The sequence below is a fragment of the Carassius carassius genome, chromosome 8 (assembly GCF_963082965.1).
Source record: "Carassius carassius chromosome 8, fCarCar2.1, whole genome shotgun sequence".
In the NCBI taxonomy this organism is placed as follows: Eukaryota; Metazoa; Chordata; class Actinopteri; order Cypriniformes; family Cyprinidae; genus Carassius; species Carassius carassius.
Window position 1 is genome coordinate 34,011,510 of NC_081762.1, and position 71,018 is coordinate 34,082,527.

At 44.0% G+C, this 71,018-nt stretch overlaps 21 non-coding genes across 21 annotated transcripts; all 21 read left to right on the forward strand.

The window, feature by feature from the left end:
* Positions 1-10,168: 10,168 nt before the first annotated feature.
* trnai-aau (transfer RNA isoleucine (anticodon AAU)) lies at positions 10,169-10,242 on the forward strand. Its single transcript has one exon. It is a non-coding gene; the product is annotated as a tRNA-Ile (tRNA).
* Positions 10,243-16,893: 6,651 nt separating this feature from the next.
* Positions 16,894-16,965, forward strand: trnaq-cug (transfer RNA glutamine (anticodon CUG)). Its single transcript has one exon. It is a non-coding gene; the product is annotated as a tRNA-Gln (tRNA).
* Positions 16,966-17,946: 981 nt separating this feature from the next.
* Positions 17,947-18,018, forward strand: trnap-ugg (transfer RNA proline (anticodon UGG)). Its single transcript has one exon. It is a non-coding gene; the product is annotated as a tRNA-Pro (tRNA).
* Positions 18,019-18,665: 647 nt separating this feature from the next.
* trnaq-uug (transfer RNA glutamine (anticodon UUG)) lies at positions 18,666-18,737 on the forward strand. The gene has a single exon. It is a non-coding gene; the product is annotated as a tRNA-Gln (tRNA).
* Positions 18,738-23,818: 5,081 nt separating this feature from the next.
* trnai-aau (transfer RNA isoleucine (anticodon AAU)) lies at positions 23,819-23,892 on the forward strand. Its single transcript has one exon. It is a non-coding gene; the product is annotated as a tRNA-Ile (tRNA).
* Positions 23,893-24,341: 449 nt separating this feature from the next.
* On the forward strand, positions 24,342-24,413 carry trnaq-cug (transfer RNA glutamine (anticodon CUG)). The gene has a single exon. It is a non-coding gene; the product is annotated as a tRNA-Gln (tRNA).
* An 11,476-nt stretch (positions 24,414-35,889) lies between these two features.
* trnaf-gaa (transfer RNA phenylalanine (anticodon GAA)) lies at positions 35,890-35,962 on the forward strand. The gene has a single exon. It is a non-coding gene; the product is annotated as a tRNA-Phe (tRNA).
* Positions 35,963-36,254: 292 nt separating this feature from the next.
* trnaq-cug (transfer RNA glutamine (anticodon CUG)) lies at positions 36,255-36,326 on the forward strand. Its single transcript has one exon. It is a non-coding gene; the product is annotated as a tRNA-Gln (tRNA).
* A 1,650-nt stretch (positions 36,327-37,976) lies between these two features.
* trnaq-uug (transfer RNA glutamine (anticodon UUG)) lies at positions 37,977-38,048 on the forward strand. Its single transcript has one exon. It is a non-coding gene; the product is annotated as a tRNA-Gln (tRNA).
* A 1,870-nt stretch (positions 38,049-39,918) lies between these two features.
* Positions 39,919-39,990, forward strand: trnap-ugg (transfer RNA proline (anticodon UGG)). The gene has a single exon. It is a non-coding gene; the product is annotated as a tRNA-Pro (tRNA).
* Positions 39,991-40,630: 640 nt separating this feature from the next.
* trnaq-cug (transfer RNA glutamine (anticodon CUG)) lies at positions 40,631-40,702 on the forward strand. The gene has a single exon. It is a non-coding gene; the product is annotated as a tRNA-Gln (tRNA).
* A 3,002-nt stretch (positions 40,703-43,704) lies between these two features.
* Positions 43,705-43,776, forward strand: trnap-ugg (transfer RNA proline (anticodon UGG)). The gene has a single exon. It is a non-coding gene; the product is annotated as a tRNA-Pro (tRNA).
* Positions 43,777-43,864: 88 nt separating this feature from the next.
* Positions 43,865-43,938, forward strand: trnai-aau (transfer RNA isoleucine (anticodon AAU)). Its single transcript has one exon. It is a non-coding gene; the product is annotated as a tRNA-Ile (tRNA).
* Positions 43,939-44,044: 106 nt separating this feature from the next.
* trnaf-gaa (transfer RNA phenylalanine (anticodon GAA)) lies at positions 44,045-44,117 on the forward strand. Its single transcript has one exon. It is a non-coding gene; the product is annotated as a tRNA-Phe (tRNA).
* Positions 44,118-44,252: 135 nt separating this feature from the next.
* Positions 44,253-44,324, forward strand: trnaq-uug (transfer RNA glutamine (anticodon UUG)). Its single transcript has one exon. It is a non-coding gene; the product is annotated as a tRNA-Gln (tRNA).
* Positions 44,325-44,418: 94 nt separating this feature from the next.
* Positions 44,419-44,490, forward strand: trnaq-cug (transfer RNA glutamine (anticodon CUG)). The gene has a single exon. It is a non-coding gene; the product is annotated as a tRNA-Gln (tRNA).
* A 14,029-nt stretch (positions 44,491-58,519) lies between these two features.
* trnai-aau (transfer RNA isoleucine (anticodon AAU)) lies at positions 58,520-58,593 on the forward strand. Its single transcript has one exon. It is a non-coding gene; the product is annotated as a tRNA-Ile (tRNA).
* Positions 58,594-68,930: 10,337 nt separating this feature from the next.
* Positions 68,931-69,002, forward strand: trnap-ugg (transfer RNA proline (anticodon UGG)). The gene has a single exon. It is a non-coding gene; the product is annotated as a tRNA-Pro (tRNA).
* Positions 69,003-69,278: 276 nt separating this feature from the next.
* Positions 69,279-69,351, forward strand: trnaf-gaa (transfer RNA phenylalanine (anticodon GAA)). The gene has a single exon. It is a non-coding gene; the product is annotated as a tRNA-Phe (tRNA).
* A 134-nt stretch (positions 69,352-69,485) lies between these two features.
* trnaq-uug (transfer RNA glutamine (anticodon UUG)) lies at positions 69,486-69,557 on the forward strand. Its single transcript has one exon. It is a non-coding gene; the product is annotated as a tRNA-Gln (tRNA).
* A 94-nt stretch (positions 69,558-69,651) lies between these two features.
* On the forward strand, positions 69,652-69,723 carry trnaq-cug (transfer RNA glutamine (anticodon CUG)). Its single transcript has one exon. It is a non-coding gene; the product is annotated as a tRNA-Gln (tRNA).
* The last annotated feature ends 1,295 nt before the right edge of the window (positions 69,724-71,018 follow it).

Genomic DNA, 71,018 nt, shown 5'->3' on the forward strand with positions numbered 1-71,018 from the left:
ATGGTTTATCTTTTATAAACCAATCAAGTTACGACTTCTATCTTTTGAAAACCAATCACGTTACGACTTATATCTTTTAAACCCCAATCACGTTTCGACTTCTATCTTTTGGAAACCAATCACGTTGCGATCTCTATTTTTCCGCGGCCAATGAAATGGCAAGGTCTATTTCTCATACACCAATCACGCACGTTCCGTCTTCCACCTTTAAAAAAACCCAATCACGTTGCGATTTCTATTTTTGCTCGTCCAATTATATGGCAAACCAATCACCGCACACGGTCAATTTTTGTCATCTTTCCGCCAATTGCATATAATCTCCGCTCAGGTAAAGTTATGTTATTTACATTCCGCTCATGTATGTTATTTATATCTTGATAATGAAATGTTTTAGGATTTTTGTACCTTACGAATAGCAAGATTGGCCATGTAAATTAGCCTATGATTACCGCTTGATAGACTACGTAATGTCAACTGTCACTGATGTGTAAATACTATTACGGCCGGAGCTAACTGTAAATATGTCGAATTTAACCGATTTACAAGTTTTCTCTCTGAAAAAAAAATGCTTTTTATTTAATCTGATTGTCATAAGGTTCCATAACTTTGTCCACATGCGGCATTTCAACACACAAAATAAATTTGGATAATGTTGGTGTTTTGTTTTTACACATATGTTATATGTTTATACATATGTTATGACCAGTCAAAAGAAGTGAATGGTTAAGTTTATACATTCAGGTTCATGCCCTTATCACATGGACACAGTTGAAAGAGCACAATATGTTTAATCTGAGTATTTGTTTTAGTCAAATTAATCCATAATGCTCTATATTTATTTATTTATTATTTTATACTCAAAAACGAGTTGTATGAGCCTAGGTCATTGAGACATACAGCCATAATAGAAAGATCTATCACAACATGTTAAGACTCTATATATAAATTGTTCTTATACTTTTGTTCTTGTTATAATTTTTTAATATGTATTTTTTGTATATTTGTACATACATACATACATACATACATACATACATATATATATATATATATATATATATATATATATATATATATATATATATATATGTATATATGTATATATGTATGTATATAATAAAAAAAAAATGTTATATAATTGTTTTGACATGATATATATGACTGAATTGTGCAATTGAAATGTTTCCTCTTGGCATGAATATAGCCCCTGCTGCTGACATGGCATTAAATGATAAATAAATAAATCACAACATGTTATATGTAAGATAATATATGTATTATAATGGATTTATAATCTGCTATAATATGGCGGTCGTTTTGGACCAGGAACACAAAACTACCTATCATGAAATGAACACAACAGGAGGGTAAATGCTGTGTTTCCAGGCTACAATGGCAGTTAGTGTAACGTGTTATGTAGTGTTTCAGGCAACGACATGGCTTCAGCTAAGTCTCACAAAGGCATGAGTAATGCTGAATGGCTTGCGCATCTGGAGACTTTTGCCCAAACAGGAGTTTGGCCATCTACGCAGGGGAATAGACCTTCTCCCCGACAAAAAAGATGGCATGAGTTGTATCAGAAGGTAAGTTATGGAGCTAGATTCATGGGGAAACTAACAAACTTTTTTGATAATACATTGTGGTATTTTCATTTATGTGTATGGATAAGTAATTACTTACCATGTAAATACAATGTTATATTGATATAATTATGATGACTTATGGCTGTTTTGAGATCCAGTGTCAGAGGTATAATTTATGTTCACAGATAGAAAAGTGCCCTCTGCAAATGAGGGGACAGACCACTCTTCTGAAGGAAGCTCAGACATGTATTTGTGGATTTCACAAGGTAACTTCAATTAGCCTGGTTCAAGTTGCATAAATAGATAGATGTGTTTGCCACATCAATATTTCTTTATATCTAAAATCACATTAGGAAGACTGTTTTGTACTTTATGCATGTGTCACAGGTTCATCCACCAGTAACAGTGGAAGCATCACAGAGCACCCCGGCCCAAAGCACACCCTCTGTCAGTGATGTGTCATGTCCTGCATGTCCTTAATAGATTAATCATAATGTTTGACTCCACAGATGTTAGAGCACTCCAGTTCAGCTGCAGTTTCATGTCCACCCTCTGATCCTCATCCTTCGCCATCCCCCAAACCTCATCAGCCTGTCATCCAGTCCTCCTCTTCCTTCTTCCTTCCTCCACCTCAGAGTTCACAACGCATCAAAGAAACAGCAACGCCATCAACTGTTTCTGAGAATACTGTTGTGAGGAGCCCAGTAAGATCTCATTCAAAATATATAGATGTCTTCATCATTTAATGCTCTCTTAGCTTTTATTTAAACCAGTGTTTTTGATAATATCAGCAGGTCTCATCTCAGCCAGAAGATCTCCCCCTTCTGTGACCACAGACAATGCCACAGCAAGACCAGAAGTGGGTGTCGGAAACACTTTTTAGGGTTGGTGCAAAGGGAAAGCTGGAGCTGCGTGAAAACCTACAGTTGTGGTATCACCCCCCACCACCAGCCCTGTTGTACCACCAAGCTCCAATACCTGATAGGTTTTTTTCACAGCGTCTCTTGCTCTGGATGCCATATAAGCTGTGGAAGGTGCGGCTCCAGTGTACTAACCCTGCCTGTGCCACGCAACAACTGTGTGGTGGTGGACTGCACAGGAGGGTACGACAGGTGTTAGACATTGACAGATACTACAGAGACCCTGATCTGCACCAGGTGTAGAACCAGCTACCTGTCCTGGAGTCATGCTGTGCTGCAGCAGTTGGACCTGGCCCATCGATCTGAATTCAGGGTCATCCTCACACGCAAGTTATTATTTTGCAGTCATTTTCACTTATGTGCTACCTTTTTTGATAAATATTTCCTACAATAATTAGATACCTTACAATAAGATACTTAAATGTATACTTTTTTCCAAGGTATGCCTGTGACATTCAGGTTCTTCGCTTGCTGCGTGAGAGGGGCATGGCGAATGGCCCAGTGAGGATCATCGGCCAGCTGAGAGAGAACCACAGTGAGGAGTGGTTGAAATGTGCGCTTCGGTACACATCAGAGTGTGTGGCCTTTTTTGATAATCGTGGCCTGCATCCTGTGCACTTCCAGGAGCCACCACCACTTGCTTCAGTACCCAGCTACAAATGGCTCCTCACTGTATACAGTCAGGACATTCTCAACAGGCTCCATCACATAAAGTCCAGCATAACATCCACATATGGATCAAATTTAAAAATGGATTCAACTAAGAAGGTCAGATAAGCTGCTTACTTGACTGTACCCTTATCTATAATGTATTTTTAGACCAAGAGAGCTTTATTTTTTTCAGTGTAACTGATTTGGATGCCTGTTGTATTATTTGCTATGCTTATTGTTTCTTTCAGAACACCAAGAAGTTGAGCGGGCCTGCGAAAGGCACAGCACAGTGGCTTACCTCAGTGGGCAATGAGATAGGTCAGGTGCTGATGAGTGTCCTGACTGCGAATGAAGGGGCTGGGTTAGACCTCATGGCTGCAGGGCTCATGGAGCGATACCGGAGTGCTGGTGTTGATCCTCCCACTGTCATTTATGTGGACTGTGATTGTTGCAAGACAGTGGGAGAGACTAAATTGAAGAGGCGGTTCAGTGGCTGGCCCAATGTCATTGTCCGCCTAGACATTTGGCATTTTATGCGACGTCTGGCAGTAGGGTGCACCACTGACGCCCACCAGTTGTACCCTACTTTTATGGCTAGGCTGTCATCCTGTATTTTTGAGTGGGATGCAGGGGATCTAACTCTGCTGAGACGGGCCAAAAGGGAGCAACTCATCCAACAGGGCTGGCCTACACTGACGGAGGCAGAACTGGAACATCATTTAACTAAAGCTGAGCTGCTCCAGCACTGCAGGAGGAGAACACGAGGAGAAGAAACCACTATCCGCCTCCTTGATATGCTCATCAGAGAGCTCATGGGTGGCAAGGGGAATGATGCTCTTGGTGTTTCACTACTTGTGAGAATGCAGCACATCTGGAATGTCCAGAGGCGGCATGTCACCTGTATCCAAGATACTCCAAATGTGCCGCTCTATTCTGAAACTGGAACTACAAACAAGGGTGGGGTGGTTCTAAAAACCTATCGTTGTGCCAGAGGCTCCACATCCCTGCAATCATTTCACTGCCACCTAAGCAGATTTATTCCAGGTTTGTCATGTCAGAATATACCACATATTGCCACTAATTCCTGTTTATCAAGATATTTGCAGATTAAATTTTCTGTTTTGTATTTTCTCAAAGCAATATTTGGCTTTCTATTTCTTTTTCTAGGGAACAGCGCAAACAGCCTGAACTTCCAGATTTATCTCCTGGAAGGTTTATTACGCTGGAATCAGGACCGGGCTGAAGCTGCTGTTGCAGATGAAGGTTCAACTCTGCGCTCTTACACAGGGGAGCTGGTTTACTCTGTCAATGAGAACTACAATAAGTTGTATGGCAGGAAATTGGTCCCAAGCTTCACTCGAACTGCAGTATACACAGGTAAAAATATTTTGATAAATGCAGCTCATGATGTAGCATGTTTTTGTTAAAATTACAATTGCTTTTGGACAATAATAATGTAATTTTGACATATCAGAGAAAAATTATACTACCAGAATATTTGTACATTATTCTGTGTTCTAGGAATCAGGGCAGAAAATAAAATACGTAGTAGAATATAGAGTAATCCTGTCTTTTTATGATACCCTCTGAATTAGATATATATTGTTCATACAGAAGTGGACAACAAAATATTTACTGCATTTCTGAATAAACCTTTCTGCATAATTTCCATTAAAAACGTTTCCTGTTACAAATATTTCCTCAGGAGAGCTCATTGGAGTACAGTACTTGTTGAGGCAGAATAGTCAGCCCCTGGAGGACATGTGCCCTACCTCTGAGAGGACCTCTCATTTGCTGGAGGAGATAGATGTGGAGGAGCAAGTGGAAAGGGATGAGGGTTTCATTGATTTCTTTGGAGAGGAAGCCACAGTGGCAAATCTTGTGGCATCAGATGACTTAGTCCTTTCAGGTCCACCAGTTCTACCAGCTGCACCAGTTCCCAGTGTCCAGGCTCCTTCAGCTGCACCAGTGCCCAATGTAGCTGCACCTGTGCCCAGTGTCCAGACTCCACCAGTGCCCAGTGTCCAGGCTCCTTCAGCTGCACCAGTGCCCAGTGTAGCTGCACCACTGTCCAGTGTCCAGGCTCCTTCAGCTGCACCAGTGCCCAATGTAGCTGCACCTGTGCCCAGTGTCCAGACTCCACCAGTGCCCAGTGTCCAGGGTCCTTCAGCTGCACCAGTGCCCAGTGTAGCTGCACCAGTGCCCAGTGTCCTGGCTCCACCACTGCTCAGAGTCCGGGCTCCTTCAGCTGCACCAGTGCCCAGTGTCCTGGCTCCACCACTGCTCAGAGTCCGGGCTCCTTCAGCTGCACCAGTGCCCAGTGTCCAGACTACACCACTGCTCAGAGTCCGGGCTCCTTCAGCTGCACCAGTGCCCAGTGTCCTGGCTCCACCACTGCTCAGAGTCCGGGCTCCTTCAGCTGCACCAGTGCCCAGTGTCCAGACTCCACCACTGCTCAGTGTCCAGGCTCCTTTAGATACACCAGTGCCCTCAGCAATGGTAAAATTTCCTTTTCTATACGAATTGTGACTCATTTAGTTATTTGCCATTAAGCAGTAAACTTACTTAACAGCATGTAAATACCTTACCAACAGTTATATATTTCCAGGCTGTTGACGAGCACTGCATTCCTGGAATGGACCGGGTGGATGCGTTGGCAGAGTGTCTGGTGGAGCTGCGCACACAGACAAGCCTCACACTTACCAACCAACAAGTTGCTACCATTGTGGGTTTGTGGCAGAACCTTAACAAATTTGATAAAGACAGGGTAGTGTATGCTGCTCGTCATCAAGACAGGCTACTCACAGGACGTTTTAGGTCCCCAAAAAAGAAAGCTGTCTTCACTCCTGGTGTCGAAAGCACAAAAAGGTGTGTTTTGGGTTCTAGCGGCTCTCCAGCACAGTGGCCTAATTGCTGTCGCCTTGTCGAAATGATTTTCATAAGGTTATGTAACATCCACCGAAGCCCCAAGAAACAGCGGACAGAATCCCTGTCTAGATGGGATCTCATTCTTCGTGATTACAGATGAATTCAGCAGCTAATCCTGAGCAATGGAACGGTGATGAGTGACACAACCCTTCAGCTAGTTGAGGTAAATCAGAGGACTCTTACGACGTGGCACAATAACCGTTTAAAGGGTCAGGAGGTCTCCTTGCCGTTGCAAGGGCTGGACCTTCCAGAGGCACGTCCAGTGGCTTTGGATGCTTTGCCTCCAGCACGAGTACAGCCTGTTGTGCCTCCACAATATAGCCACCAGTTGCATACCTACCAGATGCCACCAGACACAGCTGGACAGGCAAAGACAAAGTTTAGAAAGATTGCACCCTCAGCTACCTGTACATCTGCCACAGCAACTTCAATCTGGCCATCAGCCGTACACCCTCAGCGTTCAGCCACGTCCAGCCAGTTAAGGACAATTTGTCCCAGGCCGACTGCACCACACCCATTGGTTCCTGACACACCCACTGCCCTGTTGTGTCTCAGATGTTTCTGGTGCCCTGCCCAGCCCCATTTTCCACCATTAACCCTGGAGCAATTACCTCTGACCCACCTGCAAATGACACAGCCACTCCAACCAAACGGTCATACAATCGTACTGTAAAAGCAAATTCGTGCAGAAAGTGTGGCCAATTTCGTACTCAAGAAACTGGCCATAGCCAGTACAAAGGCAAAATATATTGCCCTAATAAAGAAACAATTACGAAGGAGCAGTGGTTACAGATTATGAGAAGATAACTCATTTATTTATGTGTGAAACATTCATTTTGTTCTCTTGGTTGGATCTGTTTTTTTTTTGTTCTGTTTTTTATCTTCCAGCCATATTTAATGTTAAAGAATTATACTGTGCACTTTTTTTATCTTGTATTATTATTATTATTATTATTATAAACATGTGGGCATGTATATGAATACACTATAATACATATGGAAATATATAATAGATATTAAATAAAGTTAAACTATTATATTATTATTATTATTATAGAAAGGTTTATGTGTAAAGGAAGCAGTATAAAGTAAAATACCAAAATGTGTATATTTTGATGTATATATTTATTAGGGATGGACCGAAATGAAAATTCTTGGCCGAAACCGAAAAAGAGAAAACCAAGGCCGAAACCGAAACACCGAAAGAAATTATGCCAATTATTAGTACCATTGCATTTATTGCTATGACTGTGTACTAACTGTACTAAAATTAAGACATTGCAATTGCATAAATTAATATTAAAGTTTCAAATATAATTACAATTACATAAATTATTTAAAAAAAAACATAAAAATACATAATTACAAATTATGCAAATAATTATTAAGCACATTGGAACAATGCACAGTATTAAAATAAAATTCAAACTAAAAATTTATCCCACTCATGTGTATATTAAATAATAATGTACAGGCCTACTGGCCTGCAGAAAGGTTTTAAAGTTAACTGTTCTCTCATAAAAACAAAGTGCATTTAGGTGAAGTGCATTTGAAATTTTTCTCTGTAGCACTAGAAAGTGCATTACTTCTCCAGTATAGGCAAGACTGTTATCACTTCTGGGGATGGGGACTTCAGACAGATAACCATCTAGCTGTTGAGCAGTTGAGCTTGTCATCTACCTGACATTTGAGAAATATTTGAGAGAGTGTATTTAAATAGGGCCAGGGCATTTGAGAAACCTGACATTTGAGAAATATTTGAGAGAGTGTATTTAAATAGGGCCAGGGCATAAATAAACATTTTTATCAAATTAAAGCAAAAATCTAGCAGAAAATCTAGCAGAAAAAGAGCCCAAAGAGCCCTTGCAATCAGTGTCCAAACCGAACCCGCTATGCTGAACACATTCAAATAAATTGCAGGTGGGATTTTTTTAGAAAAGTCCCAGGGGCCCGAATTTCGTAACGGTGGCTCTTTGGGGCCCCTGGATTGTGCAGTCAAAAACGCGGGGCCCTAGTGCGATGCACTTTTTTTCCTTTAGTACTACGACTTCGTGCTTCAGGGCCCTGGGTGAGGGGCCCCTGAGATGCCAGAATCTCAAATCTGGGGGCCCTACGACCTATCGTCTCCGAACTGTGGACGTCCCACCTCCTATCAAAACACGTAACGCTTTTGTGGACGTGGGGTCCCTTCTGTCACCGTTTGACCCCTAAAGAAGGTCGTAGGGCCACCAGACTTCTGTGGCCGGTCGAGGGGATCCCCTCGAGACACATATCCAAAATTCGGCCCGATCGGACCCTTGGGAGTCGTGTCCACGAATCAGCTAGGCCGAACGCATGGGAATAAATGGCAGGTGGGATTTTTTTAGAAACTTCCCAGGGGCCCGAAATTTGGAACGGTGGCTCCTGAGGGGCCCTAGAGCGTGCTGTCAAAAGCGCGAATAACTAGTGCGATGTACTTTTTTTCCTTGGTTCCTAGGGCTACGTACTTTGGGGCCCTGAGTGAGGGGCCCTTGAGATGCCAGAATCTCAAATCTGGGGGCCCTACGACCTACTGTCTCGGAACAGTGGACATCCCACCTTCAATCAAAACGCGTACCTGTTTGGTGGACGTGGGCTCCCTTCTCTGACCCTTTGACCCCTCAAGGAGATCGTAGGGCCACCAGACATCTATGCCTGTTTGAGGGGATCCCCCCGAGACACATATCCAAATTTCGGCCCGATCGGACCATTGCGAACCGTGTCCACGAACCCGCTTTTTTAGAAAAGTCCAAAGGACCCAAAATTCAGTTTGGTGGGTCAAGGGGCCGCCTCGAGTGAGCTGCCAATAGCCCGCGGCCCTAGGGACCTTGCAAGTCATGTCCACGAAACCGCTATTCTAATACTGCAGAATATGCATAGAAAAAAAGTTGGATTTTGTGTTGCATGTCCACCAGCAATTTATTTGATGGGATATGTGTCCACTTGCAGTTTATTAAATAGCATTCCTATATGAATATATGGAAAGTGGGATATGTGTCCACTTGCTGTTTATTAAATAGAAATTCTCTTATTGTTAATGAAAACACCTCTACTGTACTCAGCATGCTCAGCAGAGTCCATTCATGCAGGTTTTATCACATAATACTGTAAAATATGCATAAAAATTAAAAAAATTTAAAAAAAAATTAATGAAAAAATGTTGGATTTTGGTTAATTTCCTCTCTGAAGCCACCTCCCCCAAGTCGATAGACCCCCGGGGGCCAGAGATACCGACCCGCAAATGCAAAAAGTCCCAAAATTTGACCGGTCATAACTCACTCAAAAAGAGGGGAAAAAACACCAATCTCTGGTCAAAATTAGACCTTGGGGCCCTCTATCCGACGACACGAGCCCACTGTCCCTATGACCCCGAGGGTCCGAGTTACGGCCCCCCAAAATGTGGAATTTGAACCGGTATAACTCAGGAACCGGACCACCCAGGAACTCGTGGGTGGTTGCATACGGTAGGCCTCTCGACCCTCTAGGGATCCCCCGAATTTAAGCCCAGGGTCCACCGCTTCGCGGAGATATTAGCAAAAAAATAGTACCATCCACCCCCCTCGCACTGTACTCAGGGCACTCAGAGGAATCCATGTTTGTAAGTTTTATCCCATAATACTGTAGACATATGCATAGAAAAACTTTGGATTTTGGTTAATTTCACCACATGTGAAAATAGTAAGACCTCCAGAAGACCTACCGAACACCGTTTCAGCTGTCCTCCCTAACATCCCTCTACATGTTACATACAGCCCCATTTTTAGGTCAATTAAGAGGCCAACTTGCATTCGTTAGCCTTTCACACTGTCTCAAGGTCTTTGATTGCTTCCACCTTAGTTCATCTTCCTTCTTTTGTTGATGCTGGAATAGCTCTTTTTTCTTGGCCTTGGGCAAGAAGGCTCGTTGGTCTAGGGGTTTGATTCTCGCTTTGGGTGCGAGAGGTCCCGGGTTTAAGTCTCGGACGAGCCCTTGTTCAGGTTAAAACGTGAAGCTTTGTTGTCTCATTGCGTTCACAAACATTATGGCAGGTTTTTTTTTTCAATCAGGCAGACACAGATGGCTAAGCCAGGCCGGTTAGCTCAGCTGGTTAGAGCGTGGTGCTAATAACGCCACGGTCGCGGGTTCGATCTCCGTACTGGCCAGCTGTTTTTATTGTCTGGGGGCTCATCTCTGCTCTGCTCTTCAGCTCCGACAAAGAGTAGGGTGATCTCACTGAAATCCCTGCTTGCTAAGCAGAGGTTTGTTGTGGCCGAAATGGGGTACCTGACAACCACAAGTCTCTAAAATTAATCCAATAGTATGCCGACTTCTATCTTTTAAAAACCAATCACGTTACGACTTCTATCTTTTATAAACCAATCAAGTTACGACTTCTATCTTTTGAAAACCAATCACGTTACGACTTCTATCTTTTAAAACCCAATCACGTTTCGACTTCTATCTTTTAGAAACCAATCACGTTGCGATCTCTACATTTTTCCGTGTCCAATGAAATGGCAATGTCTATTTATCATACACCAATCACGCACGTTCTGTCTTCCACCTTTTAAAAAACCAATCACGTTGCGATCTCTATTTTTGCTCGTCCAATTATATGGCAAACCAATCACCGCACACGGTCAATTTTTGTCATCTTTCCGCCAATTACATATAATCTCCGCTCAGGTAACGTTATGTTATTTACATTCCGCTCATGTATGTTATTTATATCTTGATAATGAAATGTTTTAGGATTTTTGTACCTTACGAATAGCAAGATTGGCCATGTAAATTAGCCTATGATTACCGCTTGATAGACTACGTAACGTCAACTGTCACTGATGTGTAAATACTACGGCCGGAGCTAACTGTAAATATGTCGAATTTAACCGATTTACAAGTTTTCTCTCTGAAAAAAAAAAAGCTTTTTATTTAATCTGATTGTCATAAGGTTCCATAACTTTGTCCACATGCGGCATTTCAACACACAAAATAAATTTGGATAATGTTGGTGTTTTGTTTAAAGGTCCTATGACATGAAAATTTCACTTTCTGAGGTTTTTTAACATTAATATGAGTTCCCCTAGCCTGTATATGGTCCCCAAGTTTCTAGAAATTTTAATCGGTGTAAATTGAGATTTTGCTATCTTTCTCTGCCTTTGAGAAAATGGAACCTCAAATGGTCTGATCTTGAATCTCCTCTTTGGGACGTTGCAAGGAGAATTGTTACCTCCCCTTTCTCTGCTTTGCCCGCCCAAATATTTACATATAATTCAGTCGCAATGTCAGCACAGGCGTTACAAACAGACTTTTATGATATGGATTCGACAGCACCGCCACAAACAGTGAGTAACAGTGTTCATTAATGCCTGATCTGTGATCAGTGATTTCTGATGTGTAGCTAATTATTCAAGTTCACACAGACTTTCTTCCTAAATCGTTTAATACTGTTTATGCATCAGTGAATCAAGCCAGTGACTAAACGATCAACTTCACATTGTTTCTCTTAGTAGCATGAAACAAATCTGTTATTTAAATTGTGATTTAACTACAGAGAGCGATCAAAAAACGCTCCCTTTTTTTCGGAGCTGTCACACATCGCGAGGATATCTGCACACTTGCCTAAACTGCCGTTACAATGAATGACGCTGTTATGCTGCACAACAAAGCTCTTACTGTATTCATGTGTTTGCTGTTAGTTGTGGTGAAAGCATTTTGTGAGAGAAAACGTGTTGCAATAATGACGAGATGACTGCATTCACGCGATAAACAGACTCTGTCTACTCAATGCTCATCACTGCAGCCTTTCACGTGATGGGAAAAGATCGAAAAAATAATTATATAATCAACAAATCCATGATTCGTTAATCTCGACAGCTGTAATAGTATATATATTTGAGAGGGGTTCCACATGTAATACGCATTTCAAATGCAAAGATGTCAGCCAATCACAACAGTTGTCGTTTACTCGGAGTCTCACAGCAGACACGCCCCTTCAAACAGAGCATTCAAGCCAGAGGGCAAATAACAGGATATAAAAATGCTTTTTATTTCTAAATTTTAAATGTAAAATTCATACTAACAATATAAGTACACCTAAGGAAACATTAAAAAGCATTTAAACAAAAGGAAATAATCCATGTCATGGGACCTTACACATATGTTATATGTTTATACATATGTTATGACCAGTCAAAAGAAGTGAATGGATAAGTTTATACATTCAGGTTCATGCCCTTATCACATTGACACAGTTGAAAGAGCACAATATGTTTAATCTGAGTATTTGTTTTAGTCAAATTAATCCATAATGCTCTATTTTATTTATTTATTTATTTATTTATACTCAAAAACGAGTTGTATGAGCCTAGGTCATTGAGACATACAGCCATAATAGAAAGATCTATCACAACATGTTAAGACTCTATATATAAATTGTTCTTATACTTTTGTTCTTGTTATAATTTTTTAATATGCATTTTTTGTATATTTGTACATACATACATACATACATACATACATACATATATATATATATATATATATATATATATATATATATATATATATATATATATATATATGTATATATATATATATATATATATATATATATATATATATATATATATATATATATATATGTATATAATTTAAAAAAAAAGTTATATAATTGTTTTGACATGATATATATGACTGAATTGTGCAATTGAAATGTTTCCTCTTGGCATGAATATAGCCCCTGCTGCTGACATGGCATTAAATGATAAATAAATAAATCACAACATGTTATATGTAAGATAATATATGTATTATAATGGATTTATAATCTGCTATAATATGGCAGTCGTTTTGGACCAGGAACACAAAACTACCTATCATGAAATGAACACAACATGAGGGTAAATGCTGTGTTTCCAGGCTACAATGGCTGTTAGTGTAACGTGTTATGTAGTGTTTCAGGCAACGACATGGCTTCAGCTAAGTCTCACAAAGGCATGAGTAATGCTGAATGGCTTGCGCGTATGGAGACTTTTGCCCAAACAGGAGTTTGGCCATCTACGCAGGGGAATAGACCTTCTCCCCGACAAAAAAGATGGCATGAGTTGTATCAGAAGGTAAGTTATGCAGCTAGATTCATGGGCAAACTAACAAATGTTTTTGATAATACATTGTGGTATTTTTATTTATGTGTATGGATAAGTAATTACTTACCATGTAAGTACAATGTTATATTGATATAATTATGATGACTTATGGCTGTTTTGAGATCCAGTCTCAGAGGTATAATTCATGTTCACAGATAGAAAAGTGCCCTCTGCAAATGAGGGGACAGACCACTCTTCTGAAGGAAGCTCAGACATGTATTTGTGGATTTCACAAGGTAACTTCAATTAGCCTGGTTCAAGTTGCATAAATAGATAGATGTGTTTGCCACATCAATATTTCTTTATATCTAAAATCACATTAGGAAGACTGTTTTGTACTTTATGCATGTGTCACAGGTTCATCCACCAGTCACAGTGGAAGCATCACAGAGCACCCCGACCCAAAGCACACCCTCTGTCAGTGATGTGTCATGTCCTGCAAAGAGAGCTAAACTAACATTGTCAATGGTAAGCAGACCATACTATTGCATGCATCACTGCAGATATTGATACATCTCAACCTTTAACTATAGTGTTAGGGTTTTGTTATCACTAACCATGACAAATCTTTTCAGTTTGAAAAGTCAAGGTTAATATTAAAAGACATCAAGACTTTTATAAAGACATCATGACTTTATTACTATGTAATTTTAATTTATTAAAAACATGGCAATCCCCTTAATAGATTAATCATAATGTTTGACTCCACAGATGTTAGAGCACTCCAGTTCAGCTGCAGTTTCATGTCCACCCTCTGATCCTCATCCTTCTCCATCCCCCAAACCTCATCAGTCCTCCTCTTCCTTCTTCCTTCCTCCACCTCAGAGTTCACAACGCATTAAAGAAACAGCAACGCCATCAACTGTTTCTGAGAATACTGTTGTGAGGAGCCCAGTAAGATCTCATTCAAAATATATAGATGTCTTCATCATTTAATGCTCTCTTAGCTTTTATTTAAACCAGTGTTTTTGATAATATCAGCAGGTCTCATCTCAGCCAGAAGATCTCCCCCTTCTGTGGCCACAGACAATGCCACAGCAAGACCAGAAGTGGGTGTCGGAAGCAATTTTTAGGGTTGGTGCAAAGGGAAAGCTGGAGCTGCGTGAAAACCTACTGTTGTGGTATCACCCCCACCACCAGCCCTGTTGTACCACCAAGCTCCAACACCTGATAGGTTTTTTCACAGCGTCTCTTGCTCTGGATGCCATATAAGCTGTGGAAGGTGCGGCTCCAGTGTACTAACCCTGCCTGTGCCACGCAACAGCTGTGTGGTGGTGGACTGCACAGGAGGGTACGACAGGTGTTAGACATTGACAGATACTGCAACCTGATCTGCACCAGGTGTAGAACCAGCTACCTGTCCTGGAGTCATGCTGTGCTGCAGCAGTTGGACCTGGCCCATCGATCTGAATTCAGGGTCATCCTCACACGCAAGTAATTATTTTGCAGTCATTTTCACTTATGTGCTACCTTTTTTGATAAATATTTCCTACAATAATTAGATACCTTACAATAAGATACTTAAATGAATACTTTTTTCCAAGGTATGCCTGTGATATTCGGGTTCTTCGCTTGCTGCGTGAGAGGGGCATGGGGAATGGCCCAGTGAGGATCATCGGCCAGCTGAGAGAGAACCACAGTGAGGAGTGGTTAAAACGTGCGCTTCGGTACACATCAGAGTGTGTGGCCTTTTTTGATAATCGTGGCCTGCATCCGGTGCACTTCCAGGAGCCACCACCACTTGCTTCAGTACCCAGCTACAAATGGCTCCTCACTGTATACAGTCAGGACATTCTCAACAGGCTCGATCACATAAAGGCCAGCATAACATCCACGTATGCAAGAGTACAGCCTGTTGTGCCTCCACAATATAGCCACCAGTTGCATACCTACCAGATGCCACCAGACACGGCTGGACAGGCAAAGACCAAGTTTAGAAAGATTGCACCCTCAGCTACCTGTACATCTGCCACAGCAACTTCAATCTGGCCATCAGCCGTACACCCTCAGCGTTCAGCCACGTCCAGCCAGTTAAGGACAATTTGTCCCAGGCCGACAGCACCACACCCATTGGTTCCTGACACACCCACTGCCCCTGTTGTGTCTCAGATGTTTCTGGTGCCCTGCCCAGCCCCATTTTCCACCATTAACCCTGGAGCAATTACCTCTGACCCACCTGCAAATGACACAGCCACTCCAACCAAACGGTCATACAATCGTACTGTAAAAGCAAATTCGTGCAGAAAGTGTGGACAATTTCGTACTCAAGAAACTGGCCATAGCCAGTACAAAGGCAAAATATATTGCCCTAATAAAGAAACAATTACGAAGGAGCAGTGGTTACAGATTATGAGAAGATAACTCATTTATTTATGTGTGATACATTCATTTTGTTCTCTTGGTTGGATCTGTTTTTTTTTTGTTGTTTTTTATCTTCCAGCCATATTTAATGTTAAAGAATTATAATGTGCACTTTTTTTTATCTTGTATTATTATTATTATTATTATTATTATAAACATGTGGGCATGTATATGAATACACTGTAATACATATGGAAATATATAATACATATTAAATAAAGGTAAACTATTATATTATTATTATTATTATTATTATTATAGAAAGGTTTATGTGTAATGGAAGCAGTATAAAGTTAAATACCAAAATGTGTATATTTTGATGTATATATTTATATATTTTTTGTAATCATTTTATATAGACTCTGCACATAAAATACTTAATTTTATATTGATTTAAGTACTTTTACTACATTTTTCTAAATATGTATATAGTTAATAAATATATTTCTTGTATTGTTGTTGTATTTATTTGTTTTATTGAATGTAATGACATTCAGTTTACAGTTGCATTCAGTGTCACGTGTAGCTTTGCAAGTAATATGATACAATAAAGTGTGAATGCCATAATAAGGAGGTTATTTTGTCCCTACTGCCACAGGAAATGATTGTCTTAATAAATGCACTTGGACAAATGATAATGATAATGAGAATAAAATAAAAATCATTCTTAGAAACTTGGAACATTAAATCAAAAACATAACTTTCAAAATCAATCTTAGAAACGAAACAATAATTAAATTCAAATACATTACTTTTAAAATCAAACTTGGAACATTAAATCAAAAACATAACACTTTCAAAATCAATCTTAGAAACGAAACAATAATTAAATTCAAATACATTACTTTTAAAATCAAACTTGGAAACGAAACAATCGATTCACGAGTTTTAACAAATACGCATAACCTTATGTGACAGTGTGGATTCGAACCTGCGATTTCCTGAGTTTCTCACGCTTCCCTTCCCCCCTCTCCCCTCTTCCCCCCTTCTTATACAGACCCTTGTTCCCCAGCTTTAGCTCAGTTGGGAGAGCGTTGGACTGAAGATGTAAAGGTCCTTGGTTCGATCCCGGGTTTCGGCTGACCAAAAATAACTGGGTTCCAACTTCTCTGTATAACTGCTTCCCCACAGCCAGAGAGCTATCCATGGTGTAATGGTCAGCACTCTGGGCTTTGAATCCAGCGATCTGAGTTCGAATCTCGGTGGAACCTGTGTGCTTTCTTGCCGCAGGAAAAGATAAAACAGCACTAGTTTGGCGCTGGTGCAAGTGTTTGTGGCCCTGTGAGCAACAGCTGCTCCAGTTAAGGTTCCATGGTGTAATGGTTAGCACTCTGGACTCTGAATTCAGTGATCCGAGTTCAAATCTCGGTGGGACCTATTTTGCAACCAGTTTGCGCAGGACAATGTCTGAAATACTTTTCGGCAGCTTTTAGTCCAAAAAAATTAACTAAAATTAACCATTGATGCAAAGAGGCTGTCCCTCCTCTGGGCTTGCTCCTTTGCACTGGCCGAGATTATGTTGTCGAATTAACAAAGAGATTAAGCTTTTGTGTTTAAGGACCTTCTCGGTCTTGTTACGCCAGTATGCATGTGTATGGATTCTTGTATTATGTAGGCTACCTTGGAACACTCGGGTCATGCAGACAACTTCTCACCTCTTATGCTCACACTGACTTAAAGTCTAAGGAAGCGGTTCTGAATTCTAGTCCTCGCTCCCCCCAGGTCTGCATGTTTTGCATGTCTCTCTTTGTTAGCACACCTGATTCGCATAATCAGCTCATTAGAAGTGAGCTCCTAGCGATTGACATGGTCCCTACACAGTGTTCATTGCTCCCCACTCCCTGAGCAGGGGAAATTCGTCAAAGTATACTTCACTTTGGAACATTGGTTTCACGGATTTGTGCTGCGCAACCTCTTCACACATGGAGAAGTGTGACATCATTTACCTCTGTATACCTCGATACACCACTGTATTACTCACTATGAATTGAACGTATACATACGCTTTGAACTTGAATCACGGAGGGATGTCATGTGATGTCCAGTTCTCAGGGCACCTACGTTCGAATGGAACAAATGTCTGAAGCTATACGAGAAACTTACAAAATGTGAAGAGCAGGGGGCGCGAGGACTGGAATTGAGACCCGCTGGTCTAAGTGACATCTGACCGTTTCAGCTGTCCTCCCTAACATCCCTCTACATGTTAGATACAGCCCCATTTTTAGGTCAATTAAGAGGCCAACTTGCATTCGTTAGTCTTTCACACTGTCTCGAGGACTTTGATTGCTTCCACGTTAGTTCATGTTCCTTCTTTTGTTGATGCTGGAATAGCTCTTTTTTCTTGGCTTTGGGCAAGAAGGCTCGTTGGTCTAGGGGTATGATTCTCGCTTTGGCTGCGAGAGGTCCCGGGTTCAAATCCCGGACGAGCCCTTGTTCAGGTTAAAACGTGAAGCTTAATTGTCTCATTGCATTCACAAACATTAAGGCATTTTTTCAATCAGGCAGACACGGACGGCTAAGCCAAGCCAGTTAGCTCAGCTGGTTGGAGCGTGGTGCTAATAACGCCAAGGTCGCGGGTTCGATCCCCATACTGGCCATCTGTTTTTATTGTCTGGGGGCTCATCTCTGCTCTGCTCTTCAGCTCCGACAAAGAGTAGGGTGATCTCACTGAAATCCCTGCTTGCTAAGCAGAGGTTTGTTGTAGCGGAAATAGCTCAGTTGGGAGAAAGTTCGACTGAAGATCTAAAGGTCCCTGGTTCTATCCCGGGTTTCGGCAACATCTACCACTCTTTTCCCTTATTTGAGGCGGGCCATTGACCAAAAATCACTGGGTTCCAACCTCTCTGTATAACTGCTTCCCCACAGCCAGAGAGCTATCTGTTTCCAAGTTGGCCTTCAACCAAGCAGTTTCGGTTCCATGTTGTAGTGGTCAGCACTCTGGGCTTTGAATCCAGCGATCTGAGTTCGAATCTCGGTGGAGCCTGTGTGCTTTCGTGCCGCAGGAAAAGATAAAACAGCACTAGTTTGGCGCTGGTGCCAGTTTTTGTGGCCCTGTGAGCAACAGCTGCTCCAGTTAGGGTTCCATTGTGTAATGGTTAGCACTCTGGACTTTGAATCCAGTGATCCGAGTTCAAATCTTGGTGGGACCTATTTTGCAACCAGTTTGCGCAGGACAATGTCTGAAATACTTTTTGGCAGATTTTAGTCCAAAAAAATTAACAAACGTAGAGAGTGTGGCCGCATTGCATTGATGCTCAGTCTGTCTCTTTAGGGCAGTGGTTCTCAAACCTGTCCTGGAGGCACCCCTGCCCTGCACATTTTTATTGTCTCCCTTATTAGACACAACCAAATAAGGTCTCGCGGTCTCTACTAATGAGCTGATAATTTGAAACAGGTGTGTTAGATGAGGGACACATTCAAAATGTGAAGGACAGGGGTGCCCCAGGACAGGTTTGAAAACCACTGCTTTAGGGAACTGTGCGTAAAATGGCACTGTTTTGCAACCAATTTGCACAGGACCATGTCTGAAATACTTTTTGGCAGCTGTGAGCCCAAAAAAAGCTAACGTGGGAGTGTCGCAGCATTGCGTCAACACTCAGTCGGTCTCTTTAGGGCAATGGTTTTCAAACCTTTCCTGGAGGCACCCTTGCCCTGAACATTTTGTATGTCTCCCTTATTAGACACACCCAAATCAGGTCTTGCAGTCTCTACTAATGAGCTGATGATTTGAAACAGGTGTGTTAGATGAGGGGAAATGCAAAATGTGCAGGGCAGGGATGCCTCCAGGACATGATTGAAAACTACTGATTTAAGGATGTGTGAGTAAAAGGGCAAGAGTCAACTTGGAGAATGCGGGCATCGATCCCTGCTATCTCTCGCATGCTAAGCGAGCGCTCTACCATTTGAGCTAACTCCCCTGGCCTTTTAAGATTGATGAGCATAGTTCCAAATGACGGGCTTGATGCAAAGAGGCTGTCCCTCCTCTGGGCTTGCACCTTTGCACTGGCCGCGATTATGTTGTCGAATTAACAAAGAGATTTAGCTTTTGTGTTTAAGGACCTTCTCGGTCTTGTTATGCCAGTATGCATGTGTGTGGATTCTTATATTATGTAGGCTACCTTGGATCACTCGGGTCATGCAGACAACTTCTCACCTCTTTTTCTCACAATGACTTAAAGTCTAAGGAAGCGGTCCTCAATTCCAGTCCTCGCTCCCCCCATGTCTGCATGTTTTGCATGTCTCTCTTTGTTAGCACACCTGATTCGGATAATCAGCTCATTAGAAGTGAGCTCCTTGCAATTGACATGGTCCCTACACAGTGTCCATTGCTCCCCACTCCCTGAGCAAGGGATATCCGTCAAAGTTTACTTCACTTTGGAACATTGGTTCACGGATTTGTGCTGCGCAACTTCTTCACACATGGAGAAGTGTGGCATCATATACCTCTGTATACCTCGATACACCACTGTATTGCTCACTTTGATTTGAACGTATACTTACGCTTTGAACTTGAATCACGGAGGGATGTCATGTGATGTCCACTTCTCAGGGCACTTACGTTCGAATGGAACAAATGTCTGGAGCTATACGAGAAGCATACAAAATGGGAAAAGCAGGGGGCGTGAGGACTGGAATTAAGACCCGCTGGTCTAAGTGACATCTGACCATTTCAGCTGTCCATCCTAACATCCCTCTACATGTTAGATACAGCCCCATTTGGGTATGATTCTTGCTTTGGGTGCGAGAGGTCCCGGGTTCAAATCCCGGACGAGCCCTTGTTCAGGCTAAAATGTGAAGCTTTGGATTATTTAGATATTTGCCTCAGATTCATCTTAGCTTTTTCCTCTCGGGATCAGCAATGTGTGTGTCTCTCGTTGCTTTCGCGTCTCGTCTCAATGACGTCACGCGCAATCTCCGTCCAGACTGATTATGTTAATTAGGCATTTAGTCATTTTATTAATTTATTATTTTAAACTGCAATGACGTTATTAAGCTTTTTGTTTAAATATATTCTGTATTTTATTAGAAATATAATTATTTGAAAGTTATATTATTTTCTTTCTGTTTCTTAAATAGCTGAATTTTAACCTGTGTTACATATGCGTAGAAAAAATGTTGGATTTTGTTTAATTTCACCACATGAGGTGAATGTTAACAAAAATGTCACACATTTTGCCAAGCTGTAACTCCGCCAAAACGGGGCCAAACTGCACCAAAATCGGGACAAAGTCAGACCAGTGGGCCCTCTATCCGACGACACAGGCCCATGTTTCTATGACCCTGGGGGTCCGAGTTACGGCCCCCCAAAATGTGGAATTTGATCCGTTATAACTCAGGAACCGGACCACCCAGGAACTCGAGGGTGGTCGCATACGGTAGGCCCCTCGACCCTCTAGGGATCCCCCGAATTTCAGTCCCGGGGTCCACCACTTCGCGGAGATATTAGCAAAAAAATAGTGCCATCCAACCAGTCTGACATCTGCCCCATGACCCTATGACCCCGGGGGTCCGAGATACAGACTCCCAAAATTTGGAATTTGAACCGTTATAATTCAGGAACCGGACCACCCAGGAACTCGTCGCATACGGTAGGCCCCTTGACCCTCTAGGGATCCCCCGAATTTTAGTCCCGGGGTCCACCGCTTCGCGGAGATACTAGCAAAATAATAGTACCATCCACCCCCCCTCTCAAAGGGTTAATCACTTGTTGTTCTTTTTGGTATCTTTGAGCTCTGCTCTCTATTTAAATAGGTTTAGCTTTTCTTTCTATTTGTTTCTAGGTCTTCGACTTATATTTCAGTTGTTTAGTTTCTATTTTGGTTTATAGATATTTAGTTTTACTAACTGTTAGTTTAATAAGAGCTTTTCTTATATTTAGGGTTTTTCTATCTTTATATAAAAGATCATAGAAAATATGAACCCAAATTAAAACAATTGAAATAAGAAAAGAAAAGTACAATATCACAATAGTTCAATTTGAAACAATTCGAAAACAATTCCAACAATATAACAGTCAATAACTTCTCAGTCTGTGTATAAATGAATGTTTCTTTGTCATCCAAAGTGGAAAAAATATGTTAGTGTGTGCAAAAGTCTCTTGGTGTAGATGAAAGCTTCGTTTCAACAATCAATGGTGCAAAATGATCGCTTAAGGAAAAGTCAGATTCCTACCGATCAGAATATATGCAATGAACTGGATTCCACCTGATCAGTAGAAGCACTAATCCATTGGAACGCACAGGGTTACTCCATCCGCACTTCTCAAATTCACAGAGGTTCAGTTGGGAGGCTCGCCATCTCATCGTATTAAGGGTTTGATCCAATCACACCAAAAAAACCTGACCTGTTCATACAAACACCGTCTTAAGTTTCAAAAGCATTTACACACCATTTCCTTTAGAACAACACAATATACACACACTACACACTCATCAATCATCTATCAATCTATATGAAAATAGTATTCAAAAACCCTTTTTTTTCTTATTCAGCATAGATAAAACATACCAGAATATGTAATTATTCACAATATAGCATGTACGTGCTTAATTGGAATATTACATCACATTTCACACTCCTTCAGAAACTATTACAAACATAAAACACTTCAGAACTTCAATAAACAATTATAACATTCAGTTTTCAGTAAGATGAACAAATATTACTTAGAAACTCACCAAATCCGGGGTTCATATGCTTTTAACTCACATTGGATTTCACAGGGGTTCTCAATCAACAATCATCAGCGGCAATATCAACAATCATGTTCTAAAAGTAACCCAATATAGTTAAATAATAGGTCTGCAACATATTATACATCATATTATTCGAATATTAGAAAAGATTATTTAGATATTTGCCTCAGATTCATCGTAGCTTTTTCCTCTCGGGATCAGCAATGTGTGTGTCTCTCGTTGCTTTCGCGTCTCGTCTCAATGACGTCACGCGCAATCTCCGTCCAGACTGATTATGTAATTTAGGCATTTTATTAATTTATTATTTCAAACTGCAATGACGTTATTAAGCTTTTTGTTTAAATATATTCTGTATTTTATTAGAAATATAATTATTTGAAAGTTATATTATTTTCTTTCTGTTTCTTAAATAGCTGAATTCTAACCTGTGTTACATATGCGTAGAACAATGTTGGATTTTGGTTAATTTCACCACATGAGGTGAATGTTAACAAAAATGTCACACATTTTGCCAAGCTGTAACTCCGCCAAAACGGGGCCAAACTGCACCAAAATCGGGACAAAGTCAGACCAGTGGGCCCTCTATCCGACGACACAGGCCCATGTTTCTATGACCCCGGGGGTCCGAGTTACGGCCCCCCAAAATGTGGAATTTGATCCGTTATAACTCAGGAATCGGACCACCCAGGAACTCGAGGCTGGTCGCATACGGTAGGCCTCTCGACCCTCTAGGGATTCTCCGAATTTTAGTCCTGGGGTCCACCGCTTCGGGGAGATAATAGCAAAATAATAGTACCATCCACCCGCCCTCTCACCTACTCATCCAAGCCGGCCAGGGTGCACCCTCCCCGTCTAGAGAAGGCAGCTCGAGGGGGGTGGAAGTCGGAAGGAAAATTTTAGAATGAGGCCTAGAGAAAACACTTGTACTGTACTCAGGGCACTAAGAGGAATCCATTTTTGTAAATTTTATCCCATAATACAAACAAAATTTGGAATTTGAACCGTTATAACTCAGGAACCGGACCACCCAGGAACTCGAGGTTGGTCGCATACGGTAGGCCCCTCAACCCTCTAGGGATCCCCCGAATATCCCATAATACTGTAAAAATATTCATAGAAATTTTTTTGGATTTTGGTTAATTTGCATGTTCACCAAAATGTCACACACATTGCCAAGCTGTAACTCCGCCAAAACATGTTAGATACAGCCCCATTCCCTCTACATGTTAGATACAGCACCATTTTTAGGTCAATTAAGAGGCCAACTTGCATTCGTTAGCCTTTCACACTGTCTCGAGGTCTTTGATTGCTTCCACGTTAGTTCATGTTCCTTCTTTTGTTGATGTTGGAATAGCTCTTTTTTCTCGGCCTTGGGCAAGAAGGCTCGTTGGTCTAGTGGTTGATTCACGCTTTGGTTGCGAGAGGTCACGGGTTCAAATCCCGGACGAGCCATTGTTCCGTTTAAAACGTGAAGCTTTGTTGTCTCATTATGGCAGGTTTTTTTTTCAATCAGGCAGACACGTTCAGCTAAGCCAGGCCGGTTAGCTCAGCTGGTTAGAGCGTGGTGCTAATAACGCCAAGGTCGCGGGTTTGATCCCCGTACTGGCCAGCTGTTTTTATTGTCTGGGGGCTCATCTCTGCTCTGCTCTTCAGCTCCGACAAAGAGTAGGGTGATCTCACTGAAATCCCTGCTTGCTAAGCAGAGACTTGTTGTGGCCGAAATAGCTCAGTTGGGAGAGCGTTAGACTGAAGATATAAAGGTCCCTTTTGGCAAAATCTCCCACTCTTTTCCCTTTTTTGAGGCGGGCCATTGACCAAAAATCACTGGGTTCCAACTTCTCTGTATAACTGCTTCCCCACAGCCAGAGAGCTATCTGTTTCCAAGTTGGCCTCCAACCAAGCAGTTTCGGTTCCATGGTGTAATGGTCAGCACTCTGGGCTTTGAATCCAACGATCTGAGTTTGAATCTTGGTGGAGCTTTCTTGCCACAGGAAAAGATAAAACAGCACTAGTTTTGCGCTGGTGCCAGTGTTTGTGGCCAACGGCTGCTCCAGTTAAGGTTCCATGGTGTAATGGTTAGCACTCTGGACTCTGAGTCCAGTGATCCGAGTTCAAATCTCGGTGGGACCTATTTTGCAACCAGTTTGCGCAGGACAATGTCTGAAATACTTTTCGGCAGCTTTTAGTCCAAAAAAATTAACTAACGTAGAGAGTGTGGCCGCATTTCATCGATGCTCAGTCTGTCTCTTTAGGGCAGTGGTTTTTAAACATGTCCTTGAGGCACCCCTGCCCTGCACATTTTTATTGTCTCCCTTATTAGACACACCCAAATAAGGTCTTGCGGTCTCTACTAATGAGCTGATGATTTGAAACAGGTGTGTTAGATGAGGGAAACATTCAAAATGTGGAGGGGTGCCTCCAGGACAGGTTTGAAAACCACTGCTTTAGGGAACTGTGCGTAAAATGGCACTGTTTTGCAACCAGTTTGCACAGGACCATGTCTGAAATACTTTTGGCATCTGTGAGCCCAAAAAAAGCTAACGTGGGAGTGTGGCAGCATTGCGTCGACGCTCAGTTGGTCTCTTTAGGGCAATGGTTTTCAAACCTTTCCAGGAGGCACCCCTGCCCTGAACATTTTGTATGTCTCCCTTATTAGACACAAATCAGTGTTTCGCCTGTGGCTTACTTTTGACCAATAGCGTTTCGCCTGTGGCCTCCTTTTGACCAATCGCCGTTGTTTTCATCTTTGTTAAAGGTAAGGCAATTACTTCATTCATTGAAAACTGGTCATTATTTGTTCATATACAGTGTGTATTTTTGGAAAATGAATCGTGTCAGTATAGCTAGCTAGCATGTACAGTTCATTCTTTCTTTAGTACCTGTGAACCTGTAACTTTTCACATGATAAATGATCAGATAAGTTAAATTTATCGTCTTTATTGTCTCATTGCATTCACAAACATTATGGCAGGTTTTTTCCAATCAGGCAGACACGGATGGCTAAGTTAGCTCAGCTGGTTAGAGCGTGGTGCTAATAACCCCAAGGTCGCTGGTTCGATCCCCGTACTGGCCAGCTGTTTTTATTGTCTGGGGGCTCATCTCTGCTCTGCTCTTCAGCTCCGACAAAGAGTAGGGTGATCTCACTGAAATCCCTGCTACAAAAGGCCGAATTTGTTAGCCTTACAGCTGACATGTGGTCCTCCATTAATATGGATGGATATCTTGGTGTGACTTGCCATTACATAACACCAGAGGCAAAAATGGCAACTGTTGTACTGGGTGTAAGGAGGTTTTACCAAACCCACACAGCCCAGCATCTCATGGAGGCTAAAGCCTTGCTAATGGCTGAGTGGGGAATAACCTCCAAAGTTCAGTGCATGGTGACTGACAATGCATCTAACATGATCCTAAGTGCCCAGCTACTCCACCTTCGCCATGTCCCATGTTTTGCTCATACTTTAAATTTGATTGTGAAAAAGGCACTAGATCAAACCCCAGTCATCAATGAAATACGCCAGAAGGCCAGAAAGATAGTGGGGTTGTTCAGATCCAGCTGCAAAGCAAAGGACAAGCTTGTGGAGATGCAGAGCTTGATGGGAAGACCAACTCTGAAACTGATACAGGAGGTTGACACAAGATGGAACAGCACATTTGACATGCTACAGCGCTTGTATGACCAACGTGAACCAGTGGCTGCTGCACTTTCCAACTTAAACAATGATACTGCTCCCCTGACAAGTATTGATTATGACATTATTGAACAATCATTGTCAATACTGCAACCATTCAAACTCGCAACAACAGAGATGTCAGAGGAAAAGAGAGTGTCTGCTTCAAAGCTTATACCACTGTACAGGATGTTGCAGCACAAGCTTGCACAGAAAAAAGGAAATGCAACGCAGGAATCAACTGTTCAATTAGGTAGGCCACAATGACCATACTACCCATGTGATTGGCCATAACTGTCATATTATTGTTATTATTATAAATATGTGTTTCTCCTGTTTTGGCTCATATGCTCACATCTGCAAGAAGGTCTGCACTTCAGATGTGGAGGTTATGAGAGTTTTAGAGCCTTGGCACTGGCTACACTGCTGGACCCAAGGTTCAAAAATGTGGCATTTGGAAATGCTGCCAAAGCCCAGGAAGCTGAAAAGCATATCACACTGGAGTGTGCTTCACTGATGCGTTCAAACACAAATCCTGGTGAGCAGTTTCAGTCTGTGTTATGTTATGTAATCTGAATCATGTAATATAATATATCCTTCATATATGCCGTCAGTTTAGGATTTGTTACTAATTGCTGTTTTCATTTTTATTCAGACCCAGAAATGTCAACATCACACCCATCATCATCACCATCACCATCAACATCAACACCAGTAGAAACACAGGACAGTTTATGGGAACTTTTTGATACTCGCATCCATCAAACCAAGATGATACACAATGCTACAGCTGATGCCACAGTGGAAGTGAAAAAATACATCAACGATGCGTATTTGCCCAGAACTCATGATCCACTAACTTACTGGAAAGAGAGAGCAGTAATCTTTCCTCATTTGTATGTCCTTGCAAAAAAATATCTTTGTATGCCAGCAACAAGTGTCCCTTGTGAGAGGATTTTTTCAAAGGCTGGAGAAATTATCTGTAAAAAAAGAAGTAGGCTATGTCCTTCCACAGCAGATAAATTAATATTTTTGAATAAAAATCTCTAAAAAAGTGAGACATTGTGGCTTGATTTATTTTATTAATATTCATTTTTCATGACCAAAATAACATTATGCACAGTGAGGAGCCTATAGGTTACAAGCTTCGCATATTAGAACATTATAATAATAAAAAAAAACAACACATTTTTTTAATGGCTCGTCAAGGTTGTTTCAGATCAACACCTGCAAGTCACCACTAGGTGTCACCATTGAGACGGGTGTCGGATTGATTCGAAGCCTCGAAACAATATGGCACATTTGGTTCAACTGTTTCATTGGTTCACGAGGCCTCGATTTTGCCATCACTACTTTTCGGCACCTTTTAGTCCAAAAAAATTAGCTAACGTAGAGAGTGTGGCCGCATTGCATCGATGCTCAGTCTGTCTCTTTAGGGCAGTGGTTCTCAAACCTGTCCTGGAGGCACCCCTGCCCTGCACATTTTTATTGTCTCCCTTATTAGACACACCCAAATAAGGTCTCGCGGTCTCTACTAATGAGCTGATGATTTGAAACAGGTGTGTTAGATGAGGGAAACATTCAAAATGTGAAGGGCAGGGGTGCCTCCAGGACAGGTTTGAAAACCACTGCTTTAGGGAACTGTGCGTAAAATGGCACTGTTTTGCAACCAATTTGCACAGGACCATGTCTGAAATACTTTTTGGCAGCTGTGAGCCCAAAAAAAGCTAACGTGGGAGTGTGGCAGCATTGCGTCAACGCTCAGTCGGTCTCTTTAGGGCAATGGTTTTCAAACCTTACCTGGAGGCACCCCTGCCCTGAACATATTGTATGTCTCCCTTATTAGACACACCCAAATCAGGTCTTGCAGTCTCTACTAATGAGCTGATGATTTGAAACAGGTGTGTTAGATGAGGGGAAATGCGAAATGTGCAGGGCAGGGATGCCTCCAGGACAGGATTGAAAACCACTGATCTAGGGATGTGTGAGTAAAAGGGCAGGAGCCAACTTGGAGAATGCGGGCATCGATCACGCTACCTCTCGCGCCTACTGCTTCCCACCGACTGAGCCAAAGTAAGCCCAAAGTAAGCCACATGAGCCAATCGCGTTTCGCCTGTGGCTTAATTTTGACCAATCGCGTTCCGCCTGTGGATTACTTTTGACCAATCGCGTTTCGCCTGTGGCTTACTTTTGAACAATCGCGTTTCTCCTCCGTGGCTTACTTTTGATCAATCGCGTTTCTCTCCTTTGGCCTCCTTTTGACCAATCGCCGTTGTTGTCATCTTTGTTAAAGGTAAGGCTATTACTTTATTCATTGAAAACTGGTCATTATTTGTTCATATACAGTGTGTATTTTTGGAAAATGAATCGTGTCAGTATAGCTAGCTAGCGTGTACAGTTCATGCTTTCTTCAGTACCTGTGAACCTGTAACTTTTTTCACATGATAAATGATCAGATAAGTTAAATTTATCGACCGTCAGCTAATTAAGCTATGCTACTGTCAACAATGATGTGTTTATTGTCTAAGAAATCATGGTTTCTGGGCCCTATGAATGAAAATAATGATTAAACTATTTACATTTATATTTGGTATTAACACATAATAACACACACACATTTTAATTGTAAAAATCGTTACCAAATTGTTGTGGAGATATGGAAAACTGCATTTACCAAGAAATAATTGATATTTTCTAAAATAATGTAATAATAATGACTTTTTTTTATAAAAAAAACATTGAGAGTCTTAACTAAAAACAAACAAAAAAAGGCCAAATGTATCCATATGGGCCAAAGTATGTGGGAATAGTGCTCATTTTAATTTAGGTAGACCAGAAAGTTAAAAACACAGAAAAATGGCTGAGATTTTAAGAGGTAAAAGCACCTGGTGTAACCCTGGGGTAAGATGACAACATTTGAAGTATGATATATTTAATGTAATATTTTGTAGCCTGGTGTGTGTGTAATCATGGTTTAAGATGACAGCATTGAAAATAAAAGGAAATTTCAGACTTCATATTGACGTTACATATTTTATATGTCAGGGATTCCTGTCCTTTGTAGAAAACTCATCTTCAGGACAGTTTATGTCATGGCCATGTTTATTACCACAGTAATATAGTTTATGCGTAGCTTGTTAAATTATTGTTACACACTTAACATACAGGTGTCTTTTAGATTGCAAAAGGTAGTAGTCTTTTTCTGATTTTCATTTCAGAAAATGTATGCATATCCCTCTTTTCAACGGCAATCGGCAACATCAAGCCGACTCCTCATGGCACCTTCGGCGGAGGCGAGGCGCCTTGAAAATGTGGAGTCTGGAAGGGCCAAACCTAAGGAGGAGGTGCTGTCAGAGGCCAGTACTTTTGTCAGCACAAACGGTGGAGACCCCAGTGACCAGTTTTTAGTACTGGCTCACTGCAAACTTCAGTTTGGGAAGTACCAGGGCCAGAGATTTAGATGGCTCCTGGAAAACTCTCTGGGGTATGCCGTGTATTTGGTGCTCAGCATTTCCAATGAGACGGCGCAGACAACACCCCTATCAGAAAATAAACAACTGTTCCTACAGTACTCTTCTCAAATTAGAGAGATGGCAGAAGAAGTGGAGAAGTATCAGAGGAAGCAGGAAATGCAGGCAGAAACCCGGGCAACTGGAGACCAGGGCTGCTTGATGGTGGAGTTTGGTGACTTCCAGGGCCGGTCCATGAAAGATGTTTATGAGGACCAGAGCAAGGAGGCTCAAGCACTCATCAGGTACCTCGTTAAGGCAGATGCCAGGCCCAAAACCAACATGGCCATTTTCAAGACATATGTCCTGAAAAGACGGGCTTCTGCTGTGGGCACCAGCGTACGTCAGCCTGCACCTCACGCTGCAACCTCCAGTGCTTCTGCAACCACTGCACCTCCACCTGCAGCTATCCAAACTGGTGTACAGAAGACCGCAACTGTGAAAGCGCTGTTGGCACGTGGCAAAAATTTGTCGCCTTCACAGCTGGCGAAAAAACTCACATCACCAGTTAAACCCTGTGAGTAGGAGTGTGAATATAGAATTTTACCTACAGCATTTCTACATATATTAATTTATCATTATGGCAAACTTGTCAACTTGCCGTTTCCAGATCCATTATTGCAGTCCACTTTACCTCCTCCAGCAGCAGAACCCCCAGCCAAACATTTGCCCCCCATGCAGCTTTTCGCTACTGGTAAGTAAGCACCATCTTACATATGTTTGTCTCTGTGTATTGTTCACAATGATAGTTTTAACATTTGTGCTCCAGGCAAGTCCGTTCCCACTGCTGAAGATGACGATGAGGAGCTGGTATTTGCTGCATCACAATGTGAAGCACAGCTAAATACAGGTGTGGCATATGACACAAATGCACATATTACAAGAATGTTTTGTGAAAACACACTGAGAAGCGTTATTTCTTGGGGGAAAATAATCAACATTTTAAAATATGTTTTGTTTACAATACAGAATTATATCATATCATGCCTCAAGCGGGATGCTTTCTTTGAGTGCACTTCTTCAAAACCGTAAGGATTTTTCAAGGTGTCAGTGTATTTATTTGCGTTTCCGAACTTACCCATTGTTAGATAATCACCAGATAACTTTTTCACACCGCTTGCTCTTCTCACACACTCTTCAGCTCTCCCTGAGCAGACAGGATGGTGGAGATTCATTGTTCTAATGATTAGAGGAACAGTTTTTCCTTACTCTATCTGTGTGTATGCTTCATGTCCGTGGGCTTCGTTGCTTTACACTTAATTCATCACACCACATTTTCCTTCCTCCATTCCATCTGATCCTCATTCTCAGTGAGCTGCACTGATTCCATTCTCCTTAAATTAATATGGTGTATGCTGTGTTCTTTGCTTCCTTAACACTAGTACCACTTTCTTCACTCTCGTTCCTAAATATAACATAATAATTATGAATACTTGTCCAAAAATTGTGCTTTGCAGGCTGTTTGTGCGCTGCATTTATGGCATATTACTATCAAATGCAACAGTCATCCTTATTGTTTTTTTTTTTACTATTCACTCAGAGGACTGTGCTGGTCCATCTCCATCAGTGGAAACTGCCAAGGCACCAGCTCCTTCACATCACCAGCCACCAGCTGAGCTTCCAAGTCACTGGAAAGATCAACTTCCACCTTTCCAGCATGAGTGGATCCAGAACACACTATTTAAGGCCAACCCACGAACCGGCAAGTCAGATTTAGTGTCCCAGCTGAAACTTTGGTGGTATCCTCCTCAGCCCCCTTTAATAAACACTCAGCCCCCTGCCTCACCTGACCTCTTCTTCTGTTGGCCCCTTTTCTTATGGATGCCGCTTAAGATGTGGTTATTTCCTCTTGTCTGTGTTCGCCCAGGCTGTGGTAAGCACAGACTAACAGCGGCAGGAATTTACCGTACCGTGCGTAAGGTCTTGGACATCGACGGGTGGTATGACCTTGCCACTGAGTATCTGGAGTGCAAACGCTGCAAAAAGAAATATCCTGCCTGGTCTGAGGACATCCTAGGACAGCTGGATATGGGCCACCGCAGTCAGTTTCCAGCTTTGCTGACATACAGGTAATTCATAATGACAATCATTCATTATTAGGTGCTTTTATATGGGTTATTTTTTTACCAACTAAAGCATTTGCATGATTATACTGTTGCTTCCTTAGATACTCATGTGACAACCGGGTGCTGAGGATGATGAGGGAGAGGACACTGGGCAACAGTGTGATTCAGCTTTACAGGAAGCTGATGGAACAGCACAGTGAGGCATGGACACAGCGTGTCTTGCATTACCTGACTGCCTGCGAACCATTCACAAGGTCCTCCCTTGTGCAGCCTCCTGTGTTTGCTGATCCTCCACTTTTACCTGCCCTGCCTAAACCTAAGTGGCTGTTAGCCGTGTATGCCAGGGATGTTCTGGGGCGACTGCACGAGGTCAAGGCCAAATTAACATCTGTCTTTGGCTGTGTTCTCAAGATGGATTCGACAAAAAAGGTATCAAAGCCCTGTTTATATCCAGAAATTTGCCAGATATGGATATGTGTGTGATGTGCATACATAAAGAGCACATCTTTTATTTTTCCCAATAGGTTACAAAAAAACTTGCCGGTGCTGCTTCAGGAACAGCTGCCTGGTGCACAAATGTCGGAAATGAACACGGCCAGGTCCTTGTCTCTGTGCTGACAGCTGCCGAGGGACATGGACTGGACTCCATGGCAGCTGGTCTGATGAAACGCTACCGAGAGGCAGGAGAGGCAGCCCCAAAAGTGATGTACGTGGACAGGGACTGCTGCAGTCAGTATGGCCAATCGCGGGTGAAGATCATGTTTTCGGAGTGGGATGAGCTTGTAGTGCGCCTCGACATCTGGCACTTCATGCGGCGATTTGCTGCAGGTGTCACGACAGAGGCTCATCCACTCTACGGGATCTTCATGGCACGTCTGTCCACGTGCATCTTTCAGTGGGATCCAGAGGATGTGGCTGCTCTTCGCTCTGCAAAAGAGAGTGACCTGGCGACAAAGAAGACTGGCCACATCTCAAAAAAAGGCGGTCAGTGCTCGCATTACCCGGAGGGAGTTGGCACTGCACTGCCGGAGGAGGACCAGGGGGGTGGAGGAGACCGCCAGATTGATTGGGTCACTGATTGATCAGTTTGACAGTGCGGATGGGATGGACACCCTGGGAGTTCCTCTGCTGGACCACGAACGGATCCAGCAGATATGGAAGGAACAGCGCAAGCATGTCCAGTGTATACAAGACCCAGAGGACTTTCCGCTGTACATGAAGACAGGGACACTGAAGAAAGGCAGCGTGGAGCTGTGCTGCTACAGGTGTGCTCGTGGCTCTACCTCCTTGGAGTCGTTCCACCTCCACCTGAACCGTTTTATTCCAGGTATTACATGCATATGGATTATTATTTTTCTGTAGAAAATATAAGCACTGTAACTGCTTCCATCACTTTAAAGTAATGCCGCATTAATAAATGTCACACTCTACATTACAATTACTTTTTAATGTCATTAGCATTGACAAAGCTGTCTTGACTAACAAGTCACTAGTAATACAGGGATAAGTGACAATCATTTTTAATTTAGTTACACAACTCTATTAAATGTAGTATACAAGTTACTTCAGAGCACCTTATGTGTAGTACATATATTGTACATATGTGACATATAAAACCCTTTTTTATATATTTTTTTATATTATTTAACTTTTAGGAACCAGTGCCAGCGATGCGCATTTTCAGGCCTATCTCCTTGAGGGCTTGATGCGTTGGAATGATGACCGAATGGAAGATGCCATAAAACGGGCGTCCTCCATTCGGACATATGGCAGTGCCATAAGAGAGGCTGTGGACCGGCTTAGCCGAACAGTCTTTGGGAAGCCCTGGGATGAGCGCTATCGCCCTCCTGGAGCATATACAGGTAAGAAATTTAATTTGTTCTTTTGCAATATTCTATTAAGTTATCTATTTAGCCTCCAATGTACTTGATAAATTATTAAGAGCACTTTTTTTCTTTTTTTATTATTTTATTATTGTAGGTGAATTGCTGGGAATCGAGTACCTTTACAGCCAGACTGGCAAAACACTGACTCCAGTGCTCCAGAACCCAGAGGAGGAAGACTGGCTGGTGGAGGAGGTTGATGATCAGGACCTGCTAGATGAGGGGTTTGAGCAAGAGAGCATGGAGGACATCACAGTTCCAGTGCTGTATGAGGATGACCCCTGCCGTGATCTCAGAAACAGCCCCTCATCTTTGCCTCTGCCTCAGTCCCCAGCATCACTGGCTGAGCCGTCCACATCATCTGGAGGAGAGGGACAGCATCTTGCCCCTGCCTCTTCAGTGCTGTCACAGCCATCTGACACTGGAAGCAGTGTCTCCGGCGAGGCTCAGGTAAGACACTCTAAGGGCTTTATTTTGTTTCAGTCTCGTTTTATTCCAAATACACTACAAGCAAGGTGTTTTTTTTTAAGCCTGCATTTATTTGATTCAAAATACAACAAAAGCAGTAATATTTTGAAATATTTTTACTATTTAAAATAACTGCTATCCATTTGAATATATTTAAAAAAGTAATTCAGTCTTGTGATTTTCAATGCTGAATTTAACATCATTACTCAGGGCACACGATTCTTCAGAAATCATTCCAATTTGCCGCTAAAAAAACGGGTGCCGGGTGCTATATTATTATTATTAGGTTAAAAATAGCTTCTAGAGATTTTTTGTTTAGGTTTCTTTGATGAATAGAAAGTTCAGTATATATTGTAACATTATAAATGTCTTTATCATCTATTTAATGCGTCCTTGCTAAATAAAAGTATTAATTTCTATAATTTAATACTAAATATATAATGATTTAAATGTTCTGACTCCACACTTTTGGATGGTCTAGTGTATAATGTTAAAAAAAGCTTTTTATTACAGATAAACTCTTATCTTGGATCCTTCTATTCATCAAAGAATCTTGAACAAAATGTACACAACTGTCAGGATATCTGAATGATTTCTGAAGATCATGTGACACTGAAGACTCAGGAATTATGCTGAAAATACAGCTGTGCATCACAGAAATATCTTACACTTTAAACTATATTCAAATAGAAAGCATTTTTATTTTAAATAGTAAAATTATTTCACAATATATTGGCTTTTGTTGTATTTGAATAAAATAAATGCAGGCTTGTTGAGCAGAATTCTTTAAAAAATGTAAAAAAATATTTCTGTTCAAAGGCTTTTGACTGGAAGTGTATATTAACACTAATCTGCATTTACTAGGGAGCAGTCATTGGACCTGATGGCATCGCTGGGTGGGACAAGGTCCAGGATCTGGCTGGTTTCCTGGTGGGTCTTCGTGAGGCTCCTTACCTCACCGACCTGCAGGTGACAGAGGCCATCCAGCTGTGGACAGCTCTCCCTGATGTTGATAAACAGCGGGTCAACTATCAGCCTCGACATCAGCCTCAGCTGACACATGGGCGCTTTAAGGCACCGAAGCTGTCCAGAGTCACACCGGGTGTGGAGAGTGTGAAACGGTGTCTGATTGAACATCCTGGGGGTCCAACACAGTGGCCCAGCACCAGCCGCTTGGTTGAGGCTATTTGTATGAAGCTGTGTGCTTTACACAAGTCACCGACCAAGAAGGCTGGAGTTTGCACCCCCAGGTGGCCTAAAATCCTTTCGGATAACCACCACATCCGAGACCTGGTGCTTAACAGTCGAAGGCTGATGGATGAAACAATGATCCAGCTGTTTGAGCTGAACCGGAGGACACTCATTCAGTGGTAAGCAAGGCACATTATTTGGTTCAAGGGAACTGAATACTTCTGTACACACACACACACACACACACACACACACATATATATATATATATATATATTTTACAAGTAATTTACTTTCAGGTTTCAACGGCAGCAGAAGAATCAGGAAATGAGTGTCCTCGCCCAGGGACTGACTCCATCTGACCCAATTGATGTGGCTGATACGCAGCTTCCTCTGCCGAGGGAAAAATTGGATGACGTGCCATCAACATCAGGCCCAAAACATCAATTTATCCTTCCGCCAAATCGAGAAGGACAGGCTCCAATTCTGCGACCGGGTCGCCGGCCCACTTCTTTGGGTGCGAGAGGTCCCGGGTTCAAATCCCGGATGAGCCCTTGTTCAGGTTAAAACGTGAAGCTTTATTGTCTCATTGCATTCACAAACATTATGGCAGGTTTTTTCCAATCAGGCAGACACGGATGGCTAAGTTAGCTCAGCTGGTTAGAGCGTGGTGCTAATAACGCCAAGGGTGCGGTTTCTCTCACCGTACTGGCCAGCTGTTTTTATTGTCTGAGGGCTCATCTCTGCTCTGCTCTTCAGCTCCGACAAAGAGTAGGGTGATCTCACTGAAATCCCTGCTTGCTAAGCAGAGCTTTGTTGTAGCCAAAATACCTCAGTTGGGAGAGCGTTAGACTGAAGATCTAAAGGTCCCTGGTTCGATTCTGGGTTTTGGCAACATCTCCTACACTTTTCCCTTTTTTGAGGCGGGCCATTGACCAAAAATCACTGGGTTCCAACCTCTCTGTATAACTGCTTCCCCACAGCCAGAGAACTATCTTGGCCTCCAACCAAGCAGTTTCGGTTCCATGGTGTAATGGTCAGCACTCTGGGCTTTGAATTCCAGCGTTCTGAGATCGAACCTCGTTGGAGCCTGTGTGCTTTCTTGCCACAGGAAAAGATAAAACAGCACTAGTTTGGCGATGGTGCCAGTGTTTGTGGCCCTGTGAGCAACAGCTGCACCAGTTAAGGTTCCATGGTGTAATGGTTAGCACTCTGGACCCTGAATCCAGTGATCCGAGTTCAAATCTCGGTGGGACCTATTTTGCCACCAGTTTGCGCAGGACCTTCTCGGTCTTGTTACGCCAGTATGCATGTGTATGGATTCTTGTATTATGTAGGACAATGTCTGAAATACTTTTCGGCACCTTTTAGTCCAAAAAAATTAACTAACGTAGAGAGTGTGGCCGCATTGCATCGATGCTCAGTCTGTTTCTTTAGGGCAGTGGTTCTCAAACCTGTCCTGGAGGCACCCCTGCCCTGCACATTTTTATTGTCTCCCTTATTAGACACACCCAAATAAGGTCTCGCGGTCTCTACTAATGAGCTGATGATTTGAAACAGGTGTGTTAGATGAGGGAAACATTCAAAATGTGAAGGGCAGGGGTGCCTCCAGGACAGGTTTGAAAACCACTGCTTTAGGGAACTGTGCGTAAAATGGCACTGTTTTGCAACCAATTTGCACAGGACCATGTCTGAAATACTTTTTGGCAGCTGTGAGCCCAAAAAAAGCTAACGTGGGAGTGTGGCAGCATTGCGTCAACGCTCAGTCGGTCTCTTTAGGGCAATGGTTTTCAAACCTTTCCTGGAGGCTCTCCTGCCCTGAACATTTTGTATGTCTCCCTTATTAGACACACCCAAATCAGGTCTTGCAGTCTCTACTAATAAGCTGATGATTTGAAACAGGTGTGTTAGATGAGGGGAAATGCGAAATGTGCAGGGAAGGGATGCCTCCAGGACAGGATTGAAAACCACTGATCTAGGGATGTGTGAGTAAAAGGGCAGGAGCCAACTTGGAGAATGCGGGCATCGATACCGCTACCTCTCGAATGCTAAACGAGCGCTCTACCATTTCAGCTAATTCCCCTGGCCTTTCAAGAACGACGAGCATAGCTGGGAATGACGGGTTTGATGCAAAGAGGCTGTCCCTCCTCTGGGCTTGCTCCTTTGCACTGGCCGAGATTATGTTGTCAAATTAACAAAGAGATTAAGCTTTTGTGTTTAAGGACCTTCTCGGTCTTGTTACACCAGTATGCATGTGTATGGATTCTTGTATTATGTAGGCTACCTTGGAACACTCGGATCATGCAGACAACTTCTCACCTCTTTTGCTCACACTGACTTAAAGTCTAAGGAAGCGGTTCTCAATTCTAGTCCTCGCTCCCCCCAGGTCTGCATGTTTTGCATGTCTCTCTTTGTTAGCACACCTGATTCGGGTTGAAACGTGAAGCTTTATTGTCTCATTGCATTCACAAACATTATAGCTGTTTTTTTTCAATCAGGCAGACACTAATGGCTAAGCCAGGCCGTTTAGCTCAGCTGATTAGTGCGTGGTGCTAATAACGCCAAGGTCGCGGGTTCGATCCCCGTACTGGCCAGCTGTTTTTATTGTCTGGAGGCTCATCTCTGCTCTGTTCTTCGGCTCCGACAAAGAGTAGGGTGATCTTACTGAAATCCCTGCTTGCTAAGCAGAGGTTTGTTGTAGCCGAAATAGCTCAGTTGGGAGAGTGTTAGACTGAAGATCTAAAGGTCTCTGGCTCGATCTCGGATTTTGGCAACATCTCCCACACTTTTCCCTTTTTTGAGGCGGGCCATTGACCAAAAATCACTGGGTTCCAACCTCTCTGTATAACTGCTTCCCCACAGCCAGAGAGCTATCTGTTTCCAAGTTGGCCTCCAACCAAGCAGTTTTGGTTCCATGGTGTAATGGTCAGCACTCTGGGCTTTGAATCCAACGATCTGAGTTCGAATCTCGGTGGAGCCTGTGTGCTTTCTTGCCGCAGGAAAAGATAAAACAGCACTAGTTTGGCGATGGTGCCAGTGTTTTGTGGCCCTGTGAGCAACAGCTGCACCAGTTAAGGTTCCATGGTGTAATGGTTAGCACTCTGGACTCTGAATCAAGTGATCCATGTTCAAATCTCGGTGGGACCTATTTTGCCACCAGTTTGCGCAGGACAATGTCTGAAATACTTTTCGGCACCTTTTAGTCCAAAAAAATTAACTAACGTAGAGAGTGTGGCCGCATTGCATCGATGCTCAGTCTGTCTCTTTAGGGCAGTGGTTCTCAAACCTGTCCTGGAGGCACCCCTGCCCTGCACCTTTTTATTGTCTCCCTTATTAGACACACCCAAATAAGGTCTCACGGTCTCTACTAATGAGCTGATGATTTGAAACCGGTGTGTTAGATGAGGGAAACATTCAAAATGTGAAGGGCAGGGGTGCCTCCAGGACAGGTTTGAAAACCACTGCTTTAGGGAACTGTGCGTAAAATGGCACTGTTTTGCAACCAATTTGCACAGGACCATGTCTGAAATACTTTTTGGCAGCTGTGAGCCCAAAAAAAGCTAACGTGGGGGTGTGGCAGCATTGCGTCAACGCTCAGTGGGTCTCTTTAAGGCAATGGTTTTCAAACCTTTCCTGGAGGCACCACTGCCCTGAACATTTTGTATGTCTCCCTTATTAGACACACTCAAATCAGGTCTTGCAGTCTCTACTAATGAGCTGATGATTTGAAACAGGTGTGTTAGATGAGGAGAAATGCGAATTGTGCAGGGCAGGGATGCCTCCAGGACAGGATTGAAAACCACTGATCTAGGGATGTGTGAGTAAAAGGGCAGGAGCCAACTTGGAGAATGCAGGCATCGATCCCGTACCTCTCGCATGCTAAGCGAGCGCTCTACCATTTGAGCTAATTCCCCTGGCCTTTCAAGAATGACGAGCATAGCTCGCAATGACGGGTTTGATGCAAAGAGGTTGTCCCTCCTCTGGGTTTGCTCCTTTGCACTGGCCGAGATTATGTTGTCAAATTAACAAAGAGATTAAGCTTTTGTGTTTAAGGACCTTCTCGGTCTTGTTACGCCAGTATGCATGTGTATGGATTCTTGTATTATGTAGGCTACCTTGGAACACTCGGATCATGCAGACAACTTCTCACCTCTTTTGCTCACACTGACTTAAAGTCTAAGGAAGCGGTTCTCAATTCTAGTCCTCGCTCCCCCCAGGTCTGCATGTTTGCATGTCTCTCTTTGTTAGCACACCTGATTCTGATAATCAGCTCATTAGAAGTGAGCTCCTAGTGATTGACATGGTCCCTACACAGTGTTCATTGCTCCCCACTCCCTGAGCAGGGGAAATCCGTCAAAGTATACTTCACTTTGGAACATTGGTTCACGGATTTGTGCTGCGCAACTTCTTCACACATGGAGAAGTTTGACATCATTTACCTCTGTATACCTCGATACACCACTGTATTACTCACTATAAATTGAACGTATATATACGCTTTGAACTTGAATCACGGAGGGATGTCATGTGATGTCCAGTTCTCAGGGCACTTACGTTCGAATGGAACAAATGTCTGAAGCTATACGAGAAACTTACAAAATGTGAAGAGCAGGGGGCGCGAGGACTGGAATTGAGACCCGCTGGTCTAAGTGACATCTGACCGTTTCAGCTGTCCTCCCTAACATCCCTCTACATGTTAGATACAGCCCCATTTTTAGGTCAATTAAGAGGCCAACTTGCATTCGTTAGCCTTTCACACTGTCTCGAGGACTTGATTGCTTCCACGTTAGTTCATGTTCCTTCTTTTGTTGATGCTGAACTAGCTCTTTTTTCCTGGCTTTGGGTAAGAAGGCTCGTTGGTCTAGGGGTATGATTCTCGCTTTGGGTGCGAGAGGTCCCGGGTTCAAATCCCGGATGAGCCCTAGTTTAGGTTAAAACGTGAAGCTTTATTGTCTCATTGCATTCACAAACATTGTGGCAGGTTTTTTTCAATCAGGCAGACACGGATGGCTAAGCCAGGCCGGTGAGCTCAGCTGGTTAGAGCGTGGTGCTAATAACGCCAAGTTTGTGGGTTCGATCCCCGTACTGGCCAGCTGTTTTTATTGTCTGGGGGCTCATCTCTGCTCTGCTCTTCTGCTCCGACAAAGAGTAGGGTGATCTCACTGAAATCACTGCTTGCTAAGCAGAGGTTTGTTGTAGCTCAGTTGGGAGAGCGTTGGACTGAAGATCTAAAGGTCCCTGGTTCGATCCCGGCTTTCGGCAACATCTCCCGCACTTTTCCCTTTTTTGAGGCGAGCCATTGACCAAAAATCACTGGGTTCCAACCTCTCTGTATAACTGTTCCCCACAGCCAGAGAGCTATCTGTTTCCAAGTTGGCCTCCAACCAAGCAGTTTCGGTTCCATGGTGTAATGGTCAGCACTCTGGGCTTTGAATCCAGCGATCTGAGTTCGAATCTCGGTTGAGCCTGTGTGCTTTCTTGCCGCAGGAAAAGATAAAACAGCACTAGTTTGGCGATGGTGCCAGTGTTTGTGGCCATGTGAGCAACAGCTGCCCCAAATAAGGTTCCATGGTGTAATGGTTAGCACTCTGGACTCTGAATCCAGTGATCCGAGTTCAAATCTCGATGGGACCTATTTTGCCACCAGTTTGCGCAGGACAATGTCTGAAATACTTTTCGGCACCTTTTAGTCCAAAAAAATTAACTAACGTAGAGAGTGTGGCCGCATTGCATCGATGATCAGTCTGTCTCTTCAGGGCAGTGGTTCTCAAACCTGTCCTGGAGGCACCCCTGCCCTGCACATTTTTATTGTCTCCCTTATTAGACACACCCAAATAAGGTCTCGCGGTCTCTACTAATGAGCTGATGATTTGAAACAGGTGTGTTAGATGAGGGAAACATTCAAAATGTGAAGGGCAGGGGTGCCTCCAGGACAGGTTTGAAAACCACTGCTTTATGGAACTGTGCGTAAAATGGCACTGTTTTTTAACCAATTTGCACAGGACCATGTCTGAAATACTTTTTGGCAACTATGAGCCCAAAAAAGCTAACGTGGGAGTGTGGCAGCATTGCGTCAACGCTCAGTCGGTCTCTTTAGGGCAATGGTTTTCAAACCTTACCTGGAGGCACCCCTGCCCTGAACATTTTGTATGTCTCCCTTATTAGACACACCCGAATCAGGTCTTGCAGTCTCTACTAATGAGCTGATGATTTGAAACAGGTGTGTTAGATGAGGGGAAATGCGAAATGTGCAGGGCAGGGATGCCTCCAGGACAGGATTGAAAACCACTGATCTAGGGATGTGTGAGTAAAAGGGCAGGAGCCAACTTGGAGAATGCGGGCATCAATCCCGCTACCTCTCGCTTGCGCCTACTGCTTCCCACCGACTGAGCCAAAGTAAGCACAAAGTAAGCCCACATGAGCCAATCGCGTTTCGCCTGTGGCTTACTTTTGACCAATCGCGTTTCGCCTGTGGCTTACTTTTGACCAATCGCGTTTCGCCTGTGGCTTACTTTTGACCAATCGCGTTTCGCCTGTGGCTTACTTTTGACCAATCGCGTTTCTCTTCCGTGGCTTACTTTTGATCAATCGCGTTTCTCTCCTGTGGCCTCCTTTTGACCAATCGCCGTTGTTGTCATCTTTGTTAAAGGTAAGGCTATTACTTCATTCATTGAAAACTGGTCATTATTTGTTCATATACAGTGTGTATTTTTGGAAAATGAATCGTGTCAGTATAGCTAGCTAGCATGTACAGTTCATGCTTTCTTCAGTACCTGTGAACCTGTATTTTTTCACATGATAAATGATCAGATAAGTTAAATTTATCGACCGTCAGCTAATTAAGCTATGCTACTGTCAACAATGATGTGTTTATTGTCTAAGAAATCATGGTTTCTGGGCCCTATGAATGAAAATAATGATTAAACTATTTACATTTATATTTGGTATTAACACATAATAACACACACACATTTTAATTGTAAAAATCGTTACCAAATTGTTGTGGAGATATTGAAAACTGCATTTACCAAGAAATAATTGATATTTTCTAAAATAATGTAATAATAATTACTTTTTTTTATAAAAAAAACATTGAGAGTCTTAACTAAAAGCAAACAAAAAAAGGCAAAATGTATCCATACAGGCTTGTTGAGCAGAATTCTTTAAAAAATGTAAAAAAATATTTCTGTTCAAAGGCTTTTGACTGAAAGTGTATATTAACACTAATCTGCATTTACTAGGGAGAAGTCATTGGACCTGATGGCATCGCTGGGTGGGACAAGGTCCAGGATCTGGCTGGTTTCCTGGTGGGTCTTCGTGAGGCTCCTTACCTCTCCGACTTGCAGGTGACAGAGGCCATCCAGCTGTGGACAGCTCTCCCTGACGTTGATAAACAGCGGGTCAACTATCAGCCTCAACATCAGCCTCAGCTGACACATGGGCGCTTTAAGGCACCGAAGCGGTCCGGAGTCACACCGGGTGTGGAGAGTGTGAAACGGTGTCTGATTTGACATCCTGGGGGTCCAGCACAGTGGCCCAGCACCAGCCGCTTGGTTGAGGCCATTTGTATGAAGCTGTGTTCTTTACACAAGTCACCGACCAAGAAGGCTGGAGTTTGCACCCCCAGGTGGTCTAAAATCCTTTCAGATTACCACCACATCCGAGACCTGGTGCTTAACAGTCGAAGGCTGATGGATGAAACAATGATCCAGCTGTTTGAGCTGAACCAGAGGACACTCATTCAGTGGTAAGCAAGGCACATTATATGGTTCAAGGGAACTGAATACTTCTGTACACACACACACACACACACACACATATATATATATATATATATATATATATATATATATATATATATATATATATATATATATATATTTACAAGTAATTTACTTTCAGGTTTCAACGGCAGCAGAAGAATCAGGAAATGAGTGTCCTCGCCCAGGGACTGACTCCATCTGACCCAATTGATGTGGCTGATACGCAGCTTCCTCTGCCGAGGGAAAAATTGGATGATGTGCCATCAACATCAGGCCCAAAACATCAATTTATCCTTCCGCCAAATCGAGAAGGACAGGCTCCAATTCTGCGACCGGGTCGCCGGCCCACTTCTGCCAAAAGGGAGTGCCCTATCGCACCCGTCCCCACAGCAGCAGGAGTTGTGCAGCCCATTTCAGCACCTGGGTCACTGTTAGGCACACTAGTCCTTAACCCAGACATGACTGTGTCGATGGTGATTCCATCTTCTGGTGCTTTGACATCCGGTCCAGGCCCAGCTCCGCCTGCTCCAGCGCCTGCTCCAGCGCTGCTGCTTCTGTGTCCCGTTACACCCAGAGGAACAGGTATAACTGCTTCCCCACAGCCAGAGAGCTATCTGTTTCCAAGTTGGCCTCCTCCCTTCCGGGACTGGAATTGAGACCCGCTGGTCTAAGTGACATCTGACCGTTTCAGCTGTCCTCCCTAACATCCCTCTACATGTTAGATACAGCCCCATTTTTAGGTCAATTAAGAGGCCAACTTGCATTCGTTAGCCTTTCACACTGTCTCGAGGACGTTGATTGCTTCCACGTTAGTTCATGTTCCTTCTTTTGTTGTTGCTGAAATAGCTATTTTTTCTTGTCTTTGGGCAAGAAGGCTCGTTGGTCTAGGGGTATGATTCTTGCTTTGGGTGCGAGAGGTCCCGGGTTCAAATCCCGGACGAGCCCTTGTTCAGGTTTAAGCTTTATTGTCTCATTGCATTCACAAACATTATGGCAGCTTTTTCCAATCAGGCAGACACGCATGGCTAAGCCAGGCCGGTTAGCTCAGCTGGTTAGAGCGTGGTTCTAATAACGCCAAGGTCGCAGGTTCGATCCCCGTACTGGCCAGCTGTTTTTATTGTCTGGGGGCTCATCTCTGCTCTGCTCTTCAGCTACGACAAAGAGTAGGGTGATCTCACTGAAATCACTGCTTGCTAAGCAGGGGTTTGTTGTTGCCGAAATAGCTCAGTTGGGAGAGCGTTAGACTGAAGATCTAAAGGTCCCTGGTTCGATCCCGGGTTTTGGCAACATCTCCTACACTTTTCCCTTTTTTGAGGCGGGCCATTGACCAAAAATCACTGGGTTCCAACCTCTCTGTATAACTGCTTCCCCACAGCCAGAGAGCTATCTGTTTCCAAGTTGGCCTCCAACCAAGCAGTTTTGGTTCCATGGTGTAATGGTCAGCACTCTGGGCTTTGAATCCAGCGATCTGAGTTCGAATCTCAGTGGAGCCTGTGTGCTTTCTTGCTGCAGGAAAAGATAAAACAGCACTAGTTTGGCGATGGTGCCAGTGTTTGTGGCCCTGTGAACAACAGCTGCACCAGTTAAGGTTCCATGGTGTAATGGTTAGCACTCTGGACTCTGAATCCAGTGATCCGAGTTCAAACCTTGGTGGGACCTAGTTTGCGCAGGACCTTCTCGGTCTTGTTACGCCAGTATGCATGTGTATGGATTCTTGTATTATGTAGGCTACCTTGGAACACTCTGGTCATGCAGACAACTTCTCACCTCTTTTGCTCACACTGACTTAAAGTCTAAGGAAGCGGTTCTCAATTCTAGTCCTCGCTCCCCCCAGGTCTGCATGTTTTGCATGTCTCTCTTTGTTAGCACACCTGATTCGGATAATCAGCTCATTAGAAGTGAGCTCCTAGTGATTGACATGGTCCCTACACAGTGTTCATTGCTCCCCACTCCCTGAGCAGGGGAAATCCGTCAAAGTATACTTCACTTTGGAACATTGGTTCACGGATTTGTGCTGCGCAACTGCTTCACACATGGAGAAGTGTGACATCATTTACCTCTGTATACCTCGATACACCACTGTATTACTCACTATGAATTGAACATATACATACGCTTTGAACTTGAATCACGGAGGGATGTCATGTGATGTCCAGTTCTCAGGGCACTTACGTTCGAATGGAACAAATGTCTGAAGCTATACAAGAAACTTACAAAATGTGAAGAGCAGGGGGCGCGAGGACTGGAATTGAGACCCGCTGGTCTAAGTGACATCTGACCGTTTCAGCTGTCCTCCCTAACATCCCTCTACATGTTAGATACAGCCCCATTTTTAGGTCAATTAAGAGGCCAACTTGCATTCGTTAGCCTTTCACACTGTCTCGAGGACTTTGATTGCTTCCACGTTAGTTCATGTTCATTCAAAATATATAGATGTCTTCATCATTTAATGCTCTCTTAGCTTTTATTTAAACCAGTGTTTTTGATAATATCAGCAGGTCTCATCTCAGCCAGAAGATCTCCCCCTTCTGTGGCCACAGACAATGCCACAGCAAGACCAGAAGTGGGTGTCGGAAGCACTTTTTAGGGTTGGTGCAAAGGGAAAGCTGGAGCTGCGTGAAAACCTACAGTTGTGGTATCACCCCCCTCCACCAGCCCTGTTGTACCACCAAGCTCCAACACCTGATAGGTTTTTTTCACAGCGTCTCTTGCTCTGGATGCAATATAAGCTGTGGAAGGTGCGGCTCCAGTGTACTAACCCTGCCTGTGCCAAGCAACAGCTGTGTGGTGGTGGACTGCACAGGAGGGTACGACAGGTGTTAGACATTGACAGATACTGCAACCTGGTGACAGAGACCCTGATCTGCACCAGGTGTAGAACCAGCTACCTGTCCTGGAGTCATGCTGTGCTGCAGCAGTTGGACCTGGCCCATCGATCTGAATTCAGGGTCATCCTCACACGCAAGTAATTATTTTGCAGTCATTTTCACTTATGTGCTACCTTTTTTGATAAATATTTCCTACAATAATTAGATACCTTACAATAAGATACTTAAATGAATACTTTTTTCCAAGGTATGCCTGTGACATTCGGGTTCTTCGCTTGCTGCGTGAGAGGGGCATGGGGAATGGCCCAGTGAGGATCATCGGCCAGCCGAGAGAGAACCACAGTGAGGAGTGGTTGAAACGTGTGCTTCGGTACACATCAGAGTGTGTGGCCTTTTTTGATAATCGTGGCCTGCATCCGGTGCACTTCCAGGAGCCACCACCACTTGCTTCAGTACCCAGCTACAAATGGCTCCTCACTGTATACAGTCAGGACATTCTCAACAGGCTCGATCACATAAAGGCCAGCATAACATCCACGTATGGATCAATTTTAAAAATGGATTCAACTAAGAAGGTCAGATAAGCTGCTTACTTGACTGTACCCTTATCTATAATGTATTTTTAGACCGAGAGAGCTTTATTTTTTTCAGTGTAACTGATTTGGATGCCTGTTGTATTATTTGCTATGCTTATTGTTTCTTTCAGATCACCAAGAAGTTGAGCGGGCCTGCGAAAGGCACAGCACAGTGGCTTACCTCAGTGGGCAATGAGATAGGTCAGGTGCTGATGAGTGTCCTGACTGCGAATGAAGGGGCTGGGTTAGACCACATGGCTGCAGGGCTCATGGAGCGATACCGGAGTGCTGGTGTTGATCCTCCCACTGTCATTTATGTGGACTGTGATTGTTGCAAGACAGTGGGAGAGACTAAATTGAAGAGGCGGTTCAGCGGCTGGCCCGATGTCATCGTCCGCCTAGACATTTGGCATTTTATGCGACGTCTGGCAGTAGGGTGCACCACTGATGCCCACCAGTTGTACCCTACTTTTATGGCTAGGCTGTCATCCTGTATTTTTGAGTGGGATGCAGGGGATCTCACTCTGCTGAGACGGGCCAAAAGGGAGCAACTCATCCAACAGGGCTGGCCTACACTGACGGAGGCAGAACTGGACCATCATTTAACTAAAGCTGAGCTGCTCCAGCACTGCAGGAGGAGAACATGAGGAGAAGAAACCACTATCCGCCTCCTTGATATGCTCATCAGAGAGCTCATGGGTGGCAAGGGGAATGATGCTCTTGGTGTTCCACTACTTGACAGTGTGAGAATGCAGCACATCTGGAATGTCCAGAGGCGGCACGTCACCTGTATCCAAGATCCTCCAAATGTGCCGCTCTATACTGAAACTGGAACTACAAACAAGGGTGGGGTGGTTCTAAAAACCTATCGTTGTGCCAGAGGCTCCACATCCCTGGAATCATTTCACTGCCACCTAAGCAGATTTATTCCAGGTTTGTCATGTCAGAATATACCACATTTTGCCACTAATTCATGTTTGTCAAGATATTTGCAGATTAAATTTTCTGTTTTGCATTTTCTCAAAAGCAAAATTTGGCTTTCTATTTCTTTTTCTAGGGAACAGCGCAAACAGCCTGAACTTCCAGATTTATCTCCTGGAAGGTTTATTACGCTGGAATCAGGACCGGGCTGAAGCTGCTGTTGCAGATGAAGGTTCAACTCTGCGCTCTTACACAGGGGAGCTGGTTTACTCTGTCAATGAGAACTACAATAAGTTGTATGGCAGGAAATTGGTCCCAAGCTTCACTCGACCTGCAGTATACACAGGTAAAAATATTTTGATAAATGCAGCTCATGATGTAGCATGTTTTTGTTAAAATTACAATTGCTTTTAGACAGTAATAATGTAATTTTGACATATCAGAGAAAAATTATACTACCAGAATATTTGTACATTATTCTGTGTTCTAGGTTTCAGGGGAGAAAATAAAATACATAGTAGAATATAGAGTAATCCTGTCTTTTTATGATACCCTCTGAATTAGATATATATTGTTCATACAGAAGTGGACAACAAAATATTTACTGCATTTCTGAATAAACCTTTCTGCATAATTTCCATTAAAAACGTTTTCTGTTACAAATATTTCCTCAGGAGAGCTCATTGGAGTACAGTACTTGTTGAGGCAGAATAGTCAGCCCCTGGAGGACATGTGCCCTACCTCTGAGAGGACCTCTCATTTGCTGGAGGAGATAGATGTGGAGGAGCAAGTGGAAAGGGATGAGGGTTTCATTGATTTCTTTGGAGAGGAAGCCACAGTGGCAAATCTTGTGGCATCAGATGACTTAGTCCTTTCAGGTCCACCAGTTCTACCAGCTGCACCAGTTCCCAGTGTCCAGGCTCCTTCAGCTGCACCAGTGCCCAATGTAGCTGCACCTGTGCCCAGTGTCCAGACTCCACCAGTGCCCAGTGTCCAGGCTCCTTCAGCTGCACCAGTGCCCAGTGTCCAGACTCCACCATGGCCCAGTGTCCAGGCTCCTTCAGCTGCACCAGTGCCCAGTGTAGCTGCACCAGTGCCCAGTGTCCAGGCTCCTTCAGCTGCACAAGTGCCCAGTGTAGCGGCACCAGTGCCCATTGTCCAGGCTCCTTCAGCTGCACCAGTGCCCAGTTTAGCTGCACCAGTGCCCAGTGTCCAGGCTCCTTCAGCTGCACCAGTGCCCAGTGTCCAGGCTCCACCACTGCCCAGAGTGCGGGCTCCTTCAGCTGCACCAGTGCCCAGTGTAGCTGCACCAGTGCCCAGTGTCCAGAATCCACCAGTGCCCAGTGTCCAGGCTCCTTCAGCTGCACCAGTGCCCAGTGTAGCTGCACCAGTGCCCAGTGTCCAGACTCCACCAGTGCCCAGTGTCCAGGCTCCTTCAGCTGCACCTGTGCCCAGTGTAGCTGCACCAGTGGCCAGTGTCCAGGCTCCACCACTGCCCAGAGTCCGGGCTCCTTCAGCTGCACCAGTGCCCAGTGTCCAGGCTCCTTCAGCTGCACCAGTGCCCAGTGTAGCTGCACCAGTGCCCAGTGTCCAGGCTCCTTCAGCTGCACCAGTGCCCAGTGTAGCTGCACCAGTGCCCAGTGTCCTGGCTCCACCACTGCTCAGAGTCCGGGCTCCTTCAGCTGCACCAGTGCCCAGTGTCCAGGCTCCACCACTGCTCAGAGTCCGGGCTTCTTCAGCTGCACCAGTGCCCAGTGTCCAGGCTCCACCACTGCTCAGAGTCCTGGCTCCTTCAGCTGCACCAGTGCCCAGTGTCCTGGCTCCACCACTGCTCAGAGTCCGGGCTCCGTCAGCTGCACCAGTGCCCAGTGTAGCTGCACCAGTGCCCAGTGTCCAGACTCCACCACTGCTCAGTGTCCAGGCTCCTTTAGATACACCCTCAGCAATGGTAAAATTTCCTTTTCTATACGAATTGTGACTCATTTAGTTATTTGCCATTAAGCAGTAAACTTACTTAACAGCATGTAAATACCTAACCAACAGTTATATATTTCCAGGCTGTTGACGAGCACTGCATTCCTGGAATGGACCGGGTGGATGCGTTGGCAGAGTGTCTGGTGGAGCTGCGCACACAGACAAGCCTCACACTTACAAACCAACAAGTTGCGACCATTGTGGGTTTGTGGCAGAACCTGGACAAATTTGATAAAGACAGGGTAGTGTATGCTGCTCGTCATCAAGACAGGCTACTTACAGGATGTTTTAGGTCCCCGAAAAAGAAAGCTGTCTTCACTCCTGGTGTCGAAAGCACAAAAAGGTGTGTTTTGGGTTCTAGCGGCTCTCCAGCACAGTGGCCTAATTGCTGTTGCCTTGTTGAAATGATTTTCATAAGGTTATGTAACATCCACCGAAGCCACAAGAAACAGCGGACAGAATCTCTGTCTAGATGGGATCTCATTCTTCGTGATTACAGAAGAATTCGGCAGCTAATCTTGAGCAATGGAACGGTGATGAGTGACACAACCCTTCAGCTAGTTGAGGTAAATCAGAGGACTCTTACGACGTGGCACAATAACCGTTTAAAGGTTCAGGAGGTCTCCTTGCTGTTGCAAGGGCTGGACCTTCCAGAGGCACGTCCAGTGGCTTTGGATGCTTTGCCTCCAGCACGAGTACAGCCTGTTGTGCCTCCACAATATAGCCACCAGTTGCATACCTACCAGATGCCACCAGACACAGCTGGACAGGCAAAGACCAAGTTTAGAAAGATTGGGCCCTCAGCTACCTGTACATCTGCCACAGCAACTTCAATCTGGCCATCAGCCGTACACCCTCAGCGTTCAGCCACGTCCAGCCAGTTAAGGCCAATTTGTCCCAGGCCGACAGCACCACACCCATTGGTTCCTGAAACACCCACTGCCCCTGTTGTGTCTCAGATGTTTCTGGTGCCCTGCCTATTTTGCAACCAGTTTGCGCAGGACAATGTCTGAAATACTTTTCGGCAGCTTTTAGTCCAAAAAAATTAACTAACGTAGAGAGTGTGGCCGCATTGCATCGATACTCAGTCTGTCTATTTAGGGCAGTGGTTTTCAAACCTGTCCTGGAGGCACCCCTGCCCTGCACATTTTTATTGTCTCCCTTATTAGACAGACCCAAATCAGGTCTTGCAGTCTCTACTAATGAGCTGATGATTTGTAACCGGCTAGAGAAGGCAGCTCGAGGGGGGTGGAAGTCGGAAGAAAAATTTTAAAATGAGGCCTAGAGAAAACACTTGCACTGTACTCAGAGCACTCAGAGGAATCAATTTTTGTAAATTTTATGCCATAATACTGAAGAAATATGCATAGAAAAAATGTGATTTTGGTTAATTTCACCACATGTGGTGCACGTTCACCAAAATGTCACAAATTTTGCCAAGCTGTAACTCCGCCAAAATAGGGCCAAACAGCACCAAAATCGGGTCAATGTCAGACCACGGGGCCCTCTATCCAACGACACCTGCCCCATCACCTTATGTCCCCGGGGGTCCGAGATACAGACTCCCAAATTTTGGATTTGAACCATTATAACTCAGGAATCGGACCACCCAGGAACTCGTGGGTGGTCGCATACGGTAGGCCCCTCGACCTTCTAGGGATCCCCCGAATTTCAGTCACAGGGTCCACCGCTTCTTATAAAAAAAACATTGAGAGTCTTAACTAAAAGCAAACAAAAAAAGGCAAAATGTATCCATACAGGCTTGTTGAGCAGAATTCTTTAAAAAATGTAAAAAAATATTTCTGTTCAAAGGCTTTTGACTGAAAGTGTATATTAACACTAATCTGCATTTACTAGGGAGAAGTCATTGGACCTGATGGCATCGCTGGGTGGGACAAGGTCCAGGATCTGGCTGGTTTCCTGGTGGGTCTTCGTGAGGCTCCTTACCTCTCCGACTTGCAGGTGACAGAGGCCATCCAGCTGTGGACAGCTCTCCCTGACGTTGATAAACAGCGGGTCAACTATCAGCCTCAACATCAGCCTTAGACCCGCTGGTCTAAGTGACATCTGACCGTTTCAGCTGTCCTCCCTAACATCCCTCTACATGTTAGATACAGCCCCATTTTTAGGTCAATTAAGAGGCCAACTTGCATTCGTTAGCCTTTCACACTGTCTCGAGGACTTTGATTGCTTCCACGTTAGTTCATGTTCATTCAAAATATATAGATGTCTTCATCATTTAATGCTCTCTTAGCTTTTATTTAAACCAGTGTTTTTGATAATATCAGCAGGTCTCATCTCAGCCAGAAGATCTCCCCCTTCTGTGGCCACAGACAATGCCACAGCAAGACCAGAAGTGGGTGTCGGAAGCACTTTTTAGGGTTGGTGCAAAGGGAAAGCTGGAGCTGCGTGAAAACCTACAGTTGTGGTATCACCCCCCTCCACCAGCCCTGTTGTACCACCAAGCTCCAACACCTGATAGGTTTTTTTCACAGCGTCTCTTGCTCTGGATGCAATATAAGCTGTGGAAGGTGCGGCTCCAGTGTACTAACCCTGCCTGTGCCACGCAACAGCTGTGTGGTGGTGGACTGCACAGGAGGGTACGACAGGTGTTAGACATTGACAGATACTGCAACCTGGTGACAGAGACCCTGATCTGCACCAGGTGTAGAACCAGCTACCTGTCCTGGAGTCATGCTGTGCTGCAGCAGTTGGACCTGGCCCATCGATCTGAATTCAGGGTCATCCTCACACGCAAGTAATTATTTTGCAGTCATTTTCACTTATGTGCTACCTTTTTTGATAAATATTTCCTACAATAATTAGATACCTTACAATAAGATACTTAAATGAATACTTTTTTCCAAGGTATGCCTGTGACATTCGGGTTCTTCGCTTGCTGCGTGAGAGGGGCATGGGGAATGGCCCAGTGAGGATCATCGGCCAGCCGAGAGAGAACCACAGTGAGGAGTGGTTGAAACGTGTGCTTCGGTACACATCAGAGTGTGTGGCCTTTTTTGATAATCGTGGCCTGCATCCGGTGCACTTCCAGGAGCCACCACCACTTGCTTCAGTACCCAGCTACAAATGGCTCCTCACTGTATACAGTCAGGACATTCTCAACAGGCTCGATCACATAAAGGCCAGCATAACATCCACGTATGGATCAATTTTAAAAATGGATTCAACTAAGAAGGTCAGATAAGCTGCTTACTTGACTGTACCCTTATCTATAATGTATTTTTAGACCGAGAGAGCTTTATTTTTTTCAGTGTAACTGATTTGGATGCCTGTTGTATTATTTGCTATGCTTATTGTTTCTTTCAGATCACCAAGAAGTTGAGCGGGCCTGCGAAAGGCACAGCACAGTGGCTTACCTCAGTGGGCAATGAGATAGGTCAGGTGCTGATGAGTGTCCTGACTGCGAATGAAGGGGCTGGGTTAGACCACATGGCTGCAGGGCTCATGGAGCGATACCGGAGTGCTGGTGTTGATCCTCCCACTGTCATTTATGTGGACTGTGATTGTTGCAAGACAGTGGGAGAGACTAAATTGAAGAGGCGGTTCAGCGGCTGGCCCGATGTCATCGTCCGCCTAGACATTTGGCATTTTATGCGACGTCTGGCAGTAGGGTGCACCACTGATGCCCACCAGTTGTACCCTACTTTTATGGCTAGGCTGTCATCCTGTATTTTTGAGTGGGATGCAGGGGATCTCACTCTGCTGAGACGGGCCAAAAGGGAGCAACTCATCCAACAGGGCTGGTCTACACTGACGGAGGCAGAACTGGACCATCATTTAACTAAAGCTGAGCTGCTCCAGCACTGCAGGAGGAGAACATGAGGAGAAGAAACCACTATCCGCCTCCTTGATATGCTCATCAGAGAGCTCATGGGTGGCAAGGGGAATGATGCTCTTGGTGTTCCACTACTTGACAGTGTGAGAATGCAGCACATCTGGAATGTCCAGAGGCGGCACGTCACCTGTATCCAAGATCCTCCAAATGTGCCGCTCTATACTGAAACTGGAACTACAAACAAGGGTGGGGTGGTTCTAAAAACCTATCGTTGTGCCAGAGGCTCCACATCCCTGGAATCATTTCACTGCCACCTAAGCAGATTTATTCCAGGTTTGTCATGTCAGAATATACCACATTTTGCCACTAATTCATGTTTATCAAGATATTTGCAGATTAAATTTTCTGTTTTGCATTTTCTCAAAAGCAAAATTTGGCTTTCTATTTCTTTTTCTAGGGAACAGCGCAAACAGCCTGAACTTCCAGATTTATCTCCTGGAAGGTTTATTACGCTGGAATCAGGACCGGGCTGAAGCTGCTGTTGCAGATGAAGGTTCAACTCTGCGCTCTTACACAGGGGAGCTGGTTTACTCTGTCAATGAGAACTACAATAAGTTGTATGGCAGGAAATTGGTCCCAAGCTTCACTCGACCTGCAGTATACACAGGTAAAAATATTTTGATAAATGCAGCTCATGATGTAGCATGTTTTTGTTAAAATTACAATTGCTTTTAGACAGTAATAATGTAATTTTGACATATCAGAGAAAAATTATACTACCAGAATATTTGTACATTATTCTGTGTTCTAGGTTTCAGGGGAGAAAATAAAATACATAGTAGAATATAGAGTAATCCTGTCTTTTTATGATACCCTCTGAATTAGATATATATTGTTCATACAGAAGTGGACAACAAAATATTTACTGCATTTCTGAATAAACCTTTCTGCATAATTTCCATTAAAAACGTTTTCTGTTACAAATATTTCCTCAGGAGAGCTCATTGGAGTACAGTACTTGTTGAGGCAGAATAGTCAGCCCCTGGAGGACATGTGCCCTACCTCTGAGAGGACCTCTCATTTGCTGGAGGAGATAGATGTGGAGGTGCAAGTGGAAAGGGCTGAGGGTTTCATTGATTTCTTTGGAGAGGAAGCCACAGTGGCAAATCTTGTGGCATCAGATGACTTAGTCCTTTCAGGTCCACCAGTTCTACCAGCTGCACCAGTTCCCAGTGTCAAGGCTCCTTCAGCTGCACCAGTGCCCAATGTAGCTGCACCTGTGCCCAGTGTCCAGACTCCACCAGTGCCCAGTGTCCAGGCTCCTTCAGCTGCACCAGTGCCCAGTGTCCAGACTCCACCATGGCCCAGTGTCCAGGCTCCTTCAGCTGCACCAGTGCCCAGTGTAGCTGCACCAGTGCCCAGTGTCCAGGCTCCTTCAGCTGCACCAGTGCCAAGTGTAGCTGCACCAGTGCCCAGTGTCCAGGCTCCTTCAGCTGCACAAGTGCCCAGTGTAGCGGCACCAGTGCCCATTGTCCAGGCTCCTTCAGCTGCACCAGTGCCCAGTGTAGCTGCACCAGTGCCCAGTGTCCAGGCTCCTTCAGCTGCACCAGTGCCCAGTGTCCAGGCTCCTTCAGCTGCACCAGTGCCCAGTGTCCAGACTCCACCAGTGCCCAGTGTCCAGGCTCCTTCAACTGCAACCGTGCCCAGTGTCCAGACTCCACCAGTGCCCAGTGTCGGGGCTCCTTCAGCTGCACCAGTGCCCGGTGTAGCTGCACAAGTGCCCAGTGTCCAGGCTTCTTCAGCTGCACCAGTGCCCAGTGTAGCTGCACCAGTGCCCAGTGTCCAGGCTCCTTCAGCTGCACCAGTTCCCAGTGTAGCTGCACCAGTGCCCAGTGTCCTGGCTCCACCACTGCTCAGAGTCCGGGCTCCTTCAGCTGCACCAGTGCCCAGTGTCCAGGCTCCACCACTGCTCAGAGTCCGGGCTTCTTCAGCTGCACCAGTGCCCAGTGTCCAGGCTCCACCACTGCTCAGAGTCCTGGCTCCTTCAGCTGCACCAGTGCCCAGTGTCCTGGCTCCACCACTGCTCAGAGTCCGGGCTCCGTCAGCTGCACCAGTGCCCAGTGTAGCTGCACCAGTGCCCAGTGTCCAGACTCCACCACTGCTCAGTGTCCAGGCTCCTTTAGATACACCCTCAGCAATGGTAAAATTTCCTTTTCTATACGAATTGTGACTCATTTAGTTATTTGCCATTAAGCAGTAAACTTACTTAACAGCATGTAAATACCTAACCAACAGTTATATATTTCCAGGCTGTTGACGAGCACTGCATTCCTGGAATGGACCGGGTGGATGCGTTGGCAGAGTGTCTGGTGGAGCTGCGCACACAGACAAGCCTCACACTTACAAACCAACAAGTTGCGACCATTGTGGGTTTGTGGCAGAACCTGGACAAATTTGATAAAGACAGGGTAGTGTATGCTGCTCGTCATCAAGACAGGCTACTTACAGGATGTTTTAGGTCCCCGAAAAAGAAAGCTGTCTTCACTCCTGGTGTCGAAAGCACAAAAAGGTGTGTTTTGGGTTCTAGCGGCTCTCCAGCACAGTGGCCTAATTGCTGTTGCCTTGTTGAAATGATTTTCATAAGGTTATGTAACATCCACCGAAGCCACAAGAAACAGCGAACAAAATCTCTGTCTAGATGGGATCTCATTCTTCGTGATTACAGAAGAATTCGGCAGCTAATCTTGAGCAATGGAACGGTGATGAGTGACACAACCCTTCAGCTAGTTGAGGTAAATCAGAGGACTCTTACGACGTGGCACAATAACCGTTTAAAGGTTCAGGAGGTCTCCTTGCTGTTGCAAGGGCTGGACCTTCCAGAGGCACGTCCAGTGGCTTTGGATGCTTTGCCTCCAGCACGAGTACAGCCTGTTGTGCCTCCACAATATAGCCACCAGTTGCATACCTACCAGATGCCACCAGACACAGCTGGACAGGCAAAGACCAAGTTTAGAAAGATTGGGCCCTCAGCTACCTGTACATCTGCCACAGCAACTTCAATCTGGCCATCAGCCGTACACCCTCAGCGTTCAGCCACGTCCAGCCAGTTAAGGCCAATTTGTCCCAGGCCGACAGCACCACACCCATTGGTTCCTGAAACACCCACTGCCCCTGTTGTGTCTCAGATGTTTCTGGTGCCCTGCCTATTTTGCAACCAGTTTGCGCAGGACAATGTCTGAAATACTTTTCGGCAGCTTTTAGTCCAAAAAAATTAACTAACGTAGAGAGTGTGGCCGCATTGCATCGATACTCAGTCTGTCTATTTAGGGCAGTGGTTTTCAAACCTGTCCTGGAGGCACCCCTGCCCTGCACATTTCTATTGTCTCCCTTATTAGACAGACCCAAATCAGGTCTTGCAGTCTCTACTAATGAGCTGATGATTTGTAACCGGCTAGAGAAGGCAGCTCGAGGGGGGTGGAAGTCGGAAGAAAAATTTTAGAATGAGGCCTAGAGAAAACACTTGCACTGTACTCAGAGCACTCAGAGGAATCAATTTTTGTAAATTTTATGCCATAATACTGAAGAAATATGCATAGAAAAAATGTGATTTTGGTTAATTTCACCACATGTGGTGCACGTTCACCAAAATGTCACAAATTTTGCCAAGCTGTAACTCCGCCAAAATAGGGCCAAACAGCACCAAAATCGGGTCAATGTCAGACCACGGGGCCCTCTATCCAACGACACCTGCCCCATCACCTTATGTCCCCGGGGGTCCGAGATACAGACTCCCAAATTTTGGATTTGAACCGTTATAACTCAGGAATCGGACCACCCAGGAACTCGTGGGTGGTCGCATACGGTAGGCCCCTCGACCCTCTAGGGATCCCCCGAATTTTAGTCACAGGGTCCACCGCTTCGCGGAGATACTAGCAAAATAATAGTACCATCCACCCCCCTCTCACCTACTCATCCAAGCCGGCCAGGGTGCACCCTCCACAGCTAGAGAAGGCAGCTCGAGGGGGGTGGAAGTCGGAAGAAAAATTTTAGAATGAGGCCTAGAGAAAACACTTGTACTGTACTCAGGGCACTAAGGGGAATCCATTTTTGTAAATTTTATCCCATAATACTGTAGAAATATGCATAGAAAAAATTTTGGATTTTGGTTAATTTCACCACATGAGGTGAATGTTAACCAAAATGTCACACATTTTGCCAAGCTGTAACTCCGCCAAAACGGGGCCAAACTGCACCAAAATCGGGACAAAGTCAGACCAGTGGGCCCTCTATCCGACGACACAGGCCCATGTCCCTATGACCCCGGGGGTCCGAGTTACGGCCCCCCAAAATGTGGAATTATATCCGTTAAAACTAAGGAACCGGACCACCCAGGAACTCGAGGGTGGTCGCATACGGTAGGCCCCTCGACCCTCTAGGGATCCCCTGAATTTCAGCCCCGGGGTCCACCGCTTCGAGGAGATATTAGCAAAAAAATAGTACCATCCACCCCCCTCGCACCTACTCATCCATGCCGGCCAGGGTGCACCCTCCCCGGCTAGAGAAGGCAGCTCGAGGGGGGTGGAAGTCGGAAGAAATATTTTAGGATGAGGCCTAGAGAAAACACTTGTACTGTACAAAGGGCATTCAGAGAAATCCATTTTTGCAAGTTTTATCCCAAAATACTGAAGAATTTGCATAAAAACGAGCGTAGAATTTTGGCACACTTGTGCACCACATGTGGTGCGTGTCTCACTCTTCATTAAATAGCAACTGTATTTAACTTTATTTATTTCAAATGTGTGCCATATTATTAAAGGAAACACCTCTACTGTACTCAGGGCACTCAGAGGAATCAATTTTTGTAAATTTTATCCCATTATACTGAAGAAATATGCATAGAAAAAATGTTGGATTTTGGTTCATTTCACCACGTGGTGAATGTTAACCAAAATGTCACACATTTTGCCAAGCTGTAACTCCGCCAAAACGGGGCCAAGATCGGGACAACCAAAATCGGGACAACGTCAGACCAGGGGGCCCTCCATGCGACGACACCAGCCCCAAGTCCCTATGACCCCGGGGGTCCGAGTTACGGCCCCCCAAAATTTGGAATTTGAACCATTATAACTCAGGAACCGGACCACCCAGGAACTCGTGGTTGGTCGCATACGGTAGGCCCCTCGCCCTCTAGGGATCCCCCGAATATCCCATAATACTGTAAAAATATTCATAGAAATAATGTTGGATTTTGGTTAATTTCATGTTTATAATTTAATGTTCACCAAAATATCACACACATTGCCAAGCTGTAACTCCGCCAAAACGGGGCCAAACTGCACCAAACTTGGGTCAGAGTAAGCCCTCCAGAAGGCCTACCCAACAACGTTTCAGCTGTCCTCCCTAACATCCCTCTACATGTTAGAAGCCTCATTGGTCTAGGGGTATGATTCTTGCTTTGGGTGCAAGAGGTCCTGGGTTCAAATCCTGGACAAGCCCTTGTTCAGGTTAAAACGTGAAGCTTTGTTGTCTCATTGTGTTCACAAACATTATGGCAGGTTTTTTTTTCAATCAGGCAGACACAGATAGCTAAGCCAGGCCGGTTAGCTCAGCTGGTTAGAGCGTGGTGCTAATAACGCCAAGGACGCGGGCTCAATCCCTGTACTGGCCAGCTGTTTTTATTGTCTGGGGGCTCATCTCTGCTCTGCTCTTCAGCTACGACAAAGAGTAGGGTGATCTCACTGAAATCACTGCTTGCTAAGCAGAGGTTTGTTGTAGCCGAAATAGCTCAGTTGAGAGAACGTTAGACTAAAGGTCCCTGGTTCGATGCCGGGTTTCGGCAACATCTCCCACACTTTTCCCTTTTTTGAGGCGGGCCATTGACCAAAAATCACTGGGTTCCAACCTCTCTGTATAACTGCTTCCCCACAGCCAGAGAGCTATCTGTTTCCAAGTTGGCCTCCAACCAAGCAGTTTCGGTTCCATGGTGTAATGGCACTCTGGGCTTTGAATCCAGCGATCTGACTTCGAATCTCGGTGGAGCCTGTGTGCTTTCTTGCCGCAGGAAAAGATGAAACAGCACTAGTTTGGCGATGGTGCCAGTGTTTGTAGCCCTGTGAGCAACAACTGCACCAGTTAAGGTTCCACGGTGTAATGGTTAGCACTCTGGACTCTGAATCCAGTGATCCGAGTTCAAATCTCAAAAACCTGCACATTTTTATTGTCTCCCTTATTAGACACACCCAAATAAGGTCTCGCAGTCTCTACTAATGAGCTGATGATTTGAAACAGGTGTGTTAGATGAGGGAAACATTCAAAATGTGAAGGGCAGGGATGGTTAGCACTCTGGACTCTGAATCCAGTGATCCGAGTTCAAATCTCGGTGGGACCTATTTTGCCACCAGTTTGCGCAGGACAATGTCTGAAATACTTTTCGGCACCTTTTAGTCCAAAAAAATTAACTAACGTAGAGAGTGTGGCCGCATTGCATCGATGCTCAGTCTGTCTCTTTAGGGCAGTGGTTCTCAAACCTGTCCTGGAGGCACCCCTGCCCTGCACATTTTTATTGTCTCCCTTATTAGACACACCCAAATAAGGTCTCGCGGTCTCTACTAATGAGCTGATGATTTGAAACAGGTGTGTTAGATGAGGGAAACATTCATGTGTGAAGGGCAGGGGTGCCTCCAGGACAGGGCTGGAGGTGTGGAGTGATGATGGAAGGAAGTAGCGTAGATTCCGGAAGTGATCCGGAAATGGAGGATGTGGATAGTGGAGGCGGCGAGAATGGAAGTAGTAAGTGGAGTGTAGTAGAAAATCGGAAAAGAAAGAAACAATCTTCAGAATCGGGTAGTGAGAAAGGAAATCTCCAGACTAGAAGAAGGAAAGAGGAATATAAGGTATTGTTGAAGTTGTTCGGTAAATGCGATTAATCCGTTGAATCCGTCTGATTCTGATTGAATCCAGACAGATCCAAACAAACGTTCACACCATTCACAGCTCCTGCAACCAACCCTGAATGCCTCTCCACACAACCGTTCACACCATTCACAACTCCTGCAACCAACCCTGAACACCTCTCCAATCAACCGCTCTCACCATTCACAACTCCTGCAACCAACCCTGAATGCCTCTCCAAACAACTGTTCACACCACTCACAACTCCTGCAACCCACCCTGAACACCTCTCCAATCAAGCGCTCTCACCATTCACACCTCCTGCATCCCCCCTCTCCCCCACACCTGCAATACAGATCAGCGAGGATGCGGTGCGCCAGGTCTTCAGGAAGCAGAAAAGGAAAAAAGCACCAGGCCCAGATTGTGTTACACCAGCCTGTCTGAAATCCTGTGCTGACCAGCTGGCCCCCATCTTCACAAAGATCTTCAACAGATCGCTGGAGCTGTGCGAAGTCCCTTCATGCTTCAAACGCTCCACCATCATCCCCATCCCAAAGAAATCCAAAATTACAGGACTAAATGACTACAGGCCTGTGGCTCTAACGTCTGTAGTCATGAAGTCATTTGAAAAACTGGTGCTGGCCCACCTGAAGGACATCACTGGACCCTTGCTGGATCCTCTTCAGTTTGCCTACAGAGCAAACAGGTCTGTGGACGATGCAGTAAACATCGGACTGCATTATGTTCTGCAACACCTAGACAGACCGGGGACCTATGTGAGGATCCTGTTTGTGGACTTCAGCTCTGCCTTCAACACGATCATCCCAAACCTCCTCCTGCCCAAACTAACTCAGCTCTCCGTGCCCACCTCCGTCTGTCAGTGGATCAACAGCTTCCTGACAGACAGGCAGCAGCTAGTGAGGCTGGGAAAATACACATCCAGCACCCGTACAATCAGCACCGGAGCTCCCCAGGGCTGTGTTCTCTCCCCACTGCTCTTCTCCCTGTACACTAATGACTGCACATCTAAGGACCCCTCTGTCAAGCTCCTGAAGTTTGCAGATGACACCACACTCATCGGCCTCATTCAGGACGGTGACGAGTCTGCTTACAGACAGGAGGTTAAAGAGCTGGCTGTCTGGTGCATTCTCAACAACCTGGAGCTTAACACGCTCAAAACAGTGGAGACGATCGTGGACTTCAGGAGAAACCCCCCTGCACTCCCCCCACTCACCATCATGAACAGCACTGTGACTGCAGTGGAGTCATTCAGGTTCCTGGGCACCACTATCTCTCAGGACCTGAAGTGGGACATTCACATTGACTCCATTGTGAAAAAGGCCCAGCAGAGGTTGTACTTCCTTCGCCAGCTGAGGAAGTTTAACCTGCCACAGGATCTGCTGAAACAGTTCTACTCCACCATCATCGAATCCATCCTCTGCACTTCAGTAACTGTCTGGTTCAGCTCAGCTTCTAAATCTGACCTCAGAAGACTACAGAGGGTAGTCCGGACTGCTGAGCGAATTATCGGTACAACCCTCCCATCTATTCAAGAACTGTACTTATCCAGAGTGAGCAAAAGGGCTGTTAAAATCACTCTGGACCCCTCACATCCAGCACACTCCCTCTTTGAACTTTTGCCATCTGGTCGACGCTACAGAGCACTGAGCACCAGAACGACCAGACACAGGAACAGTTTCTTCCCTCAGGCAATCCATCTTATGAACAGCTGATAATAACTGTGGGACACACTACACTATTTATATTTATATACACTACACTTTTTATCCAACACACATACTTAGCGTACACGTAAATCTTTTGCACATAATATACATGTACATACATGGAACACACTATACTACTTATATTTATATTTATATACACATACACTTATTTATCCAAACACACATACTTAGCGTACAGTTACAATTTTTCCACATAATATACATGTACATACATAAATGCTCTTTTTAATATACCTGCCATACATTGTCAATTTGTATATTGTCAATCCTTACCCACCTATTTGTATTTTTTTGTATTTTTTATTCCTTATTGTGTTTTTTGTTCTGTCGCTGTTATGTTGCACTGCGGAGCTCTGTCACGAAAACAAATTCCTCGTATGTGTGAACATACCTGGCAATAAAGCTCATTCTGAAGCTGACGAAAACATTGAAAGAAATGACAGGGACAGTTGAAAGCATTACGACTTTGAGTGATGGCAATCTGTTGTTGTTTTGTAAAGACAATAGGCAGCAAAAATCAGCTCTGGGTATAAAATCGATGATTGGACATAAGGTGTTGTGCTCGATACCGGAAGAAAAGAATTGGGTTAGAGGTGTTGTAACAGGGATTCTGACAGATGTCACGGAGGAGAAGATTAAAAGAAATATCACGGGAGCAGCAGTAAAGTTTGTTAAACGGCTCAAGTGTGTTAGAAATAACGAGAAGATGGACAGCCTCTCAGTAATGATAAACTTTGATGAAAATAAAATGCCAGAGAAAGTTTATTTAGGATTTGTAAGATATGCAGTAAGACCATACGTTCCTCCGCCGCTAAGATGTTATAAGTGTCAAAAATTCGGTCATGTAGCGGCAGTATGCAGAGGTAAGCAGAGATGTGCGCGGTGTGGAGGTGAACATGAGTACGGCAAATGTGGGCAAGGTGTAAATCCTAAATGCTGCAACTGTGGTGGGGATCATAGTGCAGGATACGGTGGTTGTCAGGTACGGAAAAAGGCAGTCAAGGTTCAAAATGTTAGATCGACAGAAGGAATAACATACGCTGAGGCATTGAAGAGAGTAAACCAGATTCCTAAAACAAATGAAACTATGAATGAAGAAATTCATTCAAAACAACAGAGTAAAGAACAAAGAGATGAAAAGGTAGTAGTGGATGATAAGGTGGCATTTGTAACATTTATCGCTGAAGTAGTGAACTGTTCAGCTCAAACTGAAAGCAGGACTGAAAGAATCAAAATCATTATCAGAGTTGCAGAAAAGTACTTGGATCTGGGGAATGTTACTGTTGACATGATAAATGAAAGGCTCGAGATTCCAACATTAAATAGTCAAGCAGTAAATAGTCAGACAACATGTGGTGGATCTTAATGGTGTTATATATCTTGCAATGGAATGCAAGAAGTTTGATTGCAAATGGACAGGAGTTTAAGAAATTTATAGCAGACCAAGAGAAAGGCCCAGATATTATATGTATACAGGAAACTTGGCTTAAGTCACAATATAACTTTCTAATACATGGATATACTACTATTCGGAGGGATAGACAACAAGGGAATGGAGGTGGAGTAGCTACTTTTATAAAGCAAGGAATTGGGTATAAAACAGGTAGATGGGGAAGTAGAAGTTGTGGTGGTGGAAATATGGGAAGGATCAAGGTGTATTAGAATAATTAATTTTTACAATCCATGTGATAGGTTAAGCAAGGATATTCTAGAAAGTATAGGAGGAAATGAAAGTCAAAAAACGGTGTGGTGTGGTGATTTTAACGCTCATAGTTCAATATGGGGAAGCGCAAAAACAGATTATAATGGTAAGATCATTGAAGATATGCTAGATTGGGGAAGATTAGTGTGCATTAATGATAGAAGTCATACTAGAATTGATTTGAATAAGGGAAGGCATTCGGTATTAGACTTGACAATAGTATCTGAAAGTTTAGCGAGTAAATGTGAATGGAAAGTACTAAAACAAAGTACAGTAGGAAGTGATCATTTTCCTATTTGCAGTAAAGTTGGAGTAGATATAGAACAAAGAGTGGGGGAAAGAATGCCTAGGTGGAGGTTCAAGTCAGCGGATTGGGATAAGTATAAGGAGTTATGTGGAAGCAAAATGAAGGACATTAGTAAATGTATAGAAGATGTTGATGTTTTTAATAATGAAATATGCAAGGTTCTTCAGAGTACAGCTGTAGAAGTAATAGGTAAGAGGAAGGCAGGCAGCAATAAGAAAGTTATGCCATGGTGGAACGAGGAGTGTAGTGAGGCAACAAAAAGGAGAAATAAAGCACTCAAGAAGGTAAGAAGGTCACTTAATTATAATGATTTAATAAGTTATAAAAGGGCACAAGCTATAGTGAGAAGAGTCATTCGGACGTCTAAAAGAAATTATTGGAGGGAATTTTGTAATAGAATAGGGGAAGACATTGAAATAAGTGAGTTATGGAATATGATACGAAAGATGGGAGGGATACAAAGAGATTACAACATACCTGTATTAGAATATAATAATAGACAAATTATATCTGAAAGCGGTAAAGCAGAGGTATTTGCAGAAACATTCGTTAACATTCATAGTAATTCGAATTTATCAGAGGATGCGAGGAAAACTAGGGACCAGATACTAAGTAAATATCCTCATTTATTGGAGGAAAAGGGACTTTCAGGAAGTACAATGGATTCAGAGTTTACTTTGTACGAATTGAAAAAAAGCGCTTGCAGGGGTTAAGCAAACATCTCCAGGCAGAGATGACATTTGTTATGAGATGGTAAAACATTTATCAGAGACAGCATTAGAGACAATTTTGAGGCTTTTTAATAAGGTTTGGGAGTTAGGAAAGTTAAAAAATGACTGGAAGCATGGTGTCATAGTGCCAATTCCAAAACCAGGCAAAGATCATACACAGCCAAATAATTATAGACCTATAGCTTTAACGTCTAATCTATGCAAAATAATGGAGCGTATGGTCATGAGTAGATTAGTATATGTCATTGAAAGGGATAATATTTTATCACCTTATCAAAGTGGATTTAGGAAAGGACGTAATACAATGGACTCAGTACTGTGCCTGGAATCTGAAATAAGAAAGGCTCAGGTAAATAAGGAAGCTTTAGTTGGGGTATTTTTTGATGTTGAAAAAGCTTATGACATGATGTGGAAAGAGGGACTTTTAATTAAGCTAGAAAAAATGGAAATTAAAGGAAGAATGTAAAACTGGATCAAGGATTTCCTGTTTAACAGAACTATACAAGTAAGAGTAAGTACTGCTTTTTCTCAGATACACACAATAGAGAATGGAACACCTCAGGGAAGCGTTAGTAGTCCAATTATGTTTAATATTATGATTAACGACATCTTTACAAAGGTTGATAGGGGCATTGGAAGATCTTTATATGCGGATGATGGAGCACTGTGGAAAAGAGGGCGTAATGTAAAGTATGTGGAAAGATGTTTGCAGAATGCCGTTAAAATGGTAGAAAATTGGGCAAATGAATGGGGATTTCGGTTTTCAGTAGATAAAACTCAGGTAATTTGTTTTGCAAAAAGGAAAAGTAACCCTACCATTAACATCAGATTGTATGGACAAGAAGTGAAGCAAAAAGCAGTTGTGAGGTTTCTGGGTATATGGATGGATTTGAAATTGAATTTTAGTATGCATATCCAGAAACCGGTTGACAAATGCAAAAAAGCATTAAATTTCATGAGGTGTTTAGCAGGAGTTGATTGGGGAGCATGTCGCCAGTCTCTTAAAATAATATATTGTGCTCTAATAAGATCAGCATCAGCATATTGCACTGCATCCAAAACACAACTCGTAAAAATAGAGGCAATTCAGTCACAAGCTTTGCGAGTTTGTTGTGGAGCGTTTAGATCCTCTCCAATAACAGCAGTGCAAGTAGAGATGGGTGTAATGCCTCAAGTAATTCGTAGGCTCAAGTTAAAGATGAGGTATTTTATAAGTATAAAGGGACACTTGGACAGTCACCCAGTTAAAATGGTGTTGGAGGATTGTTGGGAATATGGACATAAAAAGTTATCAAGTTTTGGATGGAAGGCCAGTGAGGAAGCCCGGAGAATGGGATTAAGTGACTTCAATGTTGCTCCTACTGTGGCTAGGTCAGCAAGTGTCCCTTGTGAGAGGATTTTTTCAAAGGCTGGAGAAATTATCTGTAAAAAAAAAGTAGGCTAAGTCCTTCCACAGCAGATGAATTAATATTTTTGAATAAAAATCTCTAAAAAAGTGAGACATTGTGGCTTGATTTCTTTTATTAATATCAGAATCAGAATCAGAAAGAACTTTATTGCCAAGTATGCTTGCGCATACAAGGAATTTGTTTTAGTGACATAAGCTTCCAGTAAACAGAGACAACAACACACAGACAAAAAAAAAAAAAAAAAAAAAAAAAAAAAAAAATTACAGGAGATTTACAAATTGGCAAATAAATAAGTGTATAAACAATTGTGCTATAAATGGTAATGGAATAGGATTGAGTGAGATGCAGGAATGTTCTAGGATGGAGGGGTAACAAATAAATATAAGGATATTGCACATTTTTGCATAAGTTTAAGTGGGAAACATTTAACTGTTCATGAGGTAGATTGCCTGGGGGAAGAAACTATTCTTGTGCCTTGCTGTTCTTGTATTTGCGGCTCTGAGGCGCCGGCCAGATGGCAAAAGTTCAAAGATGGGGTGACTTGGATGTGAGGGATCCAGAGTGATTTTCTGAGTCCTTTTCCTCACTCTGGATGTGTACAGTTCTTGGAGGGTGGGCAGGGGAGCACCAATAATCCTTTCAGCAGTCCGAACAGTTCTCTGTAGTCTTCTGATATCTGATTTTGTAGCTGAACCAAACCAGACAGTAATTGAAGTACACAGGACTGACTCAATGACGGCTGAGTAGAACTGTTTCAGCAGCTCCTGTGGCAGGTTAAACTTCTTCAGCTGGCGAAGGAAGTACAACCTTTGTTGGGCTTTTTTCACAATGGAGCCAATGTGATTGTCCCACTTCAGGTCCTGAGAGATGGTGGTTCCCAGGAATCTGAATGACTCCACTGCAGTCACAGTGCTGTTCATGATGGTGAGTGGGGAAAGTGCAGGGGGGTTTCTCCTAAAGTCCACAGTCATCTCCACTGTTTTGAGCGTGTTCAGCTCCAGGTTGTTAAGACTGCACCAGACAGCCAGCTGCTCAACCTCCTGTCTGTAAGCAGACTCGTCACCGTCCTGGATGAGGCCGATGACTGTAGTGTCGTCTGCAAACTTCAGGAGCTTGACAGAGGGGTCTTTAGAGGTGCAGTCGTTGGTGTACAGGGAGAAGAGCAGAGGGGAGAGAACACATCCCTGAGGGGCACCAGTGTTGGTGGAGCAGCTGTTTGACATGAATTTCCCCAGTCTCACTAACTGTTGCCTATCTGTCAGAAAGCTGGTGATCCACTGACAGATAGAGCTAGGAACAGAGAGCTGGGTCAGTTTGGTCTGGAGGGTTGTTGGGATGATGGTGTTGAAAGCCGAACTAAAGTCCACACACAGGATCCTCACATAAGTCCCTGTTTTGTCCAGATGTTGCAGGATGAAGTGCAATGCCATGTTGATTGCATCATCCACGGACCTGTTTGCTCGGTACGCAAACTGCAGGGGGTCCAGTAAGGGTCCAGTGATGTCCTTCAGATAAGCCAGAACCAGTTTTTCAAACGACTTCATGACGACAGACGTTAGAGCCACAGGTCTGTAGTCGTTAAGTCCTGTTATCTTGGGTTTCTTTGGAATGGGGATTATGGTTGAGCGTTTGAAGCAGGAAGGCACTTCACACAACTCCAGAGATCTGTTAAAGATCTGTGAAAAGATGGGGGCCAGCTGGTCAGCACAGGTTTTCAGACAGGCTGGTGTAACGCCATCTGGGCCTGGTGCTTTTCTTCTTTTGTTTTTCTTGAAGACCTGGCGCACATCATCTTCACAGATTTGAAGAGCAGGAGGTATGGAGAGGGGGATTGCAGGAGGTGTTAATGGTTGTGCAGGGAGATGGTCAGAGTGGGTGTTGGGGGTTTCAAATCTACTATAAAACTCATTCAGGTCGTTAGCAAGTCGTTGATTAGCCTCAGTGCAAGGGGATGGTGTCTTGTAGTTTGTGATGGCTCTCAGTCCTCTCCAAACTGAAGTAGAGTCGTTGGAAGTAAACTGGTCTTCCAACTTTTTAGCGTAGGTCTAAAATATTCATTTTTCATGACCAAAATAACATTATGCACAGTGAGGAGCCTATAGGTTACAAGCTTCACATATTAGAACATTATAATAATAAAAAAACAACACATTTTTTTAATGGCTCGTCAAGGTTGTTTCAGATCAACACCTGCAAGTGACCACTAGGTGTCACCGTTGAGACGGGTGTCAGATTGATTCGAAGCCTCGAAACAATATGGCACATTTGGTTCAACTGTTTCATTGGTTCACGAGGCCTCGATTTTGCCATCACTACCCCTGCCCTGAACATTTTGTATGTCTCCCTTATTAGACACACCCAAATCAGGTCTTGCAGTCTCTACTAATGAGCTGATGATTTGAAACAGGTTTGTTAGATGAGGGGAAATCTGAATTGTGCAGGACAGGATTGAAAACCACTGATCTAGGGATGTGTGAGTAAAAGGGCAGGAGCCAACTTGGAGAATGCAGGCATCGATCCCGCTACCTCTCGCATGCTAAGCGAGCGCTCTACCATTTGAGCTAATTCCCCTGGCCTTTCAAGAATGACGAGCATAGCTGGGAATGACGGGTTTGATGCAAAGAGGCTGTCCCTCCTCTGGGCTTGCTCCTTTGCACTGGCCGAGATTATGTTGTCAAATTAACAAAGAGATTAAGCTTTTGTGTTTAAGGACCTTCTCGGTCTTGTTACGCCAGTATGCATGTGTATGGATTCTTGTATTATGTAGGCTACCTTGGAACACTCGGATCATGCAGACAACTTCTCACCTCTTTTGCTCACACTGACTTAAAGTCTAAGGAAGCGGTTCTCAATTCTAGTCCTCGCTCCCCCCAAGTCTGCATGTTTTGCATGTCTCTCTTTGTTAAGACACCTGATTCGGATAATCAGCTCATTAGAAGTGAGCTCCTAGTGATTGACATGGTCCCTACACAGTGTTCATTGCTCCCCACTCCCTGAGCAGGGGAAATCCGTCAAAGTATACTTCACTTTGGAACATTGGTTCACGGATTTGTGCTGCACAACTTCTTCACACATGGAGAAGTGTGACATCAAGAGGCCAACTTGCATTCGTTAGCCTTTCACACTGTCTCGAGGACTTTGATTGCTTCCACGTTAGTTCATGTTCCTTCTTTTGTTGATGCTGGAATAGCTCTTTTTTCTTGGCTTAGGGATAGAAGGCTCGTTGGTCTAGGGGTATGATTCTCGCTTTGGGTGCGAGAGGTCCCGGGTTCAAATCCCGGACGAGCCCTTGTTTAGGTTAAAACGTGAAGCTTTATTGTCTCATTGCATTCACAAACATTATGGCAGGTTTTTTCCAATCAGGCAGACACGGATGGCTAAGCCAGGCCGGTTAGCTCAGCTTGTTAGAGCGAGGTGCTAATAACGCCAAGGTCGTGGGTTCGATCCCCGTACTGGCCAGCTGTTTTTATTGTCTGGGGGCTCATCTCTGCTCTGCTCTTCAGCTCCGACAAAGAGTAGGGTGATCTCACTGAAATCACTGCTTGCTAAGCAGAGGTTTGTTGTAGCCGAAATAGCTCAGTTGGGAGAGCGTTAGACTGAAGATCTAAAGGTCCCTGGTTCGATCCCGGGTTTCGGCAACATCTCCCGCACTTTTCCCTTTTTTGAGGCGGGCCATTGACCAAAAATCACTGGGTTCCAACCTCTCTGTATAACTGTTCCCCACAGCCAGAGAGCTATCTGTTTCCAAGTTGGCCTCCAACCAAGCAGTTTAGGTTCCATGGTGTAATGGTCAGCACTCTGGGCTTTGAATCCAGCGATCTGAGTTCGAATCTCGGTGGAGCCTGTGTGCTTTCTTGCCGCAGGAAAAGATAAAACAGCACTAGTTTGGCGATGGTGCCAGTGTTTGTGGCCATGTGAGCAACAGCTGCACCAGATAAGGTTCCATGGTGTAATGGTTAGCACTCTGGACTCTGAATCCAGTGATCCGAGTTCAAATCTCGGTGGGACCTATTTTGCCACCAGTTTGCGCAGGACAATGTCTGAAATACTTTTCGGCACCTTTTAGTCCAAAAAAATTAACTAACGTAGAGAGTGTGGCCGCATTGCATCGATGCTCAGTCTGTCTCTTTAGGGCAGTGGTTCTCAAACCTGTCCTGGACGCACCCCTGCCAGGCACATTTTTATTGTCTCCCTTATTAGACACACCCAAATAAGGTCTCGCGGTCTCTACTAATGAGCTGATGATTTGAAACAGGTGTGTTAGATGAGGGAAACATTCAAAATTTGGAGGGCAGGGGTGCCTCCAGGACAGGTTTGAAAACCACTGCTTTAGGGAACTGTGCGTAAAATGGCACTGTTTGCAACCAATTTGCACAGGACCATGTCTGAAATACTTTTTGGCAGCTGTGAGCCCAAAAAAAGCTAACGTGGGAGTGTGGCAGCATTGCGTCAACGCTCAGTCGGTCTCTTTAGGGCAATGGTTTTCAAACCTTTCCTGGAGGCACCCCTGCCCTGAACATTTTGTATGTCTCCCTTATTAGACACACCCAAATCAGGTCTTGCAGTCTCTACTAATGAGCTGATGATTTGAAACAGGTTTGTTAGATGAGGGGAAATGCGAAATGTGCAGGGCAGGGATGCCTCCAGGACAGGATTGAAAACCACTGATTTAGGGATGTGTGAGTAAAAGGGCAGGAGCCAACTTGGAGAATGCGGGCATCGATCCCGCTACCTCTCGCTTGCGCCTACTGCTTCCCACCGACTGAGCCAAAGTAAGCACAAAGTAAGCCCACATGAGCCAATCGCGTTTCGCCTGTGGCTTACTTTTGACCAATCGCGTTTCGCCTGTGGCTTACTTTTGACCAATCGCGTTTCGCCTGTGGCTTACTTTTGAACAATCGCGTTTCTCTTCCGTGGCTTACTTTTGATCAATCGCGTTTCTCTCCTGTGGCCTCCTTTTGACCAATCGCCGTTGTTGTCATCTTTGTTAAAGGTAAGGCTATTACTTCATTCATTGAAAACTGGTCATTATTTGTTCATATACAGTGTGTATTTTTGGAAAATGAATCGTGTCAGTATAGCTAGCTAGCATGTACAGTTCCTGCTTTCTTCAGTACCTGTGAACCTGTCACTTTTCACATGATAAATGATCAGATAAGTTAAATTTATCGACCGTCAGCTAATTAAGCTATGCTACTGTCAACAATGATGTGTTTATTGTCTAAGAAATCATGGTTTCTGGGCCCTATGAATGAAAATAATGATTAAACTATTTACATTTATATTTGGTATTAACACATAATAA